Consider the following 71,254-nt stretch of genomic DNA (forward strand, 5'->3'; position numbering starts at 1 on the left):
GTGTAAATCATCAAACTTTAAAAATATAGCTTAACCTGTTCTAATTACAAGCAAAGTTTAAAAATAAAAACAAACATACAAAAAGCTCAATCACATGCCTTTATGCCACATCTCAGTGTGGTGAGAAGCTTGTAATAGAATGGACTGGCCACAAACACACCGAATGCACTACCAGCAGCAGTTGCCAGGCTGACCCTTACCCTGCTTCACTTGGGTAAAACTCCCTTTGATATCAGTCAGAGCAACTTTTGTTCCTCACTACATCAAAAATTCAAGAGAGAAAATCTCATCTTGTGACTCTCATGCATGCAGCTGGAAACTGGCTCTGACCACAGTTTGCTGAGGATCTTTATTTCAGCATATGGAAACAAACTAAAATCACTGTTTTCTGCCATTTAGGGTCAAACCAACTATTATTTATGTCTAATCACTGTAGCTCTTAATGGCGAAAAAAAACCAACACACTATACCATCCTGATGTTGCATGTAATGCAGAGTGTATTACTTGCTTACTCCATTTCTTGTGTGCACACCTGACACGCATGCACGTGCATGTTAATTTTTACTACCCAAGAGAAACCTTGGTTTGTTTAGATTTGAGATGAAAAGTAGTGTTCCATCATCACATGACATTCTAAAAAAGCTGACATTTACAGAGCTCTTTCCAAATGTGTTCATTAAACACTGCATGCATCTTACAGCCATATGCAACAGTATAATTTACTGTGTATATTTTATAGGTTTCTTTTTCTGTTTTACCCACTGATTATTATGTGCTATAAAACCTCAATTATCCAAACTAGTCAGGGAAATTAAAAAGGGAAATAAAAAGTAGGTGATGGAAAAGTATATGTTAACAAATGCCATAGAAAAAGTGGTCCATGCAAAATCAGGAGGAAGAGAAATTTCAGTGTTATTAATGCCCTTTCTCTCCTTACAAAAACATTATTAGTATGAAAAAAAAGCACCAAGTGGTAACTAAATAGTCTCCCCCATTTGTAGCTTTTTCTTATAAGCAGCAAGCATTTAAAAACACTGTGGACAAATGCACTGCAAATTTTATCTTCATTTTCCTTGTGCAAACTCATAGACCTTGATGGTATAGCACAGGTGAAAAAGATGAATTTTTGACCAGATGATAACAGGAAAGCCTTCAAAGATAAAAAAGTATTTCTGGAACTTTCTACCCATAACAAGTTGATCTACCTCATTCAATTCTTCCATGGTGGGAAGAATTACAGGACTAAAATGTCTGCTGATATAAATGGAAACTTTCCCAAGTAATTTCAGCTTTCTCCATTTACATCCCAGAAATAATACATGCTTTTGGCACCAAAGTGATTTACTTATACTCCAAACAGGTACAATTCTGTACCTGAAAAAAATCACAGATGCAGCTAGGAATTATTTTTAGTGTGTCAGACCAGTAAAGTTGAGATGGTGAAATTTAGTAAATCATTGCTGCTTAAAGGAAAAAACAGGATATGCAAAGACATAACGATACAAAAAGCCCAAATTGTACAGTGACATTTCTAAGCACAGTATTAAACGTGCAAACTTGTTTTAAGTGTCCACCACTTTCTCATATTCAATGATTTTTACTGCATGTTAAACTGCTAGCCTTTGCCAAAGTCTATCATGTCCAAAATTGCTAACCAGTGTTTTTTAAGGCCAATAATTTCTCAGCAAAGTGATTCCAGTTGATTTGTCCTGACCCCATTACAATTTTTTTGTGTTTGTGACTCTTCACTGCTGCTATCATGAATACACATCTGCATGTGATGTTCCGAAGTGTCCACTGCCCGCACAAACAGTTTTTGAATGCTGAGGAAATCCAGCAGACGTTTCTAACCTCTCTGGTGCAGGACAATCCTGTGCTTGCTTTCAGAAAGTTGGCTTCTTTGCAGAAGCTTGTGTATTCGTCTTGATTTGCTTCTTTGCTGAGTAGTAATCTAGAGAACAACATGTAAACAGACAGAATTACAACTGCAATAGCGATAAAGGCTCCTTCAAAGAAATATCTCAAATCTTATTTTATTGTTAAAGAAGCCATTTAGACTCCTCTAAGGCTCGTGAATGAACAAAATTAAATACCCTTAGTATGTTCCACATAAAGCTGTGTAATACCAAACAAAACAAAGGAAATGTGCTGGCTTTTATCCAGTAAAGATCAAAAGACTTTCAACCCTATTACGCAAGCTGAGCAATGTGACATTTCATTCCAACTTTTAGATCTACTATGGCAGTGCTTTTCAGTCAGAAAGAGTTATTTTTTTTTTCACCTTAAAATAACAAAAAATACTCTGTAAAATATCTTCGAGAGAAACTATATTTATGGAGCACTTTATTTCTGGTCAAATGGTCAAATGCGAGTTCAGGGAGGACTGCATAAAACTTTGCTCTATCACTGAATTATAAGTCATTCTTCAATTAGACAGTAAGTGCTGTAGCTTAAGAGAATACATTTTACTTTTCCATATATTCATGTGGTTGAATCTTTGTTTCATGTGTAAATGTAAGTCAACTTGTATTACAGAACTACAATTACAAAAAAGGGTTTATATAAGAATTATCTCCCTGCCTCCCAGTCTTGCACTGAAACATTCTTTTCAGGTAAATAGGGCAAAATGTACTGAAATAGAAGCTAGATGCTTATTTACGTTTAGAGTTAATGGGGTTTACTTTGTGTAAATTATTTGTATTCATACTAATGAAACTATTCCAATTTAAACCAATAGAGGATGTGGGCTTCCTGACGTTTAAACTTGAGCTTTCTGTAGAGTCAAATTGGCAGCATGAATTCTTGTATTATTTTTGGTACCAAATATTATTGGCAGGAGGACTGGAATCCAACAGGCTTTCACAGCCAAGCTTGTGCAAGGGGATTCCTGCAGCCAGCTTGCTTAGGGATATATATGTCTGCATGGCACGGTGTGATGGAGCACAGCAGTACCTGAGCTAGCTCTGAGTCAAGCTTCTGGAGCAGGACTTGGTCTCAAGGAAAGTGTATTCTCCCAGGCAGGAGCACGCACAGCTAACTCTGTAGAAGAGCAAGTCCCTGAATTGCTACAATTCACTACAGGCTCTCAGCAGAGCAGCAGAGAAAAGGAGTAGCAGCAAGAAAAAAAAGCTTACAGTGCAAAATGTAATCCTTATTTCTCCTATTTAAAAGACTTCTATATAGCTATCCTCCCTTTTATTCTAGGAAAAGAAATACATTAAGGTTAATGATTAGTAGATGAGAAAATTTAGAAAAGACTTAAATAATAATTATTCCCATTTCGGCCTGTGAAGGATTTCAGCCAGAGCCCAGCTGCTCAGACACTCACATGCACAACAGCAGAGCCCAGTTTTAGAATTGATGGAGGCACTTAATAGTCAGGGAGATGCAGGTTCCCTAGAGCTGTATTCAGAAGGTTTAGCCTCCACCTAAGACACTAAACAGAGTCTGTGGAAATTGGCTGGTTTGCCTGGAGGACTCTAAAGAGCACTTGCACTGGCATAAGTACTGAGTAGGACTATGCTGCCTGCAGCCTGTCAGTTGGAAAACCTGGGCACAGGCACCTAGGAGGGAATGATTTCTGTTGTTTAAATATACTTACCTAAATGACTGCTTTCCTTTCTACCCCATTTTCTCCCATCTACCTTACAGAAAATGGAGTTTTTGAACTACCTGTTTCAGAAGCAAGGCTGCTAGTGAAAACACAGGATTGTTAATGATTTTCTCAACCTTGACCTGTAGCAAAAGAGACTTATTTATGTCTCCCAGAAGAGCCAAGGTCTAAGTGTATCAGGCTGAGACAGGCCAAAAGGTTTGGAAAAGAAGAAAAGTATAAAGTTGGCATGGTTCATCAACCCTGGTTAGTGAAGAGAGAAAAAAAAATGAGAAAAAGGAAAACGTGAAAAAAACTTAGTGCCTGTAGCTGAGCTGCTTTTTGAACTTGAGGCTTTCCCAGAAAACTGAACAGAACCACACTGGGACCGCAATGAAATGGAGAGAATGGAGATGGGGTAGTGTACACAAAAGGGGTGGGAGATAGAAGGGAAAACCTACTTTCATGCTGGTTAGTTCTCTGCATGTCTGAGGAGTCAAACACAGCAAGAAAACCTCTGCTCCTTCCACTCTAGAGGCGCCAACATCCACAAAACCCAATGGCTGTTTTTTAATGTATTGATATTTATTTAATGGGCCACAGCTGTCTTTTAAAGTCTAAATTAAATACACATTGTTGGATCTTAATGTAAAGCATTACAGTGTTCTTGTTGACCAGGGGAGAATGCAGATAGCTGTTTTCAGATCAAATCCCAGCCCCCAGTGCTAAACTAACCTTTCATTATGGGATGGCAGAAGTTGAGCAAATGGGCAGAAGCACAGGCTCAGACCATATCAGTAGGTATCGTTTTCCTGGAACACCATGTTTCAGTTTTGAGTTAATTACTTCAGTCGTGCCCAGAGGAAGGAGTTTGCTGCTGCTGGAGCGGAACTTCTAAGGCAATACACAGAGCTGGCAATACTTGGAGCTGGCTCTGTGTATGTGCCTCCGTATGTGCAGGAATGAGAGAGGAACCAGTCTCCAAGCTTCACCAAAAATGACAACTGTGAACGATTTTCCTGGCCCATCTCATAGACCCAGATTCCTTGGGGAGAAGGGTACCGTTGTTAGACTAAAGTGTTTTCTCTTATGAAAACATATGTGGGAAAGTGTTAAACTGTGCAGAGTGGTATTTTGGTTTCCACATCCCCTGTTGAAATGTTTCTTGCCTGGGGAAAACAAAACGGAAGAAAAATATCCCCTGGAAATATCTGCATAATTTACTCCCACACACCTAGTGAGAGATTTACAACTGAACAGCAATTCCCTCAAACCATCACAACACTATGCTCTGAATTACACTTCTGTACTCTTACCTGTAAATTATACTGTTAATTAGTTAATGGCTGTAAAGTGCTTTGGAGAAGAAAAGAGCACTCATTAAACATCATTGTTCTGTACTCTAGTGTACAATGTTCCACTCTTCATTAATCTTCAACCTCTTCCTGAACCTCTCTCCAGCAATTAAGTTTTATACCCTCAAATAGCAAATTACTCTATTGTCTGATTTACTGAGATCAACATCACTTCTCAGAAAGTGTTTCCTGAAATCTTAACTTCAATTATCTTCTAGGCAATTTCAAGCTGGTGTCTCAAGTGAAATTCTCAAATGAAGATCTTTGGTCTACGTCTTGAAAGTCTCAGTCTTGGATAAACCAAACGCCCAAAAAGGACAAGGGTAAATAATCTATGGGATTAGATTTTTCAACAAGCTCAAATTCCTGTTGAGAAGAGAAAACGAGGGGTCAGATTTTCAGAAGAGCTCAGCATGCAGAATGCTGAGGACTTTTAAGAACCTAAAGCTCTTTTAGGTTCTTAAACTCAGTGCTGAAACTCTTTCCTTTGTACATCTGGCAGCAAATCCTGGTTTAAAATCCTAGGCCCTTCTGCCACCTGGCCAAGTTTAAGATTGATATGTCCTTAAATATCCTGGATGCCTTCACGGACTGTAATACTCAATCTGAAATTAGCAGGAGAGCTGGCTACTTTCTCCAGTTTTTGGTCTTTCTCCAGAAGGCCTGACTGGGTGAATGGTGTTTCTTATTGCACTTGGGAAAGAGAGCACATGGCTAAGCCTATAAGAAACAAACCTCTCATCTGCTGGGCAACACTGTTTTCCTGTTGGGTTCCTACTTGAGAAATAACTCCACTGCTTTTCTCACACTGCCTGTCTAACCATTCTAACCATCCTCCCACAAGAAGAGGTCATTATCTTATTGCTCTGACACTGACAAGACCCAAACAGATCTTTGAGGGCCAGGAGGGTGGTTGTGGCACAGCGCCTTTGGAAAACACATCACATCCCCATTGATTTATAGTTTGTTTTCTTTCAGATGCTTTTTTGAAGGGCTGCACTTTCTTTAGGACCAGTGTATGGGCCTGCCAAAGAATTTCTAAACAGCTGCTGGAACTAGGTTTTATCACCCGAGCAATACCAAAGTCTCACACACCTGTTAAAGATGTCTGTCTTCTTTTCTTTCCTTCTGGGATCCTCTTGGCTCCTATTTTCATGGAAGTTTTGGGCTTCTCCGTCAGTGCTATCTGTGCAAAGTGGTGACTGTTGTCTTCCCCGTCCAGGGGCCAGTACAAGTGCTGTAGTGGTCTCCGAGCCTCTCCCACCACACAGCTGTAGAAAGCAGGGACCTTGTGGCCCTCCAGCCCTTCCCACTGCAGTAGCCCCTCCACTGGCCTGTCCTGCAGGAAATCGAAGTTCCACTTCTGCTGAGTCCCCTTTGCACCATTGTGCAGGATGTGCTGGAAGTCCTGCTGCAGCTGCTTGTGGTCTACGGGGCCAAAGAGGTTCCTCCGAGCACATGCGGTCTTCTCTGGCCTCCGCTCCATCTTTTCTCCTCTGTGCTGCTCTCTGGTGAGTATGTACAGCGGTGATTCCCTGCCAAGGACAGAAAGACCATCAGCCACTTTGCATGCTCCATTTATAGATGCTGTGTGCTCTTTAGAAGGGAATGTGGCAGTAACCTCCGATACTTTTCATCCTGCTACAGGGAACTTTGGAAGAAATTTATCCCAGTCTCCAGCCCAGAGTGAGAATTGCCATCGACTTCTATAGGATGCATCTGTTGCAGCAGCTTTGACAGGGAACAGGTGAGCGTGAAATGCCTTCTTCACCTCTTTTGTGCCTCCTTTATACCAAGTGGGGGTTTGTCCTAAGGGGACAGAGTCACACAAGGAAGTGGAGAACACTCTTTGAGGCAGTGACTGTTATTTTCTTTTGTTATGCTCTGTTTACATTGCCTAACAGTGGGCGTTTTGGGGACTCAGACTGCTGTGAATTGCTGCAGTAGGAATTGCAGCAAAAGACAGAGAGCACTGGGGTGGCACTTAAGTCTAGCAAGAGTATTATCTTAAACAAGGGACAGGGAGTGAAAAGGAGGCATTCCAGGACAAAGAAGGGTGATGGAAATCAGAAAAACATAGAACACATGCTTCTACTGTACTTTTACAGCAAAGGTGGTATTACTTTCCTAACTACTCCAACCTTTTTTTTTTTTCAGCATTGATCAAGAATGAAGCTAAGATGATCAGAGCTATTACTTGCTTCTTGCCCGACATTTTCATTCCCCTTTCCTTAAGTAATTGCCTCAGAAATGGTTCCAGTCACAGACACAATATGGGTCTTGTTTCCTGTAATGGCAAATCCCATTCAAGCACCTGTGGGTGGACTTCCCACCAGGAAAGCCAGCATGGTGACAGAAGAGATGGGTTTTGCACCCTCCCCTGGCAGGTAAGGTGGGAGCAGAGCAAAAGAGAGGAGAGAAATCGTGCACTTTGTTGATTTCATAGGCCAGTAACGGCATAAATATACCAAGCACATTCACCTACTAATTCCTGCTCAGATCTTTAATTTCTGGAAGAGTTTGAAGATAGATCTTAAAGGTCACAGAATCACACAGAATCACAGAATTTCTAAGTTGGAAGAGACCTCAAGATCATCGAGTCCAACCTCTGACCTAACACTAACAGTCCCCACTAAACCATATCATTCAGTTCTTTCTCTCTGCATCCACAAAACTCAGCCCCTCTTTCAAGCTGTGATGTGTAGCTGCAGACAAGCTAAAAAGAAACCTCATAGATACATTAGCAAAAAGCCACATTTTGGATTTGTTGCACTATTGAGTTCTGAAGGGATTGAATTCTGAAGAATTTGCCACGAAGCTAAGAGAGGTTAACCAGTGATTTGTCTACAGACCATGCAAATAGTCTAAACTGAAGCAGCAGAGTTCCTACAGAACCACAAGCTTTGGGCTTGGTCTCCAACATCCCAAAGAGTGCTTCAGCCACAGCAGACACAAACCCAGATTTAATTTGTTTAACCACCCCTCCATATTATTTTTGCAGGGTTGTATCTAATCTAAGTGAACTGTGAGCATCTCCTGGCAGTCATGCCCAAGTGCTTACTCTGAGATGGTCACTTTGTGGCTACGGTATCAAGAGCTTGTCGGCAACAGGGCGCTGCTGGCACGTTATCTGGTTCTGCACACAGTCTGCAGCAGAAAACTTGGGCAGCGAGGGGATGTGGCCACCTCCTCCCAGGTGAAAGTTGAGTGTCAGTTTTGCAATTGATAATGCAACCCAGCAGTGGAGCTTCAGAGGCAGAGGGGCACCTGCATCTATTTGTGAACCTTTTTCCTTGCCCTTGGTGGCTCTGAAACTGTGGCCTGCAAATGTGTGGCCCACAGCTGCTGGAAATTAAAGCAGAGAATGCCAGGTATAGGTTGCCCTTCTGGCATATGTATTTATTTCCAAGTGTTGTGTGCAGTCCTCCGGAAGGCTAATGGCTCCCAACTGCAAAGACAGGCACATGGGACCTCTGGGATGGGAACCAGAGAGGTACTGCTTAGAGAGGCCCATCTGGGACTCATCATTAGGGTTAACATGACCACGCTGCCTCCCAGGCTCCAGCCTGCTGCCGTCGGCGGTATCACACCATGCCACGTAGCTGCCCCAACCCATTTGGTGTGTGCCACCAGCACTCTGCCCCATGGGGACACAGCTGACAGCTGCCCACCAGATGCTCCTTGCTCCTATCAGGTCCTAGAACTTTCCCAAGAAGCATCTGAGAGCACACCAACAAGGAAAATCCTCTAGGTGGCATCCAGAATCCCAAAACCTATCTCAAACTTTTCCTGGAGCTGTGTGCAGTCTTGCCCTCAGCCATGGGGATGCTCAGCGGTGCTGGTTGTCACTGCAGCTAACAACAACCACACTGCTGCTCTGCTGCTTTTTCATCTGGTGCCAAGCCCCCAGCAGTTTAATCTAAGCTCATTCAAAGACAATCTATCAGCCTTAGAAAGGGATAGGCAGTGCTTTGAAAGAAATGTGCACTAGGAATTGTATTAGGAATTGTCCTTTTGTAATAAGTGAATACGGAAGAAATAAGGTATTTATCAAACATTTGTGGCCTTCACTACTTTTTTTAAATTTTAATAGAACATATGAATGAACCAGAAGAGAATCTGCCTTGCTCTGTTCCTGATTACAGGAACATGGAAAGAGCTGCTCCAGTGCAGGCTACGAACCCAGTGCCTTGTCTTTAAAGCTGTCTAATTCCAGGTGTTTCAAAAGAAGATAAAAAGCCTGCAGAGAGGATAATTATAGACTAACCTTTCCCTATGGAAAGTTTCCTCCTAATGCTCTTAATTATGTCATGAATCATAAATGCTTATAACTCTTCTAAACTTACATCATACATATATACTGACTGTTGTCGTTTCCATTACTCATAGTCACATCCAGGGTGAAACGCTGGCTCGGCTGAAGTAAGCGCAAGTTTACTGCCGCAGAGCTGGGATGCCTTTTTGCAGAGCTCTTTCCAGGTCTCATTTCCAAAGCTGCACTGTCACCGCTCCCACGCACTGGTCTGAGCTGCGGGGGTGCGTTAAACACCTGTAAAACTAGACAGAAATACTTCTGAAGTGCAGAAACATTACTGCTAGGGGCTTCTCCTTCTTAATCCATGGTTTCTAAGAACAAGCTGCAAGCCCCGTCCTGCCAGCCTTACACCTACCTGTACGAGCACTCCTACTAGTGCCAAGACACAGGACAAACAGCTGAAAGATGGAGCTCTTCACTACCAGTGGCCATGCCCGATTTTCCCCAGATCTGGGCTAGCTTGAATGAGCTGGAAAGGAAATATAAACTTCCCCACTTACTTCTTGAGTCCAACTTTTAGAGCATCAGTGGAATGGTGGGTTGTAGTTATGAATTTCCCATGTATGCACAATTTTAAATAAATAAATAAGAGACGACACTATCGGAATGGATGCTGTGCATTTTTTGCCTTTGTTCTTACAGTGAAAGCTTAGTCCCTACATGATTTGGACACCAAGTGAGTGTCGCTAGCCATAAATGCTGTTTTCCATCACAGGTGCTTGTGTCCCTCCTCTCACCCATTTTTCAAACCCAGCTGGGAAAGGGTAGCCCTTCCCTGGGGGTGAAGGGGCAGCCCCCTTGCTCCTCTCGTGGCCACAACAAGGTGCCTTCACTTCCCCCAAACACCACCTACCCCATTTTGGGCCCCCCTCCGCCGGGTGGAGCTCGATACAGGCATGCCCATGGCCCTGCACCATGAGGCCCTGTGGCCGCCCACAGTCGGCTCTGGCCTGCCTGGCTGCAGGGTGCTGAGCTGACATGGGGTGCTGAGGGGCTGGGGGAGCAGGGGCTGCTCACCCGCACAGCAGAGAGGGGTTCCTGGTATTCAGGGGGAACCTCCTGTCTGCCAGTTTGTGCCCACTGCTTCTCGTCCCCTGGCACTGGCACTGGTGAAATGAGCCTGGCTCTTTGCTCCCGGCCCTCGATGACCTGTGTCACCCGGTGCCCTTGGGACGGCGCACGCAGGCTGGAGCCCTTGTGCCAGCCCCCACAACCCCACCATGGTGGCCCCAGCTGCGAGGTGGTTTTGCTAACGCAGCATGGACAGGGCTGGCTGGGCATGAGGGTGCTGGGAGAGGCCAGTCTGTGGCACGCCTGTTTACATATCATCACCATCAGCAGAATAATTTCCTGAGCTTTAGCAATACTTAGCATTTCTACAGAAGTAAAGTGTTTTCATGTTCAAATTTCCCAGTTGCTCCCTGAAGACATGTGAGGCAGACTGAACAAGCCCTTTGAGGGAAGGTAGGCTTATATTCCTTACTCTGTTTTCCAGGTCCTCATACACAGGGAGAAGAATCCTGACCTGCTGCCACACATGGGGAATGGCTGTGCGGGGACTCTGCGGTGGGAAGGTGACCATTGGGTGCCAACAGATGGCTGAAACCACACATTTCAGCCCCCACACCTGTGGGCTTTCTAAGAAAGCCTCATGTTTTAAGCAAATTTTTTTCTTGAGATTGTTTCTTTGTCAAATCACAAGCTATGAAACCATATGTTTCAGTGGCAACATTTATTTTTATTGTAGTCTAGGTAGAGTAATTTCCTTCTGAAGTAACAGAGCCATTTATGTTAGGGTTTTGTTTGTTTCACAGCAAATTGAACTCTTTGGAGACAATTCCTTTTTTTTTTTTTTTTTTTTTTTTTTTTTCCTTCTGGATTTCTAATTGGCAAGGGGAAGCTCAAATTAATAATATAGTTTGTGGTGTAACAGCATGTAATCACGTGCCTTATCTTAGGCACATGGATATATTTATGCCAAATGCTGTGAATCATCCTTTTAGCTGCTTCAAATCATGACCTGAGGTTTCATAAGATTATAGAGGCAATTCATATTTAAGCATCACCTCATCCTCAAGGTTCTGCTTTTGGTTTGCAGTGTTCTCCTTGCAGCAGAGATTGCTTTCCAAAGGATTATTCTCCAAGTTAGGCTTCCCATCCATTCTAAATTTCTGAGATCACTCTCCTTTGATGTCTCTCGGTCTCAACTTGATCCCCAGATACTGCCTTACAATTTATCAGTAGGAGGAGCAGACAGTGGGGTGACGTAAGGGCTTGCAGCAGAAAGGCGGCCATATGTATGTGCCTGTCTTTTCATTATGCACTGGTCGCATCCTCCTTCACCTTTGATCCATTGAGGTCATCACTTTAAGATATGATGCTGCCTTTAAAGTTCTAGATGAAAAAAAAAAAAAAAAAAAACGGTTAAGGATGGCTGGAGCACCAGCATAGTACATCTTTACAAAGAATATTTTTTCTCATTTCTGGTTGTATAGAGTTTTGGAGCTTCCTGATTTGGTGCATGCCAGTAAGACTTAAATTTTAAAATAATACAGTTTTTGTATTCCTGAACAATATGTGACATCTAGAACCAAAAACTGAGGAAAAATGCAGGACAGTTGTAGGTTGGTGAGAAAGAATCATTAATGCAAGGCAAATGTGACATGTGAAGAGTGACATTTACATTATTATATCAGTTTTGGTCTCTATGCAATGCTAAGAACTTGTATTTTCTGTAATTTGTAGCCTTTATGAAGTGTGAGTGAACCAAAAGACAAATTGCTGCATGAAGCCAGAATTCTCTAATAGTGTGTGCCTTGAAAAATGTTACGGAGTAAGTTCCTATCTTCAATTAATTTTATAAGTGGAAAGATAAGTGGAGAATGAAGAATCAGTGCTCCATTATCTGTTCACCTGTTCACGAGAGATTAATTTTCAGATAGGCTTAGGAATATGTACTATAACATAAAACCAGACATAAACACAGGAAAAAATATGGACTGGACAATCACCCACACTCCTTTTATCCTCTTACACTGCATTTAAAATACCATCACAGAAACTAGACCCTGTATGATTTTGAGGGCATAGGAAAACTCCAGATGTTTTTCTCCCCACTTTTTCCCCCAGAGCAGGTTTTCCGTTAGTTTTCATGTCTGCAATGCTCCTCACCTATTGAAACAATGCTACTTTTGCTCTCTTAATCCTCTTAAGTAAAAACATAGCTGGGAGGCTCTGCATTGGGAGGGAGGGGGAGAGAGCCCTCTCTGCAGGGAGAAAAAAAGAGGATGGTGACTGTGGGTGCTGGTTGTGAAAAGAAGCAGTGTTGCGGCTGGCTTCAGCCTGAAAGGCAGTGACTCCCACACTGCAGTTCTTGGTGCTTAGAGCTGCACTGGTGGGACAACTGTGTGCTTTGGTTGGATTCAGGATTGCACGATGGAGGATGAGGAGGGCAGGGAGAGCAGGAGAAATAGAGAACGTATGGACTTCCTGTAGCAAAGTGTGGTATTACTTAGCTGGTAGCTCTGTCCATTCTGCATCCCCACTCCTTCACCCTGCCAGTGTAGCACAGGCAGCTCAGGGGAGCGGTGGTGCCTGTGCCCGTTCCCCCGTTGATGGATGGGAGCTGGAGAAGCACTGAGGTGGTCCATCTGCACGAAGCTAGGGGCAATACACTACCGTGCTACTGACCATCCAGTGCAGGTTTGCTAGGCACTGGCAGAATGTGGTAAAGTGGAATCTACCTGGAACATGTCAACCCAAACTGATGTCTCCATTCCTCCCTTACTTCTCTGCTGAAGCCCTCCCATGTGTTACTGCAGGTTGGCAGAGCTAGAGAAGAGAGAGTTCATGCACCAGCAGCAAAGGCAAACAGCGAGAGCTGCTGATCACAAGACAGGATGTGCTCTCTGCAGCAGGACAGATGAGAACCAGGCAAATGAAGGTAAAGGTGCATGAGAATTTGCTGTTCACTTCTGGCTGTGACCTCAGGGCTTCCTTGTCACCGGAGTGTGCAAGAGGGATGTTTGGAGATGCTCTGTGCCATGCCAGAATCAAATTTTTGGTACTCAGTCTTAGGGCAGCAAAATTCAATCATCCTGGGCATTGGGTCAGTTTTTTCTCACATGACAAGCAGCAAGACTGCAAAATAAAGCTGTGCAAATTGGTAGTGTACTTCTAAAGAGGAGCTCTTGAACTATGTTTTGTAATTTCATCTGCCTTCCTTCACTCCCACTCAGCCTTTCATAAAAGGCTTTTTTTTTTTTTTGACTGTATTTTCAGTGTTGTAATCCAGAATTCAACCCTTTGCTAAGGGTGAAAGCCAGTGTGTTGTGTTCTCAGTGAGTTCTGGAGAGCCTCGCAGACCCAGCAGGTATAGAGAAAATGAATTTATATAAGCTGGTTCTGTAAACAAAGCTTTTGGTTTGTCAAAACATTATGGAGATCCAAAGAGTCAGTGTGTTTCTCACTAAGCTGCAAGGGTCAATTTTGGGCCAGTAGCATCAAGTGGTAGAAGGAGAGAAATTTTGCCAATGCTTGTCCTGCAGCCAGAGGCAGTGCACAGCTTCTGTTTATTTCCTGTCCGACAGTCAAATTTGACAGTGCATTTTCTGCCTTTTTTTCACTCTCCCAAAGCTGATAGAAGCCTTAGGGAGGTGGGAAGGCAAAAGGGTTTTCATTTGAATACTGCCACCAGTGCTCCCTAAGTGTCAGAAGTGATGAACATGCTTGTTAAGGATTTGTTGAGGATTTGCCCACTCTCCTGCCTAGTGAGCTGAGAGATGCACATGATCTGTGGCTAGGCTAAAACTATGCATGCATTGAATGACCAGCTGGATGCTGCCAGATTAGAGTACATGACTGAGTTCTGTTTGCCTTCTGCACTGGCATTTTGATTTGGGCGCCTTTCCTTTATTCAGCTGCCAGTTTTCACAAAACTTGTGAAAACATAGTTTTCTTTGATATTTCTTCTCTTCTACCAAAAGCACCAACAGATTCCAAAGCTGTTAGGGGAGGTTTGACAGCAGAGTGGATGAATATAAAACTCATCTTCTTTGGAAAAATGGAAAAAAATGGCAGCTTATTAAGGATGTGACAAATGCATTATGTTACCGATCTTACCTGCTTGCCATGCCTCCTTTTTCTGCTTCATCCTGTATATATTCTGAGTGTGAGCATGAACCTACGCAAAATAGGATGTAACTTAGAGCATCTCGGTGTCTCTAATGTGTATCTGGGAGGCCTGTGAGATCTGAGGAGCACAAAGATGACTGAGGTCTCCCTAATGAGAAAAAAGTGGTCATGGTTATCCTACATCCTCTCATGAACTGGGATATGAACTTCTAGCGTATCATTTGTTCGTTGTCACCTCTACTCCATAAGCATTAGCTTGCTCCCTGGTACGGCTTTATTGGGGTGCAGATTGGACTCTTAGACGTGGTGTCCTGATGTGGTTTGGGGGACTATGTGCCAAAGGCTTTTTTCCCATCAACAGTATGAATGGGAAAGCATGAATTTTGGTGCTCTCCATGCAACAGTTCTTCAGCCCTACCTCAGCAGGCTTTTAACCCTCAAACACCTGTACATGCTCTCATGCCGTTCTCCAGGATATGCACCTCTTGCCACTTTGAACTGAAAAAATAAGATAAATTAGGTCTTAAGTGCATCATACAGGGCTGAGTGGATACCTTGGGTTAAAGGCTAACTTATGTGGATGTGGGCAGGATGTGCCAGAGAATGGTCCCTGTCCCTACTTAGCAGTGTAGATATTGTCTGTGTTTCTCCACCTCTGTTTTGTTAGCTGTCTTCAGTCTTCCTTCAGACAAAATGAGACTGTTCTACTATGATTATGGATTTGTAAGACCAAAGCATGCATCAGTGAACAGTTACCTGTAGCAGTACAAAAAAGCCTATCTGAACATTAATCAGATCTTTTTTTCACTAACCTGAACAGCTAAATAATTTTTCAGTTAAATAATAATTAAGGGGATGCATATGGAAATTCTTTAAATGAGGATTTAATCCCTCAGTGATAAGGGTATGTGGTACACATGCTGCCAGTGCCCTGTGGGAAGAAGTTGACTCATCATGAGAAAGGTGTGCTGGGTTGCAGGTTGCCTCTGGAAAGGCATTTATTCAGGTAAGACTCCATGGTAGGCCTATGTGAGCCTTGTGTGCACCACGTGGGATGGAGTGAAATGTGCAGTACCAACATAGGAGATGATCTAAACCTGTGCAACATGGTAGTGCAGAGATTGTACTGCACTCTGTAGGTCATCATGGTTTGGATTAGGCCTTTGAGTGATCTGGGAATGAAAATGAATTCCGCAAAGGCGATACGAATGGGATGGACCAGTACAAAAGGGATTGGAGGGGTAGAAGTACTTGGTGAAGAAGTGACTTGCCGTTTTATTCAAGCTAGGGACTGCGAAGGACAGAAGAGATTCAACACCAGGGACCAACCTTCATGATGCAATGGTCTGGCTGGCACCTCTAGCTGGGGGCTGCTGTAGCCAGTATGTGTGGTCATCTGGAGTCAGGCCTGATGGTGAGGGAGGAAGCTCACAGTGCAGAGCTCTGTTTTAGTTTCTGTTTTTTGATTTATTTATTTTTCCTAGAGAAGGAACTTGCTTTGGTCAGTCAGAAGAGCAAAGGCTTCTGTAACCTCCCTTACACCAAAGCTGCTCCAGGTCTGTCAAGTCTTTGAAAAACCACAATATTTGGAGATGCGTCTGACTCTTGACCCTAGGTCTCCCATTGGGGCCAGCACCAACGTCACTGGGAGAGGGTTTGGGCTAGCTCTGCTCAGTTTTGAAAAATTCCACCTTCAGTTTTGACCCTTTTCCAGCAGTTCTGCTCACGCCCAGGACTGGGGGACCTGCTTTCAGTCATTAAGCTGCGTCTGCAGCAATGTTGGCTGCAGTAAAATCTCAACATCCTTGAAGTCTGTGTGCTTCAGAACACCAGCAGGTGAAAGAGTGAAGCTTTCCTCTGTGTATAATACTATGGAATTCAGTGCATGGTGGGTGTTTTGTGCCTTCCCCTGGAGCATCTGGCGCCGATCACTGTCTGAGGCAGATGCTGAGCTAGATGAAGCATTGGTCTGCCCCAGTGTTGCAATGCCTATGTTCCTGCCTCCCTGGTGGGCTAATGTCCTGTGATATCCTTCCAGCTGGTAACATGCCCAGGACAGAGTTTTAGCACCATCCGCCACTCGAGCTGTTTGCAGCCTCAGTGTAGCATTACCAAAAATAAAGCTGTTTGAATGAAACAAGTGTTTGAAAATGAGCTGTCTCTCTCCCGCTCCTTTTCTCTCTCCCTCCAAGGGTGGCAAAGCATGCAGGAGCAGAGGGAGTGCAGGGTGGGGAGAGGGGAGAGGAACTTGATGAAGCCTGACCAGGGCACAAGCACTCTCTCTTCTCCCTCCTCCTTGCTGGGGAAACGGGAACAAACATTTACAGCACACAGAAGATTGTTTACCACAAAACACCCTAGTGGCTTCAACTGCAAATGAGCTCCAAGGATCAGTTTCCCTTGGTATAAATGCAGCTGTTCCCATCCCTTAACCCATTGCCTGACATGTTGAAAGGGAAGAAGAGAGTAAAGAGCCAAACACAACATTAATCAGATTTGAACCTTTCTTGGGACTCCTTTATTTTTCCTTCAGTTTCCCTGTTTCAGTTACTTACCTCATTTCTCCTGAACACCAGGAATGATAGCCCAGACAATGGCCTGTAACATCATTCATGGGGCAGATTTTCTAGTCTCCAGCACAAATGTTTAGTTCTGGTTAGTCCCCAGCCGAAGCAGTTAGCCAGTTGGCTGGACATCTCTTGTGCTTTCATCAGGGGCTGAAGTGAGCCCATGCTGTCAAGGGAGACGGCAGATTTTTTATCCTGTTTTCACATTATGTGCTCTGAAACAGCTCAGCTGGGACAAGTTAAGTCTTGGGGGCATGTGTGTTGCCACAGAAGTGTCAAGGAAGATTAAAAACAGGCACATAAGTTTGACTGCTAGACTAACCCCAAGAAAATGCTAGGAGGGGAGCTTTTTGTCTCAGTACTAGGTAGAGGGAGGTTAGAAACCGTATGTGAAGACACTCTTGGCTGCCTTTTTATTCCTACAGCCTGCCTGGAGGCTGCAGTCTGGGTTTACATGCTTTGTAGTAAAAGAGAGAAGCACGAGCCAATTTCCTTACATAAAAAATAAAAATAATTCAGCCAGCTCTTCAGGCAAGAAAGGGTCACAGCATTAGTGGAGGTACCAGTCTGTTAGCACAGTTCCACAGGTCTGCAGTGGAAATACTGTACAGATGGTTGTAGCAGTGCTTTTCCTCAGCTCCGTTCTGACTGAGGAGGAAAGCTGGATACAAATGATATCAGCATCATTTGGTTAAAAGACTATGAGTGGGAGAGGGAAGTTAGGGGAGGTTAGAAGAGCCTGATAGCATTTCAAGTGTATTAAGGCAGGGACAAAGGAGGGCTGTTTCACATAGCACATTGTGAGTAACAAGGAGCCAAAGACTGGGATATAGGATATACAAAAGGAAAGTTTAGTCTCAGTTTCAGGAAAGACGTTTTGTCAGCTGTTATATTGTTGACTAGTTTCCCAGGGGAAATAACGAGGACAGGATTTTAAAAACCAAATGGGGCGAAGAATGAGAAAACTCACAAACATAACTGGTCCCAAACTGGTCCCCAAGTGAACAACAAGGTCCCTTCCCTTCTTTTCTGCTCTCTGTGGTTCTTACTCCACAGTTAATTCCTCTACATTAACCCTTGCTTATATTAATTGCCACGGCATATGAGGTGTAATAACATGAAGTGTCCTCTCCCACTTGTTCCACTTTTCTTCCATTCCATACTCCCCCATCTTCCTACATTTGCTGTCTCTTACCCTCTCCCACACCACTACCTGCCCACCGTGGCCAGGCCGGATGTCCTCTTGTTTCTGGCTCCATCTTTCACCCAATTCTTTGTGAGTTTCTTGCTGTGGAGGGCTATGGCATGCTGTGGTCCCATGCTAGCAGCTCACCAGCACGGAGACAGGATTTTTCACCCCTTCAGCCCCATGCACCTTGCAAAGGGTGGGGAAGACTGCTGTCCACATTTTGCTTATATGGGGAAGCTGAGAAGCAGCCAAGAGAAAAGGTTTACTTGAACTGGCACGCTGGGGCAAGGAACGGGCTGACTCAGTTCTTTGGTATCCCATCCCAAATCCTTTCCCCTGGCCTGTGGCTGCTGCACGCCTGCGGGTGCCGTCTGACCTCCCTGTCAGGAAAGGCAGGCAGGCTGCGCAGCCGCACTGTGGGAGCACTCCTGGCACATCAGGCAGCACAGAGGGAAAAACGTGATACAGAGGCAGACTGGGCTCAGGACCTAGGTGTGATGCTGGGAACTTCCCACTTCCCTCTGGATTAAGCATTTAAACTGCTGTTGCTGTTGCTTTCAACAAATAAGCAAGGCAGACATAGCATTATTTACCAAGTAAGGAAGTCTCCATAAAACATTCCCCAGATTTGAAGTAATCATGTTTTTCAATGGAATATAAAAAAAATTGGCACACGGTACCTTCTCTTAAGCCCAGGCAAGACGCACGCATTTATTTCCAGTAGCAGCACACGGCGTACTGACTGTAACTAGGTGAGAATGCTAAACAGACCCGGTTTCCCTGCTGGCGTCTGAAAACAGGGATAAATTCCTCAGCAGACAAAAGACAGATGGTGCGGGCATTGCTAAAATCCTGGCTTCCTGGAGTCAGAAAGCTATGCAAATCCAAAGGTTCAGAGTGCACAAGATCGTTAATTATTATCTCTATTGAGATGCTGTCATTCTTTGCCAGTGGCGCTGAGCTCTGGCAGGAAGCTGAGCCCTACAAGCAGGCACTGCATTTCGGTGATGGCCTTAATTTTGCCTTGGCTGGATGCATAATGCACTATTTATCATGCAGAGTAAGGGAAGTCAGGCTGTTGTTGTTCCAGAGGTAGACAAAAGGCCAGAGAAGGGGGTGCAGTTCTGGACAGGATGTACTTGAGTAATTTGTGGGGGCAACGGGAGAATGTCTGAATTCAACACTGTCGTGGGTTTGATATTTTTAGCATTTTTTAGCATTTTAGCATTTTTAGCATTGCATGATGCATTGCTGTGTGAGCACCACATCCCTGCTGCCATACATCACCATGAAGCTGCTTCAGTACTGACCATTTGGGTCAGGACAGCTGCACACACAAGCATTTCGTCATGGGCTGAGAGCTAGTCTTGTTCATCCCATGGCTGCTGCTCCACCGGTGTGTGCTGTGGTTTCTTCCCTGTCCTGTAGTGGGAATCCCTACCAGAAACAAAGGGACTCTGGAAGCTGCAGGACAGGTGAGGGGGCACCCGCAGGTTCTTGTGGGTGTCATGCACATCAATGCTGCACTGTCAGAGCACGGATGAAGCAGCACACAGGGAACCCAGTGATGAATATGAACAGGTTGTTAAAAAGCTCAAGCGTTTAACTGAGCCAGTGGGTGGAGTGGAAGGCTGACTGGTGGCCAGGCTGGGGAAGAAGGCAGGCTGGAGGAGGACTGGTGAAAGAAGGAGCACAGAGGGAGAGTGGGAGTAGAGAGAGAGGAAATCTGGTTGTCTTGCTGGGAAATAGGGAGATGAGAGGAGTAAATTAGCTACCTGTGAAGAAAAGGGCTGGAACAGAGAACCAGAAATAAGGAAGAGAGAAAGTATGACAGTGCAGGAAGGGGCTCAGCTGTAATGGGTTGGAAGAACTATCTGTCCAAAGAGCACAGCCCCCTCAATACCTGGAAAGGAACCAGAGTTTCTGATTCTCCCCTGCTGTCAAGAAGTCTCTGTGAAAGCTGAGAGCAGCGCATCCTGTCTAGCAGTAGGACAGGGATATCTTTTTCAACTACCTGAGTCTTAGCTTAGGTGACAGAAGTGTCCTGGGCATCAGTGTTGCTGATGAGCCAGTATGACCTGGTTTTGCCCAGCCTTTCCCTACTTGCTGTCTTAGACTGTCACTCACCTCTTAACAATGCCAGACAGTGTTTACTTAATTTGGGGTTTTATGTTGCTTTTTGACACTTTTGTCAAGTTGGATCCACTCAACACTGGTTCCAAAACTGTTGAACATCTTCATTAATGATCAGGATGAAGGGGCACAGCGTGCCTTCAGCTGGTTTGCAAATGACACAGAACTGGGAGGAGTGCTGATACACCATGCCATCCAGAGAGACCTCAAAAGGCTGAAGAAATGGGCTGACAGAAACCTCATGATGTTCAAAGAGGGGAAGTCCAAAGTCCTGCGGAGGAACAACTACAGGCACTACTATATTCTGGGGGCCACTCAGTGAAAAACGCACCTCATCTGGAAAGCAACTTGGGGTCCTGATTAACATGACGCAGTTGAACGTGACCCAGCGACGTGCCTTTGCAGTGATGAGAGCAAACAGCATCCTGGGCTGCATTAGGCAAAGTATTGCCTAATAATCCTTCCCCTCTACTCATCACTTCTGAGGCCACTAATGTGTCCGGTTGTGGGCTTCCCCCAGTACGAGAGACATGGACATATTGCAGAGAGCCCAGTGAAGGTCCATGAAGTTGATGAAGGGAATAAAGAGTTTCTCCCATGATGAAAGGCTGAGTGAGCTGGGACTGTTCAGTCTGGAGAACAGGAGGCTTGGGGGGAGGAGATACCTTATCAAAGTGCACAAATACCTGAGGAGAGGGTGCAAAGAGGACAAAGCCAGGCTGTTTTCAGGGGTGCCCAGTGCCAGGACAAGAGACAACGGCACAAACTCAAACACAGGAGGGTCCTTCTGAACATCAGGAGGCACTTCTGTGCTGTGTGAGTGATGGAGCACTGGCACAGGTTGCCCAGAGAGGTTGTGGAGCCTCCTCCTTCCAGATCTTCAGAAACCATCTGGACATGGTCCTGGGCAGGTGGCAATAAGTGGCCCTGCTGGAGCAGAGTGGATGGCCAGATGACCTCTAGAGGTCCATTCCAACCCCAACCCTTCTGTGATTCTGTGGTTCCTGGGGCTCCTCTCCCCTTATACGCTCCCTACCTGCACTTCAGCTCTGTGGCCTCTCTCCACAGCATGACCTGTTATACCAGCTGGTCCTCTCTTGCCTCCTTTCCCATAGTTTGGCATGGCATACGAAAGTACTTGAGAGGCCCTGAATATTGAGGAAGACTCTTGAGAGTGCAGATAGTTAAGCACCAGCAAGTGCCAGTGAATGTTTCCAGTTGTTTCTTTGTGTGGTCAGCAGTGGTTCTGGAAAGACATGTTTAATATCTCTGCTGACTGATAAAACAGCATCCAATCACGTTAAGCAGTGTATCTGGAAAAACGTTAATCAAACCGGCCAGACAGCCAGTTTCAGTGACTAACAAGGGCTTCCCAAAAGGTTAGTAAGTACACATTTTTATCATCATAAGCATGACATATATATTTCTTTGATCCTCCCAGGAATTGTATTGTGATTTCTCCCTTAATTAATTTGAAATGAACCTTTCTCTCATGTCTTACTATTTTTTCCTACTCCTGATGATTTTTTTTTACAGAGCAGCAAAATACTGAAAGTTTATATGTGGCTCCCCAAGTTTATACAGATTATGGGATGGGGAAAGAAATGGAAGAAGAAAATACATTTTTTCACCAATTCTGCTAATGCTGGAGGCTTCTTTCCAGTCAAAACAAGGTAAAGTCAGAGTTACTTATCTTGGTGATCTTAAACATGTTGTGCTTCAGTAGCCTGCAGGCAAGAGACCTCACCACTCAGTGCTGTTCTGAACCTAGGCTTTAGCCTGCTGGCATTCTTGGAGCCTGATGACTGCTGCTCCATTCAATCCTTTACAGCATCAAAACGTTGGCTCATTTGCCACCTGCTCCTTCCCACCCTATAAAGGAGGATTGTGGGTTACTGCTATGCACCAGTTTTGTGCAATGTGACTGCTGCATCACATGTCATAATTGTTTTCTTAGTTCTTTCCCTTGGTGTCCTGAAAGGTTTTCATTAGTCATCTAGGGAAAAAAAAAAAAAAAAGGCAAACCTCAACCCTCTGTATTCACATTCTCATGGTGAATTTTCCAGCCTGGATTTTTTTTAAGATGCAGGCTTTGGATCCATCCTTGAATTTTTGCAGTCATGAACAACCAGGTCAGGAAACCGTGATTTGTGAAAAACGGGTCATTTGGGTTTCCAGGTTTGTGGCTCACTTCATTTCCTGGCAGACTGTGTAGCACTCAGTGTTGACTCTGCAGTATGAGCTATGGCTGCTCCGCACTTCTGGAAATTTGGGTCACTTAATTTTAGGGGATCAAGAAACAGATTCCTGATTTCTAGCCCTCTAACTTTAAAAAAAATCTCTCTTTGTTTCTTAGGTGGGGCACCTGATACCGAACTGTCCCTACTATTTGTAGCAAAATCATAACTGTAGGTTAAAAAAGCTAGAGGTCCCCTTGAAATTCTTCAGAAAATCCAGTGTGTCTAAACTGAATTGTTCTTATCTCTCTCAAAGGGCTCCTCCACCAGTCTTTTGCATGAGTCTGTGGAATACTAATCTTCATGCTGTTCTGCATTTACTTGTATGAACCCCCAAGAGCTTTCCTAAGAGCTGGCGCTTGACATGATGTTGTTAGCCAAAGACCTCCTGTTAGAAGACATCTTGTTAGCAAAACTCTTCCTGTCTGTTTTCAGTTTTCCTCTCTGGCCTTCAGTGACCATTTTGCTGGAGAAGCGGATGTGCAGGGAGATGCAGACACCCAGCCCTGGGGTTGTTCCTAAATTCTGCCCAGATCCTTGTTCATCTCCCCTGAGGGCTGATTCTAGGCTTTTACAGGTAGCTGGTCACTAGAAATGCCAAGTGCAGCGCATAAGGGAAAGTTGGGTTGTGTGAATCAGGGCCACGAAGGCCCCTGGCTCAGTCGAATATGGGCGTCCAACTCACTTAGGCTCCTTTTGGTAATCCCAGCCATGGAGCTTGAAGCAGCTGGAGAGCCTTACCCATATAAGGTGCTGTTTGCACTTGCTTTGATATTAGTCTATTCTGGTTATTGTTATTATTAGTGTTGTGGCTGTCCCACAAGGTGAATAGCTCACATCTGAGTCCTAGCAGTTGGCTGGCATGGTTTTGGAGGTGGCCTGCTTTCCCATGGGGACTTCCAAAGAAGTACTGGTGAGTTGACACCATGGTTCGTGAAAGCACAAGTCTGAGATCAGGCAAATAAAGCACATTCACAGCATCCTTCCTTCCTTAGTTAATTTTTATTTGGGTGTCACAACAAAGAAATTCAGCTCTGCAGCCAGAACTAAAGGGGTTTGTTCTTCTTCTTGCTGTTGTGGTCCTATATATATATATGTATATTTTAACCATAGGTACTCCATGTCTCATTTCCTTCTTGGTACTTGAATGCTGCTCTTCAGCCCAATGCTATAAATGGGGTTATGACCCCCTGTTTGTATGGGATCTTCCCTGACTTGGTCCTGACTTCACAAACACCCTTCTCAAAGCTGCTGAAGTTTCAAAATAAACAGCAAAAAGAGGAAATTAATTTCTACGTGGCCAGATTTGCCATTGGGCTTTGGTTATCTTGGAACAGGTTATCCACACTGCTGGTTAACACTGTTGCAGATTTCCCAGTTTCCCTCAACACTGCTGGTACTGTTCACTCCTCCCTATATCCTTCCTTGTTTTCTCCTGGCTCATACCCTCCCAGTCCCCTTGGCAGTCATAAGGTTGGAACCAGGTGGTACCAGGGATGGGCAGGGCGTGCAACAGGCAGGGCACTGAGACCTGGTGTTGCTCTCTCAGCCAGTCCAAGGGGGAGCCATGGATTGGGGGAGCCATGGATTAGGCGAGCCAAGTCCTCTCTGTGACATCTATCTTCATGCCTGTGCTCCTCTTGCTCTAGACAGGTTGTGCTTGGGGTACGGAAGCCACATAACCATGCTTACACTGTGTTGTGCCCCAGGGATGGCTTGCTTGGGCTGGTGTGAGCTCATGAAATCCCTGCACACAACTGCTGGGGTGTCTGCACCATTCTGTTTTTTCATTGTCCCTTCCCTGGGATGTTTGCAGCTATATAACTGTGGCTTTCCTTGTTTCAAATTTTATTTAGGAAAAGTTTCATACAGTGGCTCAAAGCTTGTTATTCTACTGACATATGATCTTTGTGATATCTTTGGGTGATGCCCCCACTGTGAAGGTGTTCTCTTTCAGCCTTCCCAATGCACTGTGTTGGCTGTATTCAGCTCCATCTTGCCCTCTCATTGCCCAGATGATTAATGGGGTCTGTGTCTAAGGAATTAGAATGCTGACTGTCTCTTAAAACCAGGGGTTCCTCTCTTAAAACTCATGTGGCAGGGGAAAACGGGGAACAAAATGCAACAGTACTTACCTCTTCACCCTGCTAAGCCATGGCACCAAAAAATACTCACCAGGAAATTCCCCATTAAACACTTACGATCATGCAGGGGTTTATATAGTTAGTGCAGGAAATGAATGGCAGATGAGCATGTCTCAGCAGGAGACCTGGCAGGTTGGTGTAACGTAAGGACAGGCTGCAAACAGGAGTTCCGGCCCTCACTTTCTCCTTAGACGCCTGCCTGGAAGGGCAAAGCAGCCACCCCTGTGGCACAGTGGTTTTGCTGCAGGAGGACTTCTCCTTGAGGTGACTGTGTAGCGGTTGTGGTGTGCCTCAGGCTGATGCTGGGGGGTCCAGCGCTGGGGTGCTTCAGGTGGGGCCATCACCAGAGGGGCAGGGAGCTATGCCTGCCCCTTCCCAGGCTATGCCAAGGGAGCAGACGTGTGGCAGCACACATTGAGCTGGCGTTCTGCTCCACATCCTCCCTGCTGTTTGCTTTCTCACCAGCGGTGCTGGATCCCCTCATCTCCTTGCCTCCTACCCAGGATAAGATTCAGTCCCAGGTTATGCTGTGTGTGTATTAGAAACTGGTAAACAAATATTCATACGAACCTGCATCTCCATAGGCTCGTACAAGCCCTTCTTGTAAGCACAAAATTAATCAAAATAAAGAAACCAATTCACCTATGAGAAATAAATGGGGGCTTTCAAACATCACAATGCTTTGGCCATAAGCCTGCAATAAATTTGCTGCTAGTTTAGGACTTGATCCTGAAGGGATATTTGTTGTCTCTGTAGCCCATGTGGCTTCCCTAGAAGGACAGCCAACTTCTGCAGAGTACCAGCAACGCCACAGCAGATGTCTTTTCTCTCCCTTCTGTGCAGCAAAACAACAACAAAGAAGCCCTCTTCCTCCCTCAGCTCCCAGCAGATGAGCACCGTGAATTGGTACAAAGGCCTCTGGGCTCGTTTGGCAAGGCCTTCCCTCTGCCCCTTCTGGTTCTGGAGGATTGGGAGGGGAGAGGCTGCTGGTTTTGCTGGTCCCTGAGGATGGATGCTGGCTGTGCACTGGACATGGTGTGTGCAGCCCTGGGGCCTGGTGCCCTGACCACCCGGCCCACCCTTCAGATCTAGTGAAACCCCAGCCTTGAGAGGCATTCCTGCGCCTGCGCCGTTTGAAATATCACAGAATCACAGAATTTCTAGGTTGGAAGAGACCTCAAGATCATCGAGTCCAACCTCTGACCTAACGCTAGCAGTCCCCACTAAACCATATCCCTAAGCTCTACATCTAAACGTCTTTTGAAGACTTCCAGGTAGTCCCCTGCCTGTGAGGAGACTGTGGGATGTTTGTGTACAGGCAGGATGCTTATGTGCCACATAGCTCTGGGACCTGAAGTGTAAGCTTTGTCCTGCAGGATGCTGAACAGCATTGCCTCCCACTGGAGCCAGGAGGATCTGAGTATGCTTCGTGCTCTGAAGAGCCAGGCCTCTTTTCCTGTGGATAATGCCCCGCTCACCCAGCCCAGGCTTTACTACAGGGACTCTGGTCAGACCCATTTCCACTCCTCTGCAATCTGTAGGCTTGCACTGCAGCCAGAGTTTGGCCTGCCCAGAGCAATGCAACTGGGAATCACAGCCAGGGTCTATGGATCAATGGGAAGCCCCTCAGTGTTCTGGCCCTGACACTGAGGAGCACCGATTTTTGTCCTGGCCACGAGGGATGCATTATGATAAGCTAAACCCTTTACATGATTCACTGGTAAAGTGTTTATGCTGTGATGACTTGGGAAATGAAAGAAGACAATTTCCAAGTCTGGAAAGAAAGCTAACTTTATTAACAGCCTTCTTCAGGCTAGAGTAATCATAATAAGTGGTATTGCTGCATACTACTGTACCATGTAGCTTCTAGGAGATTGCTTTAAAGAAAAAGGGGAATGAGTTATAGTGTCAAGGCGTAGGTGTCCAGCCAGCAGATATCATCTACCCTGCATGGAAGCCCACTGAGTTACTGTTAAAAAAAACAACCTTTACAAGTTTAGTATAGTTAAAAAAAAACTTGAGTCAAAAAATGAGTTAAAAAACCTTTACGGCTGCTGACCTTCTGTCTAGCTATATTGCTACATACACTAGCAGAGAATTAAATAATACCAGTACATTAGAATACTTCATCAGATACTCAGCTGTGCTTGAATTACAGTTAGATATCTGGTGGAAAGTGGCCTAGAATGAAATGCCCACCACCTAAACTGGTATCACAACTATGGTTGCCAAAGATGACTTTGAGAATTAGCCACTCAGCTGTAATTCAGCTGGGTTTGTGCCCTCAGCTCCCTGGCTTTGTAGGCTTTAAATATTTCATGTGTTATGCAGTTAGCTGTAACAGTATTTGAACTCTGGAATACACTGTCATGGCCAGCAGCAAGGACAATAATAGCAATGGCGAGTAATTTAATATATCTGCAACGATAACTCTGTATTGTCCACTAGAGACACATTAGACATTAATGTAATATTTTACTGCTATGGGGATTTTAAAAAAGAAAGGATATTAGCAAAACCCTTTCCCACTGAAGTCCAGAGACTGTTCTCCTGTACTTAGACAAGAGCAGCTTTAGGCCAGCGCTGACTGCTGCTGGAAGTCCCACCCAAGTGCCAACAGCTGTGCACGCAGTCATCCAGTGGGGCATCCTCATTCCCGTTACTGCAGTGTTCCTGGCTGCTGCGAAGGCTTCGTTCTGCATGAGGTTGTCACCAATAGCTTATCAGTCATGGAGTGTGCACTCTGAAAACTGCTCTTGTGTTACTGAAGGGATTTTCAGCCTGTCAGAAGTTAATGGGGGTTTTGTCATTGCTGTTTGCCAGGCTAGGATTGTGTCCATTACTTTAAAATACACGGAGGAGCTTTAATGCTGCAGGAACTGACTTTTTATGTTACATGGCAGGATTTCCTCATGCTCTGTGGAAAAAGAGAGTGAAACAGACAGATGTGCAGGCTGTTTTCCTTTTCATTCCTGATTTTGGGAAAATAAAACAGCCAAAACTTACGTCCTCCTGGAAATCAGATCATCTCATTCAGTGTATCATATTGTTTCATAATGCCTGGTAAGATTTCTGTGTTAAGGTCTGTCCCATGGTTATAATTTAATGTGTCTTTTTTTTTTTTTTCTTTTTTTTTTTTTTCCTATCTGATCCCTATTTTTTATTAGGCTAAGTTTGTCTTTCAAGCTCTTTCTGTAAAGAATGATCTTTGAAGGGAAGGACAGAAAGATTAAAGTTGATGAAGTGGTCAGTGGGGAGCCTGTGGGCCAAGGCATAGTGGGTTGTATCCTCTAAGGTTGAAGGAAAAGGGACCAAATTCAGCAGTCCTTAGTGAGGGAGCAATGCCTTGGTATCAGATCAATATGCTCCACACACTGCCACAGAAGATGGCTTGGGAACAGCCCTTCTGTTGTAGCAACATCAGGGGCAATGCTGAATTTTGTATGCAGTATGGAAAAAGCAACAACAACAGAACTCATTGGTTACTGCTTGATAAATGAAAGAAAACTTGGGCGTTCCCTGGTAGGAGGGATGGCTGCTGGTGCCCACAGGCAGCAATGACCTTCAGGGGGTCCAGATACTGGAAGCAGCCAGGCACACAGCTCCTGGGGGCAGCAGGAGCCCAAATCCCTTTTTGGATGCCAGGCCTCACCTTTTAGGTGGGCTATGGATAGAAGGGAGCAGTCTGGAGCAGCCTGAGCGATTTGTTCAAAATCACTCCCAATCTGAAATTGAATTAGCAGGAGATCTGTGTTTTGTTTTGGTTCTTGAGTAGAAACAGCTGGGGGACAAGGAAAAGGTGAATAAAAAGAAGCTGCATAATCAGGCTTACTTTTGGGCAACTGCTTGGAGATCTCCTTGCAGGGCTAGGGAGATCTGCTTCCTGCTTCCTTTCCACATCTACTGGCCTCTCTTCCCCGAGTTCTTATTTTTGAGATTGAAAATGTAGGTCAGCAATGGAGCGTAAGTCACACCATGCTGGAATATGTAGGTCAGGCAGACTCTACCAAGAAAAAAAATAGAAAGAAAATAAAGAAATTTTACAACTGCTTCCAGCAGGAAAAGGCCACGCTGGGAATTGGGCTTTTGAATGGGATATCCTCTCCCAATCCAACTGCCCAGGAGTTTGTGGCCAATAATAACAGGAGGATCAGAGAACAGGAATGGGGGAAGGGAGGGCAGGAGGTCTGACCAGCTCATATGACCCTCCATTAGGGACTTACAAAAAGGGCTGGTACGAGCTCATTTTTCATGAGTTTTAATCCCTCCTTCTTGTGATGCTGAGCCAAGGGTTTTCTGGAGAATCTGAGTCACAAGGATTGCAGCTGGAAAGAGAGGATTGATAGCGGCAGCTCAGCAGGCACAACCACGTCTGGAGAGCTGGGAGGGGAGCAGCAGAGCCACTGGTTTTCAGCAACAAAAGAGTTTTCTTTGAAGGAATGGGGGAAGAGTGGGAGGAATACACCAAAAATATTACAAAGGGGGACACAGTGCTTGTTCTTATGTCACTGTTTCTGCTCTCGGGAGCTCCTTAGGCAGAGGGTTTTTTATAAACAGGGTTTGCGTATGTGCATGCATGCAGAGGAAGCCCACTTCGTGATTTTGTTTCAGGCTTATCTGGAGGCAAGCTTGTGAGCAAGGAGATCTTTTATGAAGTTTGGTTTCCCACCCTGCGTTTGCCTGTCTTTGTTTTTATTTGGAAATTCAGAGAAATAAAAGGAGCTTTTCCTATGTGTTTTTTTCCCCTTATTTGACTTAAAAAAAAAAAAAAAAAAAAAAAGTATTTATGAAGGGTGTGGTAAGGAAGGAGGTTTGGGGGAGGACAAAACTTGCCGACCACAGAGGGATATGAGCTTCTCTCCTCCTCTCCAGACTTGTCAGTATCTTACAGAGAGAGGGTCTGTACTGGAGCTTGACCGGAGCCCAGTCCCTTGTGCTGCCAAGTCTGATATCTGAGCAGGAGAAGGGAGGAGCAGGATGGATGCTTTTACTCTGGCTCAGCCTCAACTCATTCCCTAATGGTATGGGCTGGGCTTCCCCTAGGCAGGAGAGCGTTAAATATGTTTAGTGTAAAACACAATGCTCTTTCCCAGTTCCAGCTGGGGTTTTGTGTCTGTCAGTCAGTACGTCATTAGTATGTTTCACAGCGCATGCTGATGAGGGGCAAGAGGTGCCCATGTCCTGTTACATCCCTCTGCCTGCTCTTTCTGTCCAACAGTCTGGAGGTTTATTTTCTACAGTTGTTTTCCCAGGATAGGTGGCAGACAAAGGCTGTTGGCATATTTAAGTCTTTCTAACCCTAACACTACATGAATGGGAAGAACATCTCCTGGGGTATTAATCATAACATGTCTCTTCTCAGTTGTCACTGTGAACTGATGTGTGCAGCTGATTCTGTTCTACTTCACTTTTACTTATGGGATCTGACGATGGATATATCACACTGTGCTGGAAAATGGCAGTTACACACAGGCACAGACCTTTCTAGAGACCTCTCTCTGGTGAGCATTATTTACAGTAAATGTGGCCCTGGCAGGTACAGCACTGGTCTTCTCTGTTCATGTTTGTGTTACTGTCTCCTGAATAGAGGAATATTCCTACTTCAGACAGAAATGGGGGAAAAAATGGCTGCAGCTTTGTTCAGACTTTTTCTGGTTGCTTCATTCCTATAACAGAGGGAATTTGACCGTCTGGTAGCTGATTAAATGAGGTACACCCCAGGCTCTGCCTGTCTGCATTTCAAGGCAGAACCTGGGAATACCTGTCAATGCTTCTTGCACCCTGCTAGCCAGAGAAAGGGTGCATGGGCCGGAAGGGTACCCTTAGTTCTGCCTTTCAGTTCTGGAGCTGTTCCTACTCTTGATCTTCCTCTCCATCCATACCTTACCACCACCACTGAGCTTCCCCTGTAGAACTCCCATCTCTGCCCTGTAGCCTGCCTGACAGTGCTCTCCTGAGCTTTGCGTGATGTCCTCTCTCCATCTGACTTTTTTCACCAGCCATCGCAGTCCTGGGCATTGCACACAGCTCAGTCCGTGTCACAGAATAACAAAAGCACAGAGGCACAGAACCACACGGAAGGGTTGAGGTGGGAAGGGCCCTCTGGAGGCTGTTTGGCCCAGACCCCTGCTCCAGCAAGGGCCACCCAGAGCAGGCTGCCCAGGACCATGTCCTGGTGGCTTCTGAAGATCTCCAAGGAGGAGACTCCACAACCTCTCTGGGCAACCTGTGCTAGTGCTCCGTTACCCACACAGCACAGAGGGGTTCCTGATGTTCAGAGGGAACCTCCTGTCTGCCAGTTTGTGCCCATTACCTCTTGTCCCCTGGCACATGGCACCACAGAATGAGCCTGGCTCTGTCCTCTTTGCACCCTCCCTTCAGATATTTGTACATTGATAAGATGTCCCCTGGATGAGACCTATGAGCTCTCCCTCCTGCACCATTCCAGTCCCAAACCCTCACGGGGCTCCATGGGATCCTGCAGCCCTCTTGCACTCCCCATTTTGAGCCCCTGCTTACCTCTGCAAGCCCCCTCAGCTCTCACTTGCACAACACGTCCCTTGCTTCTCCCATCTGGGCTGCCTTCATGACTTACTCAGCACAATTCACTGCCTTGCTATATTCTGTCTGTTGTTCCTGCCTCTTGATCAGGTCAACACAGTGATGTTAGAGTTTACCTCCTTGGCAGAGTTTCATGGGATAGTTCAAAGGAGACAGGTACCATTTGGTTGAAAAGTGTTTTCCTATGAGGGAATCAAGCAGCGTGCTTTAGAGCAGCTGGAGCTGCTACTTGGGCTTTCCCACTCCTTGATTGACCTGTAGTTCCCAGTAGCAGGGAAGTAAAAAATAGCATTTTTTCCAGTCTTGGGGCTTTCAAAACATTCGAATATAACCCAACCCCCAGGATCCTGAACCTGCGGCCTGCTACAGTTTCAAAGGTATCTGTGGCCATGGAGCTTATTGATGGATATTTTTGACTAGCTGTCCCAAATATCTAGTCTCAAGGACTCAAGCAGGGCTTTTACTACTAGTTGCATCCTTACATAACTAAATCTCTTCAAAATGTGGACTCAAGCCACTTTTGAAAGTAGGACACAGGCACTGGGCACTGAGAGGCTGTTTACTGGTGGTCTTTGCCAAGAGTCTGTGGCTAAATGAGTCTGTCCTGAGATATACAGACCTGATTCTCTTCTTAAGTCTCTTTGGCAAGTCAGGGGTAAAAGTGACTTGAAGTCACATGTGATAATACTGGTGTAAAGCTGAGGTGAGGTGTAGTTAACATCCAAGCCTGTGAAAGTTTTCTTTGAGGGCCTGGCTTTGTATTAGAAAACAAGCAGAAATGCAATGGAGAAAAGAAATGCAGATTTGTAAACTCCAATGAACCTAAAGGCAAGGGTCCAGGGGTGTGAAGGGGTGGGACAAATAGTATTACCTGAATATCCTAAAAATAGGTAAAAATAGAAGTCAGAGTCACCAAATAAGTTAGTGCATACGCATTTCTATATTCATCTGCAAATACCCATAGCTTCCAATGCTGAGCATGAAATGATGGTGTTGGAGAGGCTGAACTGCCTCTTCTGCTCCAACTACTTTATTGGCAGATCATCCTGAAAAGCCTGATTTTGCACTCTTAATTTTACCCAAGTGCCTTATGAATTTTGGTGGAACCAATCATATGCTTTTAAATTAACCACAAATATATGTAAGTGTTGGCAAGCTTGAAGCCTACTCATTTACCATAAGGAATGAAACTGATCAGGGGAATCATGTTCAAACGAGAATTTATAACAACAGAGAACTCTTTTACATTTGTTTTATACGAAGCAGAATAGTGAATGCAAAGCTGTGGAGAATCGATTTAACTTGATTTTCCTGTGCTTCACTAAGTCAGGCTTCTCAGGTAGCTTCAAGAGCAGAGAGGAAATACAATAAGATCATGTGTCAGGGGATGTCTGATGCTTCCTGCTGTGTGGCACAGGCAGTGATGTGTCAGTAGTGGGTAGATAGGCAGCTTACCTTCTGGTATGGCTCTTCCCAGAATTGTGTGTAGTGCCTCCCACACATGGTACCATCATCATCTACATTTCATACACAGGATAATGGTATGAAAAGCCCCCATTGTGCTACACTGCCTGGATGCACAAGGCATGTCCCTGGCTATTGACAAATGTATGCCCATATGTGAGTGTCACGTTTAAGATTCTGCATGCTGAACCTAACCTCATATCCTTCCCATTTAGTAAATGTTGATTTATTCTGCTGTGAAAGTATGAAGAATTTGTTTGCTCATCTGAGGGCTGAAAATTTTAAGAAAACACAGTAATTGCAGTCAGCCTGGAAACACCATGATACAAAGTTTCCTATTTCATTCTAGCATTTATAAAACAAGTTTCCATTTTACTAGTGCAAATAGTTGTAACCTCTCTGAGTTTACAGCTTTTAGTAGAGTTTAGATCATAGCTCTGCTATTTTGCACCAAGTACTGAGGTAAATATAAAAGTGATAATTTCTTCCCAAATGCCAATGAAAATTAGATTTAGTTTGAGTTCTGAACAGAGCTTTGGGTTGATTTGACATAAACCATGTTAGTTTAAGTGGCCTAAACAGCAGGTCCTTTCTTGTCCCTCTCCTTTAGACTGGAGTGCTTTTGGATCTGCTCATGCCAACAGATCAATCAGGAGGACCTGGGGTGCTGGCAGCCTTAGCAGGGGACTAAAGAGCAGCTGTGGGCAGGCTGTCATAATCTTTTTAGCAAGCATGGATGCAACTACAAGAGAATGTACGCAAGAGAACACAGCCTAAGGGCTGCAGGATTTAAGTATCTGAATACATAGGTAGGTGGCAGCATCACTATATGTCTAATTGGCCTCTTCAGATGACTAAATAAATTCCAGAAAATAGGTCTCGAGTTGCTCTTGACATCCACAGGTAAAGTGTATCTTACTTCTGCAGGCAAGCAGTTATACTCTCTGGAAGGTGTCTGTGAGCTCAGCCGGAGACCAATGCTACAGCAGTGAGATAGGGTAAAGATGACCCAAGAGGGAGCCCTGGACTCCCTCTCTTTTTTGCCTCTTGGTACAGAGGAAAACTCAAAATAATACTTCTTCCTCAATGCAGCAGCCCACAACCTTCCCCTCAGCCAAGCTGGGCACACCTTTTTTCTTAAATCTCTGCTGAAACCATCAGATAGACTTAAAATCTTTACAACTGATTCATGCACGAATTGTTCCTCAGTAGGGACATCCTGATCCTTCATATAGTTTTGGGGGACTTCCCGTGCCCTTTCCTTTCTGGCTTCCCCAGGATCCCTGTCAGCAGTGCTCTGTAGTTTCATACTTCTTTGTGAAGACCTCTGCAGAGTTTGGAGGGTCACACACGATGCTGAGGGTAATGTGAGCCCCAGGTCTGCAGAATCAGCATTGCCACACTCACGAGAAAGGTATCAAAGTGTCCTGACATAACACCTTGCACACCTCCCATCTCCACTTCCCTCCAGGCTGCACAGTGGCTTGTTGTAGAGCTAATGTGAGCAGACAACACGAGGTGTGTGATAGCAGCTGCCTCCTGGCTTCATTGAGGGCTCAGACACCAGAAACCAGAAGCCAGTTCTGCCATCATTCTTCGCAATTTTCTGCATTGACCTCAGCAGGATTCTTCTGTTTCAGCTGTTGCTCAGTGCTTCCCCAACAGGAGCTCCTGGGGGTCTAACCAGAAACTGGAAAAGAGATTGAGAGTCCGCTAGCACAGGATGAAAAGAATTACACCCTCAACAGTAGTAACAGTGATGTGAGAAAAAAACAAACAAACAAACAAAAACAAAAACAAAACAAAACAAAACAAAACAAAACAAAACTTTTTTAGGCTCTCATCCTGCAATGAGCTCAAGGTTGATCTTGTGAAGAGCATGTCTCTACAAACCTTCCTCTGGCAACAAGACAGAAGAACTCATTGTTAAAACCACTTGCCTGCTAAAAAGGGTAATTCTTTCTTTCCTTCTGTTTTCCCAGAAAGGGACTCGTGAAGGAGCAACTTTGCCTAGAAAACAGATACCCAACTGCCTGCAGTGGAACAGGGCTGCAGAGTAGGTGAGAATGGCCTGAAGCAATCTTCATGACTTCAGCTTCCATTTCTGTCCAGGGAGGGGGTAAAGCCTCTTTCCATATTATTGCAATGAGATCAGTAGGTATGCAAGGTGTTTATTAACAGCCACCTTAAACAATTTTGACATTTTTTCCTTTATAAGGCAACAATATTGAAACCTCCTTGGTCTAATATTTCTCATGAGTATAAGAATTAGCTAAAAGTGTGCATCCATGTTCTTTCTGCTGGCAGGTGGAGTAACAGGTTGTGAGTGTAGCTGAGAGGGTGATGCCTGAGTCCCGTGCAAACCAAATCTTCTGTGGAAATTAGCTCAGGTTGTTATGCATGAAATGTTTGTGTGCTGTCCTCTGGGGAAAAAGCAAACCCCATTTCAGGGGGAACGGGACAGTAAGGTGATGATAGGATGGCCCCAGCAAACATGCTAGTGCCCAGGGAGGCTGGGAGTGGGTGTGAAACCCAGCTGGGAAATGAGCCTTTGGATGGGACCTCAGCTGTCCTAAGTTTGCCTAAAGAAGAGCTGGCCCTTTGATGTTGTGTGTAAATTCAGTAACTGGCAGCTTATTTGAGGACTGAAATGATTTCTTGGTACCAGTGAAGGGGCTGATTACACAGTATTTCATGTTTTCAAAACAATTACCCATCATCTTTGCACTCTAGCAGCACAATTTGTAATGTACATTGTGTTGTTTACAGCTCATTGCTCAAAAGAGAACAAGACCCTGAGGGAATGGAAGTAAAGGTGAGAGGAAAGAGGAGAACAATATAAATCGTTCTAAGTGTCTTCTTATTCCCAGTATCAAGAAAGCTAATCCTGAACTACATGAGGTAGGGGTCCCAAGGAGCCAGGAGTTGTGCTCCAACAAAGACAGCACAGCTTAGATCTTTGGTTTTGTGTCAATAAATATGTGAGGGAACTTCCAGGATCAGCAGTAGCAAGCATTGTGGAGTTGAGCAGTTTTCTCTGTTAGGAAGATAATATCTAAATGGTCTAATTATAGCTACAGTTCATCATACAAGGGAAATCCCCACCATTACTTGTTAGTAGCTGCTGCTGCAAAGTTTCAGGGTCTGAACCATGACCTGCTTGTTAATTTGTGTTTACTACAAGCCTGTCAAGCTTCAAACTTTTCTGTTGGTGAAAAAAATCCTCCCTTGCTGACCCATCCCTTCTTTGTCTCATATTGAAAAAAATCTGCATTAGGAGCAGACATTGCAGCTCCGACTGAAGCTAGACATTTCCCTGAGCACACACCAGTGGTCTTGGTAAATAAGAATCACAAAAATACCGGTGATTTTGATCATCCAGTTGACATACAGAAAGCCTTGAGAGCTTCCTGGGGCACACAAGGCTGTAGACCATGTATATGGCAACCCATTCAAGCCCTCTGTTCAACTTCTCTTGCTGATTGTGTCTGAAAGGATATTTCTCTTCGTTTTGTTACTGCTCCCATTGTTCTGTGGGTACCGTAACACTGGAGTTTGAGTGAGCACTTCAGGACCAAGATGTGGCCCTTTTGTGCTGTATGTGTATAGGAAGTATGGGACATATCATGAATAATTAAAGCAGATTTTAATGCTGTCCTGAAATCACACGGGATAGATTCCTGGTTAACCAGGTCTGCAGAAATAACTCTGATGCAAACTAGGATTTCTGTTTGAAAATCCATTCTAGTATTCTAAAGAAGCAGCCATTCAAACAAGACTTGTTACAAAAGAATTAACCACTCGGCTGGGTTAGCTAAGAAAGCAAACTTCATTTTTTGTCACAAGTACAAATCCTTACCAGGAGTTTTAAATTAAGTGAGTTGATTCTTTCCCCCCACCTGAAAACTTTTCATGGACTGTGTTACAAAACTGGAGAAAGAAATAAATGACAGACCCGCAAAAGATTTAGGAGATTAATTATGAATACAGCACTTAAGTTCTTAAGTCTGAGATTTTGATCTAAACTCTTCCACCCTGCAGCCATCATGTCCTGCAAATACAGCAATTCTCTGTCCAATTGTCACCAGAAATACCCTCTTATTCCACCTGAAGCACTTACCCAGGTGAAGTTTGAGGATTTGGGATTAAAATTTCTAGATGATTCTCAGTTTGGTTGGGGTAATCACTTACTGCACATGTGACTGTCATTTATGCATTACATATTCAGTAAGCCAGTGTGTTAGAAATGCTCTGGAAGTGCTGCTCAAGGCCTGTACATGCATGTCTCCCAGCAGCAATGTCCAAAAGCTCCCTAAATATTTGCCTTCATTTGAGCTGCCTACTTACTGCCTGAGCTCCAGCAAATCCAGAAAGGAAGCAGAGTGGCGTGGATATCTCACAAAATACAGTATACCTGATTTTCAAACACATTACCAATGGCAGACTTCCCCAGCAGTCCAGTGATTAGCACACTTGACCCCAAACTAGTCCTCAGTCCACATGAACACAAATTTTCAAGAAGACATCTCCTCCTGCAAGAGTTATGCTACCGTGCACCAGAGGATGCCAGGTGTCTGCAGACAGAAAAAGAGCAGGTAAGACCTGGGTTCTGCAACCTAATCACTAGGGTAGTTAATGGGGACGGAAAGCCCTTGATCTGGTCTCTGCTCATGTGTATTACTCCTGCTCTAGCCCTTATGTATTTTCCAGTAAATTTTCAGTGGATAAGAATCGGACATAATCCCAGGGCTGGGAGGAAGTGCATAGGATTAATCTGTCAGTACCCAGGAGTATCATTTCAGTTCTCTTTGATGGTTGAGTGCATGTTTTGTGTTGACACAGCTGTTTTAGAGGTGCATGTCCAGAACAGCTTACAGAGCTGTTTAGGATGGTGATAAAACATTTCTGGAAGTGCAATACATTTAACCCTGCCATGAAGAAATCCTAGGCATCCTTTCCAGGAGGTGCTCACGTTAGGGACTGATGTTCTACCTGTTAGAAGATGCAGCGGTGGCAGGTCTGAGTGAAGATCCCGAGCTGGAGGAGGGGTGTCACATCTCTGTGAGCACATCCAGCAGATCAGCCTCCCAGCCCAGATGCCGGGGCTTGGCGGGACTTCAGGCAAGCGCCTGGGGTTGCTCAGCCACCTGTCAGGGCCTGGGATCTCCGCGTCCTGGCCGGGGCCAGAAATGTAGATCACTGAGTAACTCAGCTGGGAGATATTGGGGGTGGTGGCAGTGGTTCAGGGCTGTAGTTCAAGATCCTGCTGCCTAAATTCTGCAGATATCTTGGCCTGCTGTCTCACTTCTGGCATAAAGATTCTACCGTAGCTCTCATCCCTAGCATAGGCTATGTATAATATTTATTTTACTAATTGTTATATGTCTTTTCAAAGTGCTTGTCGTTCTAATTATTCACTTCTATAGGTGATTATGCCATTTATATTTATCAAATATTTTGTCTAGGCACACATATAAATAATCATGTACCAGCATGTATACACACACACACACATGTATATATTTGCATGTACATTAGTACAAACACATAGGCACATACTCATGTACATGAATGGGTGGGAGTTACTGATTTAGCCTGAAACTTTCATTATTCGCCAGCGGCTGATTAGTCCAGAGTGAGTGCTGGGGGTCGCCTCAGCTGGAGACTCATCTTTCTGACAACAGAAGTCCCCTACACACTGCTAAGCATGATTTCCCTGGAAAGCGTCCTGCATTTTTCACCCCAGCAATCAATAACCTATGGCCTGCTCCCATGGAGCATGTAACCGTATTAGGGTTTTGTACTTCGGTTGCATTTGAATCTCCATTGGATGTAAGGATTGCATGACCCTGTGTAGTATCCAAGCAAACACAAAAGCTAACGGTATAAGCCCCACCTGGCCAGATTCAATATTCAATGCATGTGTGAATAATGGCATTATTGTGTCAGGGAGGGTTTACAATGGGAATTCAGAGCAGCTACAGGTGGTTTGGAATCAAACAAAGAAAAGTCCGTTTACTCAGTGAGCTTACTAAAACGTAGTGGTGATTCAGTATCAGCTGATGATCAGTTCCCTTAGATAAGCAGCCATCTGTCACACACCATGTGCCTCCCACAAATAAGAGTCCCCTCACGGGCAGCCTGTTTGCTTTGGGGGTCTCCCTGGGCGCCTGCACCGCTCTGCTCGGGGCACACATGGCTGGTGGCTGGGCTGCAGCCCTGGCCCCACTCCAAGGCTCTGCAGAGAAGACCCCACAGCACAGCGTGAGGAGCGGGAGAAGGGGGACTCGCTGACCCACTTGTGCCTGTTGCAGAAAAGAAGTGATGCAACACAGCTGATGCAGGGCTCCCTGACAGGCAGGTGTACAACAGACCTAAATGTCAGAACCAGCGCTCCTTCTTCACACCCTCACCACTGCCTGTGCTGTCAGGATGTCACCTGCCTGTGACAGTTTGCTGCAGTGGTGGAGAACCACCTTCTAGAGGCAGCAGGGCACGTGGAAGCACCTTGGCTTGAAACGAAAGTGATAGCATTGTGCATGGCTGCTGATACAGCAGTGCTGTCCTTGATAATGAGCAAGACTGTGCTCTGTGAGGCTCGCATTGGGCTGCGTGCCACTCACCTCTTCTGTACCTTTCCTCCAGCCGTGTCCTTCTCAAAGCCCCCCCATGTACCACTGACATTCCCTCCAGACATCGTAACAGTATTTCTATCCTTGGTGGTCACAATCCTTTCCGAGCATTCCTGTCATGAGGAATCTGAGTGCTATGGACTGCTTTCCTCTGTTCAGCTTTGACAGACAATTAGATGTTTATTTCATGCTGAAAAGTGTGTTTGTTACTCATTTCGCCAATTAAATAATAAAAGACTAAGCAGAATGCTTCTGCAGCAGCTGATAATATACTCTGGATTGCTTAACCATGTCTCACTTTCAACTGATGCATTATAGTCAACCTTTCTACCTGCTTGTTATGGGGCATTTTAGGACCATGGGAGGAAGGAACAGCACAGCCTCCAAACACAAGCAAGTAGCCCCAGCACTTGTGACCCACCAAACCTGCCCACGGCAAGCTGCTTTTGGCAGAGCTGGGCACAGAGCTGCCACCCAAGTGCAGCAGGACTGCTTAGGGGATCATGAGCCAAGGCTCCAAAGGCAGTGAGTGTGTTGAACCTGCTACAGGTGGGTTAGTACATCATGGCTGAATTCTGCTTTTCTGCTGTGAGATGACAGCTCTAACAAAACATCTTCCCCCTAGGCTGCCTGTGGCTAAAAGCTGCTCCAGGCAGATACAAGGTCTGCCAAAGACCTTTACTATGGTTCTGGCCTTCTATTTTGTGATCCCATCGGTTCATTGGGGATCCTTCAGGAGCAGCAATCCCAATAATAATGAGTGCAAATCCAAAAGAGCCTTTCATCAAGGCACAAATCCTGAAACAACTCATCTCCGTTCAGAAGGACTTGCTGCACACTGGTGAGGGCCTCAGCCCATGTACAGCACTGTACTTTGCTTCTGTGACCACCTACCTGGTGCAGAGCAGAAGCCTAAAACCTGAATCAGATGCAGGAAGATAACAGAGCCAGATTCCAGTCCTGTATGAACTGGTTGAGATAAAAAGAGTCAGTATCTGTGCTGGGAATTTCCACTGGTAGAGTCACTCTGCTTGTCTGTATTTGAAATTGGCCCTGATACAGCTGCAGTGGACTGGAGAGAAACAAACCTGTGTAGGGAAGAGGAAGGAAGGCCTAGTTGCCAGATCTGGAGAGTCGTTGTGTGACCTTGGACAAGTCAGACATCAAAGTTTCAGTTCCCCATAAGTTAATGGGTAAATAGGACTGCCCTACCTTACAGGGGAGTTGATGGGATGAACACTTTAAAGATGGCAAAGTGTAGTAAGGGCGCGGGCGGCAGCATGCTGGGGAAAGGCCTGAAATCCAGTTGCCACACAAGCCTTGAGCACATCACAGCATTTAGCTCTCCCACAGTGCGTAACTCTCGTCCTTCCTTGCACAGGAGGTCTCATGAGCTACCAAACATCTCTCACCTTAACTTTCAGAATACTTCTGGAAGTTAGTTATTAGTCCCACAGTGCAGTGAGGATAATATGGAGGCAGTGACCTTCAGAAGAAAGCAGGCACAGATCCAGTTTTCCTGACTCCCGGTGCTTCCCTTAAACTCCAGAACTGCCTTTCCTCAGCTTCAAACTCTCTCTCTCTCTTTTTTTTTTTTTTTTTTTTTTTTTTTTTTCTTAGTCATTCTGAGGAGAGGGGAAACAGCCTGCATACAAAGGTCAAATTCAGATATTTTGTGAAGGACAGTACAGCTTTTCACCTTTAGGACTTCACTGCAGCGCTATCTCAAGCTCAGATCTAGATGTTGTCCTTAACTCCAAGGTTTCCACACTTGAGCTCCCTCACCAAGTGTGGCAGCACCTTCAGCCCTGCCTGGCAGGTTCAGAGACGCCAAGTTGTTGCTTGTGTTTGCATGTATCCTATGTATATGGAAGATAAAGGCTTAAACACCTTCTTGCCCCGCGCTGTCTTACAAGTCCTCTTGCATGTACAAAAAAACACAAACAGGCATATTCCTCCACCATATGTTGCATAAAAATATAACAGAATGGCTTAGTATACCGTAGCAAGAATAACCAGGTGCCAAACCTATTGACCCATATAGGAGAAGGAAGTCTGGGGGACCCACAAGCTTATGAAGGCCGTTATAGAGAATATGGTCCACAGAGAGTCCGTGCACAGGCACAGAAATGCACAATCAGAGGATTGGTGAGGTTGGAAGGCAGCTCTGGAGATTGTCTAATATAACACCCTGCTCAGAGCAGGGCCACCTAGAGTAGGTTGCCCAGGGCTGTGGCTGTTTGGGATTTTGAATATCTCCAAGGATGGAGACTCCACAGCATCTCTAGGCAATCTGTGCCAGTGCTTCATCACCCTTACAATAATATATATATATATATATATAATATATATATATATATTATTGTAATATATATATATATTACAATAATTATAATAATTACAATAATATATATATATTTTTTTATATATATATATAACCATGTTTAAAATTGTCATTTTAAACTTTCATGCTAGAGCAAAACTAAGTCAGCTTGAGCTACTTTTTCAGTGAAAACCAGTCTTAAATTAAATTTGGGCAAAATAGTTTTGATATCTGACAACTGTTCAGGGAATACAAAGTGAATGGGTTGTTTGGCTTAACTTGGTCTCCAGTGGATAACTGACAAGGTAGGATGACAATCCATGGACTGGATGGGCAGGATTATAACTGCATTCTAGACTCAGGCCCCTCAGAGAGGATGGCAATGGAATGGTGAAGGGAACAGCATTGCATTCTTGATACCCACCTGGGGAAGGCAGGGCAGGTTCTAACTTGACACTCCTCACTAGCAGCTCTCTCCAGGGCTGCAGTTACACAACCTGTCACAAGGAGAAGAAAAACAAAAGTTTTTTTATATCTTCTCAGCCATCTGCACTTCCTCTTTTTGGATCAGTGCTGCAAACTAAAATATCAGAAGCATCATGTTGGCAGTATTTTTAGTAAACAGCTAGAGACTCATGTGAACTTGTTCCTCAATCTCCTCATTGTTGTCCTTGTCCTTGACCCCTGTACAGACAGCAGACATTATTAAACTGTCAAACAGTTTTCTGAGCAGATCCTTTTAAGGTTCCACTATTTCTGCCTTCTGGACAAAATAGCTTGTCTGTAATACTGCAGGCCTATTGCTGACCAAGGAGACAACTGCTCCTTAGGCAGAGGGAATAATTTCCCACTCATGTGCTAAGTGCTTCACCAGGTTAGGATTCCTGGAGTTCCAGGGATTGCCTTGCAGTTCAGTCATGAGCATCTCAATGCGCAATAGCTGCCAAAGGAAGATGAGGACATTCACAGGGGAATACAGGAAAAAAATATAATAGAAAGTGACGAAAAAAGGAATGTTCCCAAAGGTTTCAAAATTATCCAAAAATAGATGCACACATTCCTCAGGACAGTGCAAATGTGGGTGGCAAGATCCTCCTGCTTAGAGGATTAGTTTGGGTAGAAATGGGGAGGGAGGTGGAGAACATATCAGAGAGTGTATTTAATTCAGTTCTCTGGCATGTATTAGGCAAGGAAATAACTGTAGACTTTTATCTCACACCAGTCCAAGAGCGTTGCTGCTGTCTGTGTTCAGTGAATAGTTCGCTCTTTGCTGTCAGCTGAAGTTTCCCCTTTGCTGCACAGAAGGGGAAAGCTCGCTGGTCCAGTGCCTGATGCTTTGGGAATACTGACAGTGTTGGTCCATGTAACCTCTCTCTTCTCTTTTTCCTAAATCACAACTGGAAGTTGGAGCTGCCACTTGAACAGCTTCTCCGATTTTATACTAATGTAGGTACACTGAGCCGTAACATTCTTGAAGCAGAGGGTGGTTGTGCAGGCAGCGCTGCTGGAGTGTGGGGCAGGGGCCCTTCTCTGCCCCAGCTTTGAGATGGAAACCATTGCTTTCGTGGTCTTCATTTTCTTCGTTACTTTTCCTTCCTGCTCCCCCACAGTTCAGAGTGACACCTAGTGTCAGTGGCTCCGAGTAACAGCTGGGGAGAAACCCAATTTCTGCCGCTGTACGTGCCCGGGGTGGCAGCAGAGGTGGTTTTTGTTTGCGGCTATGTGCAGAGCTTCATTTCAAGCCCTTAGGAGAGCTCTCGGCAGGGCTTTTTTCCTCTTTGATGCCACAGGCACATGCTTTACATAAAAAAGTGCAATGTTTAAACCCAGAAATGTGGTACCTGGACAGGGCATAGCCTTGGGCTACAGAAATTTGTCAAGAGAATTCAAAGGAAGATCTTGGCTTGCAGCTCCTTCTGGAGGACCATCCTACATAGAAGATCTGCATTCCTATGCCCCACAGAGGCCTGATCCAAGTCACTTTGAAGTCCATGGAGAACTTACTTTGATTTTAAGGCAGGTCAAACTAGTGTGTGATGGAATAAGATTTCCTTTCCCTTTTGCTCGAAGTTTTCAAGGTACATCTTTCTGCATCTCATCGGGTAAGCTTTCTGGCATGAAATCCATCTGGTTAATTTTGTGGAGGTGGTAGGTGTTCATAAACAATGAACTTAGTCCATGCTAAGTTCATTATTGCTGTTTGCTGTATTTTTTTTTTTCATGTTTCCTTGTTTAATTGTTTTGAATAAAACAAAACAAAACCATAAAGTAATTACCAAGTATTTCCCCACATTTCACAAGCTTCCTTCTTGAGTCACTGTTTGTGTGCCCTCCCTGGGAACTTGGTTCTGATCTCCTCTGCTTTCTTACTGACATGGTTTGATTTATTTTTTTTTAATCTTCAGGATAATTTAGACAAGGTATGTTTCTTGCATCTGGAATCTTAACTTAAAATAAGCTATCACTGAATCTCTTGGGTAAATTCCAAAATTAATGTTCAATTACCTTTATCTATGAGTTCCAGAAATACAAACAGATTTTTCAGGAAAGGGCTATTTTGTATTGCTATTGAGTTATTCTTCATGTACACTGACTAATTAATGTAAAGCAAAATAAAGATAAAAGCTCTTGTGATATGGGGGGGGGGGCGGACTTTATGAACCAACTTTGAACTTTATGAAAGTTCTTTTTAAACCAACTTTTATGAACTTTATGAAGGTTCTTTATGAACTTACATTTCATAAAGTCTCAATAGTGCTGTATGTTATGGCTCTGTCCCTCATTTGTTCTTCTCATTACCATGCTTACAAGAGGCCTTGCAAAGGGCTCTTCAAAGAACAGTTGTGAGTTTATGAGGCTCTCTCTTTTCATGCCACGGGTCTTTCCCCTTGACCCAAGAAACTGTTAAGGGCAGTAGAAAGATCTCATCTGTCTTTCTGCAGGGGCTCTACACATTTATTGTGAGCAGGTTGAATAGTAATAACCATGTTATTTGAAAATTTTTGACCAAGCCTTGTTGAATGAGATAGAGGAACTGCTGGCAAGAGCCCACAGTTGGCAGACAGGATGTAACCTCTTGGAGGTCCCCTTGGAAAGATGCCCCCAGGCAAAGCTGGCAATGGTGGAACCACCAGTTCCTCTCTACAACAGATCCTGTGACCTGATAAGCCCCACCAGCACAGTGCTGCAGGAAGACAGTTACACCAGAGGTGAGGTTGTTTTTTTTTTGTTTTTTTTTTTTTTGTGACAGCATTGGGCCATTTGTTCTCCTCTCTGTACACTCTTCTCAGAGCTTCATTTCTTCCTGTTTCTTTCCTGTCTGTTCCTATTGTTGCAGCAACTGTTATTTTCCATATTTTCTTCATGTACAGCCAACATCACCATTGATGGTGGAAGGACATCACCATTTCCTAAGGGCTTCTGACACAACAGTTCACTTCAGAAATGACTGACGTGTGTGGTTATATTTCTGGGCCACAGAGTGTTTCTTGGTTTCTTACATTAGTTTTCTGTCATTAGAACACATTCAGCAGTGTTATATGAATGCCTTCGAGGGATATTGCCAGCGTCAGGCTAGCCATCAACCACAAGACCACTGCTCATGACTTCTGTCTGTTCATAAAGCTTGACAAGTCTAAATAACTTCAAGTGACATTCTACCACCTTTTGTATCACTGGCTTCTTATCCCAAATGCAATTTCTCATAGTAAGACACATCTGGGCTTGTACAAGGAAAACAATCTAAGAATCTTTATGAACAGCCAAATTTTGTCATCTTACTGTTAACCCCTCTCATCCATACTGACAATCAATGCAAGGCAAAGCATTGATTCTAGTAATGCAGACAGACAAAAATTAGATTGGCGTATTTTTCTCCTAATTCTTCTTCTTCTTCACTTTTTTTTGTTTTGTTTTGTTAATGTATTATGAGTTGTGAGTTGGTAGAGACAGGGCTTTATATGACATGATTTGTGACATGCAGGCACGAGGTGATTTATATCCCGGTCCAAAGCTCCCTGGCATTGACCTACAAGGGTTTAAGAAATGAGAGCGATATTTGGTCTCAGTGAAGTCAACGAGAGTTTGCTCTTTCCAACTGCATTTTTCTAAATCCTGCACTTTAGCAATAAACTGATTTTCCAGACTTACATTTTTCCCCCAAATAACTTTAATGACTTCATGAGTAGGGGTGGAGGGAGTGGTGGAGTTGTTTTAATTTAGTACAGATTTGTGTTCTGCTTAGCTTTTATCAGATTCGCTTTGAAATGGTACAGATGAAATATCTTACAATATCTGGGTTTTCTTTCATTAATCATGTTTTACATTCACATAAAAATAGATCTTGTACCAAGTAGTTCATGTTTATGTGCACAGTAAAATTAACTGAGTAGTCACTCTACACATAAATAAAGTATGTGCCTATGACACAATTTGAAAACAAATCCCAAATACTTTGGGTCCTATCTTAGTATCTCTTTTTGGCATGTCTAACTATGAAAGTTTTTAAAAACCTGGTACATTTTCCATATATCTGGTTATATATCTGGTTTCTCTCTACAAGCCTTGCTATCTAAATAGGTATCTGAGGGGTGCCAAGCGCGGGTCACAGGAGTCCACCTGGGAGCCAGGTGGTGTCTTGTGCAGTCAGTCTGATTTTCATGCATTTGACCCAAGGACATGGCAAGTAATTCAAATAGAAAGAAAAATTATTAACGTTTAATAAGAACCATTGAATTAAACAGGTGACCAAAATAGGCAAAGTAATGGAACAAAGGTTGAAATGTTAGGTTTCTAACCACTGCCATTTGTTTCTTACAGCACGTGTTGGAGAGAAGGGAAGAGTCTATGAGCTATCAAGTGCCTTCACAATTAACAGTCCACAGTGTGGTCAGAAGCAGTTTATTTTGGCTTGGCTGTGAGGAGAAGGGATATGTGTAAAGGATCAGGTGAGTGGGCACCTGAGGCTGAGGTCCTGCCTCTACTTGCTAGTTATCTCCGCTACCCCCAGGTCTGGGCATATTGCCTCCTTGCCTCTGGCTTGATGAAAGCCAGCCCTTCAGGTTGCAACTCTACTGCATGCTCAGTGGCCAAAGGATGAGTGTGCTGTGCAGAAACACGGGACTGAGAAGAGGGTATGGAAAAACTGAAGAGTGGTGAGGAGCAGACACTCCAGCTGCCTCTCTGTTGTTCCTGACTGTCTCAGCACTTCTTCTCTGTGCCAGCATGAAGCTGGGCAGGTTCCCTCAAACCAGGGGTGTGCAGCTTTGCGTGGAGTGGAGGATGGAGCAAAAGCAGGCAGAAAGACCCCATCTTCCAAGTGATCCTTTATCACACAGCCTTCAAGCTGACCAGTGCATGACTGTGTAGTGATGTCAGTACAACAGCCACGAGACTGGAGGATTGCCTAGCCAAAAACGTGGGCCCCAGTTTAGTCTGAACTTGCTGCACAGATACATTTCTAGTGTCACTGTGGATAAACATAGAGTGATACATATGGGAAAAAAAAAGGAGTCTTGCCTCATGCAGAAAACAGTGGGCTCACCACTGTCATGAAGGTGCACAGTCATGTGTTGTAATACAGGAAACTACCTAAGGTATCAGCAGAGGTCAAAGCTCCTCTCATCTTAGGGATTTGTAGCAAAATAGAAGGGAACAAATTAGAAGTCTTCATGCTGCCCCCTAACAACTTGTGGTATGCCCACATCCTCCAGCAGTTCTGCTCTTCCCAACTCGGAAGAGACCTGCAGAGCTGGAAGATGTTCAGAGAAGGATAATAAAAGTGATCCATGGCATGGGACAGCTTACTTACAAGCAAAAATTTATTAAGCCAGATCTTTTAAGCTGCTTGAATTCTTTAGCTCAAGAGAGGATTGATTGAAGACATCTATGACAGCAGTCTGTAAACTCATGTATGTCCTGGAAGGGGTGGTTATTCGCTGTCTCTTCCTATACAAGCAAAGAGGCTGTCAAGGGAAAAGTTCAGAATAACCAAGAGCAATCAGTTCTTACCATCAGGCATAGTGAAACCCCAGGACCATTCTCCAACAGATGTTGTGGGTGTTAAGAGTTTACATAGGCTCAAGTGGTGATTGAACAAGTTTGCAGAAGGGAAATCCATCCTGCTTTATTAAACACAAAACATTAAGAAATTCCTGAGTCTCAAGCCATTAGAGTTTGGGAGAATACTCTTGGGAAACAACATTATATACTAGCTCTGTTCCTACTTTCTTCACTAGGCATTTGCTTTTATCCAGTGTCAGAGGCAGGAAATCGGGCTAGATGGACCTTTTGACTGACTGGTACTCTCAGACTTGGTACAGTCATCATCAACATGCTAGTTTATAAATATTTGCTAGGAATAGGAACATTCATTGTGGAAAACTCCACCATCCTTTAAAAAACAGAATGCCCCGTGAAATTGATGTGGATGGTCTCTGTGGTGTTCACCATTCCACATCAGGAGGGCAGAGCACATGCAAGTGTTTAACGTAAGTGGATTTATGACAGGTGTGCTGCAGACTTAACAGTGGGTATTGAAACAATGGACAATTATTCATTTGAACACTTAGGTCTTTGTTTAATTGGTTCCCTTTAGCATACAGCGGTGGAGGTGTGGGCCATCATCACCACAGTACCCAAATTTACATCTTTTCAGTAAAATTCCCTTTGATAAACACACTGATTTATCTGAGATACTGCATTAAGTATATATATATATATATATCATAAAGAGAATAAAATATGTCATGGGAGGATATCTGTCAGGTCCAAGTGAATTATCTTCCCTTAGAAAGGTTTTCTGCCATTAGACATGTAGTCAACACATTTGGTCAATTTGAATGAGTACAGACCCAAATGAGTTCAGACTCATTCTTTCCAAGGGAATGCTTTTCACCTGCTCTGGAAAATTCCATTGGAAATCATGGGAATTAATAGGCCTTGTAGCAAAAACCTTGTTCTCTCTGTGAATCTCACTGGCCACTCTTTAGCTATATACCCCTAGCTCCTAAAATTGAGAGGAAAAAGATCTAGTAGGTCTTCCCAGTGTGGGGTGTCCAGAAGATGGCTGCATCTGTTCCATCCTGACACCAATGATGATACCAATTTCTGCCCATTGCCACCATTTCTCTTTTATACTTTCAAGATTTTCAAATATAGTGTTAAGCATATACATCCATAGAACATACTATTTCAGTCTAGTTACTGTCAGTGGAAGGTTGAGCATATGCACAATTGTTTTTCTTGATATAGATATGAAGGCTTCTATTTTTTTTTTTTGTATGGATGCTCATCCAGCTTTGTCACAAATCAGGAGCAGAAATTTACTTTCCCTCCCTTGTAATACATTTAACCCATGTGAAAGTGCTGAATACTAACAAATGGAGAAAGCTTGTGAGCTTGATCCAACACTCTTAACCGCTGGCAAAAATTTTATTTCGTAACAGGACTTAGAGGTGAAATTACTCTAATAGGAGGTACAAAGGTAAATTAAAATAGGGATGTTAACTTGGAGTGGGTGTAAATGGGTGTGATTCTTTTGAAATGGATGAGACTGCCCTCACTTTTGCCAAGTCTGGATTTGCTCTCTTCTCCTTCCCCAAGCCTGCAGAAGAACAGGTGCCGCAGTCAGCTTGGGCTGCAAGCCTGGGTGTGTGTCCTGAACTGTTAGTCCTGCCCTTACTGTTTCTCTTTACCAAAACAAAAACATGCCCAGAGGAATTTAAACCTGCTGCTTTTGCTCTGTTAATAAATACCAACTGCAAACCTGTTTGTCTTGATCTCTCTGTGGGGAGGGAAGAATGGTATATGGACAGGGAACAGATGATGAGGGGCCACATCCGATGGATATTTGTGACTGTGGAGGTGGGGGAGGACTGTAGGAAGTGTTACACAAGCTCATTTTTGAAAGCAGAGGAGAAAAGGAATATTAAAAATAAATCCAAAATAAAAAAAAATGGCTGCAAAGAAGGATTTGGGCAAAAGCACTTCATGTAGAGAGTCATGCACACATATGGGATAAATTACTGAGAAAGGGCATTGAAACAAAACATCTTAAATGTATGTTCAAAAGAAAAAGAGGAAGGGGAAGAAGAAGAGACAAGGGATGTTGCTAAAGAAACACGGTTGGAGAAATGGTGGCAAAGGAGCCAGCTGAAAATGGCAGCAAAATAGCTGCCACAGAAAGGGCAGATTGAGACAGCTGCATTCTGCTCTCTGTTCCTCTTGCTTATCAAATAAATGTCTTGTTACCATGCAGCTTTCCTGCTAAAACACCTCATCTGGATCTGACATGGATGCATGGTGTGGTGTGCAGGCCATACACATCTGAGGACACAGGGAGCCAGAAGCACAGGGAAATGAGGCTCAGAAAATGCCAAAGAGAAGCAAAATACCCAGTCAGTCACTCAGGGAAACCCTGTGGACTGTAGGGCAGGAGGAATAAGTAAGAGGATGGGAGCAAGTACTCTTTGAAAATAGTCCACTTGGCCACCACCCAAGAGCTTCTAGGGGAACTTAAGCTACTTTTGGCATGGGTGGTGCGAGAACAAACATTATCTGTGCCACAGAAGTTAGAGCTGTGCTAGTTATCTGTACCTACTGGTGAGGACATCTGTGCTCAGGACAACTGCTCTGGTTCATATCTGTTCTGCTCCCCATGTTCTTGCATATTTCCAAGTGAGGTCTTCTCCAGGGCTTCAGAAGCAGTGACGAACTTGGTTTGTCCTTGTCTACACTTGTAGCTGATTCACATTCAGCACTGGTTCAGCTACTTCTGTTGCTGACACCTGTTGTCAGCAGTCGGTAATTTCTTTTTCCTATTTTTTTTTTTTTTTAGGACAAGTCTACATTGCCCTGAAGCTTAGAAAGGCCCTTAAATTAGACTTAATTCTATTCAGATGTAGTTAGCAGTATTTAATTAGCCCAGTCCTGAAGCAAAAGTCAATCTATTTCTTGGATCGCTGGAGTGCATTCTGGACACTTTCCATATTGCTGCAGGAGTCTGACCTTTTTTTTTTTTTTTTTTTTTTTTTTTTTTTTTTTTTTATCTTTAGCCCAACAAATGTGCTGGGGCTTTTCAAGCACTTTCAGAGTAAGGGCCACATCTTAATAGACAGATTCCTTTGCAGATGGCTTCCTGCTCGTTTGCAATTGCAAAACTTCATTGAGGCAATTACCATAATTGCAGACATGGGAATGTGACATTAGGAAAGCATTTAATGTATTCTCAGCATCTGTTAGAGTACTGCTGCAAATGGAAACCATGGGGAGATGCCAGCACTATGGATAGGACTCATCTTGCTTAACTTTGACTGACTGGAAGTTCACATCCAGTCTGAACTGGGCATATAGGTGGCTCTCTGTAGACAGTGAAGAGACACAGGCATGTCCAGAGGGTGATTCATCTCTCCTGAGCTGGTGTCCAAGGGAAAAGGGATGACTTACCTTCTGATGATGCTCCATTTATTTTATTTTTTTGTGGAGATGAGTAGTTTAGACTAGCAAACCCAATTTAGGCAGCTAAAATTAGGTGGTTTGAGTTCTGCCCTCTGTGACTATTGTGATTTTCAGACCACCAGAAGCTGCTGCAGAAATGATGAGCCAATGCTAATGGCACTCTAAGAGTTGTTAGCTGACAATGGCACTCTGAGAGTTGTTAGCTGACAACCTTTGAGATCTTTCACTTACCAGAAGAGTTCTGCTTATTCCCAGAAAATGATGCTGGCAAGAGGAGACTACGGGAATAATAAGAAAGGGGGAGTATCAGCAATAAGGGGCAAACCCCAGCCTTTGGATTAAAGGCCTTAGCTGTGTAAACCAAGTAGAGAAGGATGCTCTAGGAGCAATTTGGTTAAACTTTTCTCATTCTCCTTTGCTGCTTTTTTTTTTTTTTTTTTTTTTTTAATCCATTTTCTTACCCATTTTTCTCCCCTGTTTCAAGGGAAATGCTTATACCACATGGCCTAAACATTCTCCTCCTTATTTCCATATTTAAATGGGGGTTCAGAAAAGACTATTGAACTGTTTATCTTAGAGTCTGTTAGTCCTTCTTTGGTGAAATATTTTCATTTTGCATGGCCTCTTCCTCAGTTGTGAAAGTGCAACTGTTTACATCAGAGCAGTAAAATCATCTGGATTATTACCCCCCAAAGGGGTAATAATTACCCCCGGGAGGTGGGGGTGGTGGGGCTTTGGAGGCTGGAGACCCAGCCTCCCACAGCTGGGGGCGGTGTATGCCCATCCTGAGAACCCACCATGCTGCCCACCTCTCCTCGAGGCTTTGGGGGTGATTTGTCAGGCTGTGGGACTCGCTGGCTTGCGATGACTCTCTTGTGCAATGTAGGCTGTATCTGCTTACTGCTGCTGGGTTGTGAAAATCTGCAAATAATTGCAAAGTCCGCTGGTGTAATTGGATTGTGGTGTATTTGAACAGATGGGTGAAGTCTTCCAGGCCACTATTTTCCAGAGTGACTTGGCAGGTGCTTGGCTTTAAGGTGCCCAATCTGAGACACCTTAAAAGTGATGGGTTACCACAGAATTTTTGAGAGGCCTCCCCAAACTGAAGTAATCCAAACCACTGACTGATCACCCAGAAAACCCTTGCCCCAGATCCCTTGAGTTGGGGGAGCTTTCATAGTAGCTTGATGTAAGCCAAACTAAATTCATAAAAATAATACAAGACATCTTAGCATATCATTTTTTCACCAGAAAATTTCAGCAGGAGGCAGTGTGAATATGTATGTGTGCTGGCACTTATACAGACAGTATAATGAACAAACAAATATTTGTGTATTAAGAGAGAGGGGAAAAGAAAGGCATTTTATTTCATGTGAGAGTTGGCTGTTGTTGTTATTGTTATTTTTAATAAGGTACAAAATGTTAATGTGAAACAGTCTCCCTGTGTGCTCTGGCCCTTTTCCAGGCCTAGAGCTAAGTATTCACTGGTGAAAAGAAAGTATCATACTTGACTTTCTGAAGTATATGCTGTTATCGCTTGTTAGAGACTAAAAAGGGAAAGAATTGAATTACTTATTAATTAAACACAAACTCTGTAAAACTGTTTAGAGACAAGCAGCCTCCAGGCCCCAAACTACAGATGTCTGATCCTAGAATGTACAAAAGAAAACCAGTTTATTAGAATTATCATCAGCTTTTTCTGCCAGTAATTTGTAGGGAGACAAGAAAGCTGCAGTAGATGTTGCTGTTCTCACTGGAAGATTCCACTAAATCACCCTTGCAAAAAGAAACAACTTGTAAGAGGAAATAAATGGCTATTGTACAATGTTATTAAGAGTATCCACAGAGGGGGTAGTACCAATCTAAAATCAACTAAATTAAATCAAAATAGTTTTCACAGGCAGAAGAATAATGTAGCTACATAATTTTACTGAAATTATTATTGGGAACCCGACCTTGGAAGTCTAAACAATTGCAGTGAAGTTGAGATGTCCTAGTGTCAAAGTCACTCTTGAAAATATAATATCTGCAGTTATTTGGTGTAATAAAATCTTCCCAAATCCTTCTCCAGACCCCATGTTCAGAGCTGAAGCTGGCCCTTCACATGAACAGCCAAACCAGACTTCAGTTCCTGGTAAGAGCACTTCTTGCTACTTTGCTCTGTTGATTAGTTCTTTGTCTGAAACTTTGTGGTCCCGAAGCCATGCTATTGCTTGAGAGTTTGGAGTCTTTCATTTCTAGTAAAATGAGCTCCTGGTACCTGTGGGTAAGGAAGAAGTCTCAAAAGGCAGAAGACATTAAAAAGAACCCTGACATTTACTCGTTTGGAAAACTCATTATTTTTAAAACCCTGAAGCGACCTCGCACCCTCAAAGCCATGTACTCATCAGAGCCTAGCCTTCGCCTCCCCACTAGGCACCCCAAGAAGGCTTATTACCAACCATCTTCTAGAGCATTAGACATAGGTTTCAAAGGTGTTTAGACACCTGAATGCCTTTGAGGAGTTGGCCCTGAGTTCCCAGCAGGCTTAATTTGGCCTGGTGGGTGGCTGACTAGCCTCTTTTGATTGCTGAGTGTTGTTTTTTTTTTTTTTTTTTTTTTTTCTTATTATTTTATTTACTTATTTTTATTTCTAACTCTGAGGCTGAGCAAGCCAACCACAGCAGGAAGTGATAGGACCTGATGGAAGAGTCTAGCAAGGTCTAATAGTTTGCTCTGAAGACTTGCAAGGAACGTGTTAGAAAGGGCCCTCACTGGCCTAAGAAGTCTCCATGTTTGCAGGTTCCCAAGGCTGTCTTGAAGTCCTGTGGGCTCAAAGAAGCATTCAGGCATCCACAAAGCCACAAGGGCTTGCATTATTGTTATTGTTATATTTTTGTTCAATGTGGGAGAAGAGCAAGTGAATTCTATGAGGTTGCACATGGTTTGCAAGAACTAGAGGCCACCACAAGTAGAAGAACTTACTTTAGGACCTCATTATGGAGATCTGAGGAGCAGTTATTGAGTGAGACCATAGCTCTTGCTGCTTCTGTGATTTCCCACATATTTGTTGCAAAGCTGGGGTAAGGATTAATAGCAGAAAAGAAAATAGTGGATCATGTCTTTCCAGTCAGGCATATTTTGCTTTGCTAGAGCATTCAGGAAGAGAATCCCAGTTGTAAGCATGCTCAGGTCCTATATATCTAAGTTAGATAACACCTGCAGCTCCCATTTATTTCAGTAGGATTTGAAAATCTAGTGTGTGTGCTGAAAAGCAGGCCTAAAGAGCTATAGCACAGCATGAAGCCACATAGTTTTCATGGCAAATAAAAGCTGAACCTTCATATTGTGGGTGAAAAAACACTGCTAACTCTTGGTTATTTTATCAAGCCTTGAGATATTTGGTGCCTTTGTGGAAGTCACCTCCCCCAAAGCAAGGTGTTTTTGTGAATATGAACCTGAAATAATATCTGTGTATTTCTAGCACTTGCAGCTGTGGCAAAAAGCTGGAATACAGGATTCTTCATGGGCTTCAGCATGCAAAGTAAATGAAAGCCTCACAGTATGATTTAACCTAGGCTGCTGGTTTTGATGAGGACTGGCTCATGTATTTTGAGTATAATCTCCTATTCTGGGCAGAAGCTGTCTGAATTTCTTGCTTCTCTCGAGGCACTGCAGCAAGAGCAGGGTCAGGGTGGTTGGTCTGGATACCTGAACTGCAAATATCTAGAGTGAAGGGGCTGTGTTTCACCCTGGCCTCTTGCATTATCAGCTGTGGTTCATCTTAGCCGTTCAAGAAAACTATTAAATATACACTACAATATTTGCAATGCTTACTTTGTCCTTTGCAAACTGCTTTGAGCAGTTGTTGTTCTCAAAAACCCTTTCAAACTAGAGATAACAAGGTGACAAACACTTTAAAGTGATGCTTTCAGGTACTTGTCTTTGAACAGAACTCCCAGTTTAGCTGCTGGCAGCCAGAACAAAGGAAGCAACAAGGCAGCTTGTTAGAGTCAAAAAAAAAAAAAAAAACAAAACCAACACAGCAGATTAGGCCCCTGCCACAAGAAATGCTTAACTCTTTATGAGGGAACCACAGGACAAATACGGGTAAATAAAAAGGACTCTCTTTCTCCATATTTCTCATACACAACTGAAATGATGGCCCGAGTGAAGGGAAGGAGCATTTTGTAACAGACCGGCTTCTCTAAAATAATATTTGCCTTTCTGCGTGCCAGTTTGCTCTACTATTTCAAGCATGGCTGATTTAGGGGGAAGCGAAGCACCAGGTTGGTGGCGGGGCTGGCCAGGCTGCTGGCCTGGCACCACTCCTGCTGCTGCGGGTGGCTTCAGGAGGAGCAAGGAGCACGGCCACAGGCAGCACGGCCAGGAGCTCTTAGGGGGGATGAGAGAAGGGGAGGGATCCTTCTGAACCCGTTTTACAGGTTGCTTTTGAGAGGATCTTCTTAGAAGAAATTGTTTTTCTTCTGAGTGGTACCCCCAAAAAGAACACGTGTGATTCCAATGTGGGGCCATTGGTATGAAGAGGTCCTTTTTCTTTTATCTTGAACTGCCTGTCACCTACCTCATACTGATTTTCTTGTTGCCAGAGACTTGCAGAATCAGTTTACAATCTTTTTCTGTAATAACGTCATGTTTCTGTAGGTCAAACAAAACCTGGAGCTGTATAATTCCCTTGCTGGGTTTATTAACACAAACAAGGTATGGTAAGCTTGAAATGTAATTGTTACTGTTATATTTGTAATTACCCTAGCACACAGAGACCTTGCCTGAGACTGAAGTCCCACTGTACCAGGATCTGTGCAAACAGAGCGTTTCTAACAGCTTAAAGTCTAAACAGACAGGGAAAAGAAAGAGAGGAGAAACATGGGTGGCTAGTTGCAGCAGCGTGAATAACATGACCCAGGAAAGCCAGAACCAGAACTCCGAGCTACAGCCCTGATTGTACTTAATGCCACCATTTTGCTATCTGAGATGGGTCGTCTGCCTTAAAGGGTTTAGAAAGTGGCCAGACCAGTTCCTCTGTTTATAGAAGGAAGATGTTTGTAGACCTCTTGATCCCAAAGCAATTAATATAGTCCACAGGGGGAGAAAGAGGAAGAAAAAAAATAAATTAAAAATAGGCTAGAGTCTCATGTAAATGGCACCCTGAGTGCCTAAAAATTGTTACAGATGTTTTTGTGTAAGGTTATTTTTTTGGTGAGTGGCCTCTCTGTGGTCAGTTGTAAGCATCACATTTACATAGTTCTGTATTTCTGAAAAAGCCGATTGCATAAAGTTGGGATCGCACCAAATGAAAACAAAATACAACACTAACAAAAAATAGCAAGCTCTTCCAACAACGTTCAGTAACTGAGTTAGAGGTTAGTGCTGCGTTCTGGAACAAAAAAAAAAAAAAAAAAAAAAATACAGGCACCATATGATTTCATGCACTAAAAAATTTTAAACATTTCAGAGGAACATAACATATGACATAGGGTGTTTTTATTTAATGAATGGCTTTAAAAAATGGGGCCAGTGTCCCTTCTCACAGATGTACATCCTGTGCCAAGAGCGTTGCTGTACAATGTGTCATCACTTGGGAACCTAAAGAATTGTACTTGAGAAAACATTGCTACAAAATATCATCCCCTTCCCAGAAAGGTTCACTTCAGGCTTTGTAGAAAAACAGAACAACTCATTTCCACTGAATATAATTCATCTATTGAGAAACTTTCTTAAAGGCATAGGTTGTTGAGCAAGTGGCTGGAAAACTGTTTAATCTCATAGTAACAATAATAGTTCATCACTATTATTACTACTTAGCTCTTGCATAGCACTCTCCACCCTCAGAGGATTTTACAAACATGAAGTAGTTCATCTTCATGGTACCCCGGTGAGGCGGGAAAGTGCTATTATCCCCTTTGCAGGATCCGTGCAGGGGTGCCTTCTCCCTGAAGTGTTTTGCATGAGTTGGGCTTGTCTTCCTCACTCTAAACACCGCGTTTTCTGCTTCTGACCAGCCCGAGGTAGAGCTACTGTGGAGACAAGGCCCTTCAGTTTTATCATAAAGGTCAGCCCTGAGTCTAGAGGGCTTTGTCTGATGTATTTGTACCTCAGAGTGTTTTATATGATTGGCACTGTGGCAGGGAGGAAAGGAAAGGGGAAATGGGAAAGAAAAAAGGGGTGAGGAGAAATGAGTAAGGAAAGAGAATGGAAAATGAAAGCCAGCAGGCTGTTTAGCTGCCACGAGAAGCCTCTAGTTAAGATGCTCATGTGAGCAACTTGCTGTTCGAGCAAAGTGGCAAGTGCTATGTGATGTATAAATGGGAACTCATCACAGACGGAGCTACACTGGCTCAAAAATCCTTTTGTTCAGATGATGTGTTTTGTTTCGAGAAATTAGACCAGTTTACAGCAAGGAATTGGTTTATTGATTTAAACCTCATCTCCACAACAGCATTGTTCACTGGGGTAACTAAACACAAGGGTGTATGTGCATTTATTTTTGGGGACTGTAACTGAATGTCCTCTTAAGAGTTTATCACCCAGCGAGTTGCATTGCTGCTGCCTTTAGGATGCTCCCAGCATCACCTGCTTCAAGAGCAGCATAAGTTCTCTCTCTCATTGCATACTTGAGGGAAAAAAAAAAAAAAAAAAAAAAAAGGGGTAAGGGGCGGGGGGGGGGAAAGTGGTTTGAGCCCTAGCAGAAGATTCTTTCCCATTCCAGGATCATTCAGAAGAACCACTCCTTTAGCAGGTCAAGGGAAGGATGGTGACCAGTGGAGAGCTGCTGTAGCTCCAGAGGGAAAAGAATGAGTAACTCTGAGTGCTAATAATTTAACCTGGATCTTCCACAGACATAACAGTTTGTATAACCTGCCCTTAGGCACAGCGGGACGGCCCAGCCCCTTTCCCTAGCTCTGACAGATTACCCACTTTTCAAAACAGCTCCCTTTAAGGACACCCCTCTGCCCTGCCCCCAGTCAGGCTCCTCGCAGGGGCTCGAAAATCACCTGGACCATTCCTCGCCCCCTGAGATGCCACCCAGGACTTGTAGCAGGGTCTCCAGCCCGGGGCTGAGCCGCCCTCCTCCTGCAGCGAGGGGAGCAGAGTCCGGTGCGGCGCGGGGCACCCCCGGAGCAGGGACCCCCAGAGCATCCCTAGCGCTGCTGGCACCTGAGGGGGGGGGGGGGGGGGGGGGGGGGGGAGGGAGGCCTGGAACGCCGGCTCTGGCCTGATCTCTGTCCTTAGGCTCCCTCTAGAGTTTACAGCGACCGAGCAAAAGGTCTTCAGCTCCGCTTGGCTGCATCCTCCCGTTGCGGTGCGGCCGCATCCAGGCTCCTGCCCGCAGCAGGGCAGCGGGAGCGGCTGCTGGCAGGGATGCTGCTGGCAGGGATGCTGCCCGCCGGGCTCTGGCACCCTTCCCTAATGCTGAACCCTAACCCTGGCCATGAGGAGCCCGTTAAGTGCCTCGGGAGTATCCTCAGGGTGCCCAGGTGAATTTTCCTGGGGTCTGTGGCTCCGGCCTTGCAGCGGCCTCATCCCAGGTCTCTGGAAGAAGTCAGGGTTTTGTCAGAAAAAGCAGAGGTGGTATGGGAGCAGCGTCAGCTCAGTGGGAGCTGAGATAAGGGGAGCACTCCCCGAAGCCTCCAGCTTCCTGACAGGTCACCCCATGCTCTCGCCTTCCCCATCCTCAAGCCGGGAGGAGGGTGCGCCCCGTGGAGTACTGTCCCCAGCCCACCTGCTGCTTGCGAGGGAGCCCCAGGTCATCTCCCTCGCTGAGTGCGGCTCGGATGCGCCTCGCCGTTTCGCCTAACAGCCTTATAAAGTGCTGGGAGAGGAGAGTGGCCGGGAGGAGGGCGGGAAGCCTGCCTGAGCGGTGCTGGAAGGGAGAGAAGCAGCCGGCAGCTTTGCCCGTGGGGAAGCCCAGACGCCAGAGGGGAGCAGGGCGCCGGGGGGAGCGGGGACGGGGCGTTCAGGGGGCTGAGAGGAGCCGGGACATCCTCGCACAAAACAGACTCCCCTGGGGACACCCCTCCCCAGGTCACTCCTCCGAGCCCGCCGCTTGTTCTCCTTTGGTTTATTCGCCTTTCCCTCTTGCAAGGCCGTCTTCCGAGCTTTTCACCGGTTGCTTCTTCAGCTCCAGAGGCGACAGGGGGAGGACAAGCGGCCACCCCGACGGGAACCGCCCGGAGCTCGCCCCCCGCCTCATTCCCAGCGCCTCCTCCCCGCAGTCCCCCGGGCCGGGTTGCTGTGCCCTCCTTTTGCAAGACGATGGCGCTCTCATCTTTCTGCAGCCCTCCTCCGGGGCTCTGTAGTATTTTTTCACGCTTCGCTGCTACTACGGGCAGGCGCTTGCCTCTCTCACGATTTGCTGCGGCCATCGGGGGTGCCTGACTGTAAACAAAACACTTTAGATCATGGCAAGGTCGCTGCAGACACAGCCTTTCTCCTTCGCAGCCGCCGCGATTTAAGGTGGATTGCCTCCGACGGGGGGGGGGGGGGGGCGGCGGGCAGGAACGCAAGGGCCGCGGTCCCCGAGTGCAGCCGTGCTGATTTATTATTTTTTATTTTTTTCCCCCGTGTTTTGATCACAAGGCGTCCTCCCGGCCTCCTCCCAGCCCCCCGGGCACCGTAGCTCCCCTCCCTCGGAGGGCTCAGCCCTTCAGCCCTCGATGGAGAAGAAGGAGCAGCCGGATAGGGCAGCAGTGGACCTCTTTCCTTCTTTCTCTGCCAGCAGTGGCAACTTGTCTTTAGTTGCAGTAGCATCATCTGGGGGCTGAGTCCCAGGCCTCTGTGCTGGGGGTAGTATAAAGAGAACAAAAAAGAAGGTCCTTGTCCCACAGGAACATGTTTCTTCTTTTCCAGATGCTACAGACAGAAACCAGTGCTCTTTGCTGCTGCGGTCATGTTCCTGTTTGTTGACTTGTGAGGCTACATGGTCTTTACGAATGCTTGCACCCCATTACTACCATCATCAATCATTGCCATCATTATTATATGATTCTGTACTCTGGTACACTGCCACAATCCTACCAGCAAGCAGCTTGCCTTTCTTTTCTGGACTTGGGTTCAGGCAGTGACTCCCAGCAAACCAGGGACCAGAGAGTGGGAACTACTCACCTGAGAAGGTTCCAGCAGGTTGCCAGTTGGCACTGCAGCAAGACAACCCCCATCAGCACCATGAGCCCTGGGTATCTTCAAGAGCCCCATGACATATTTTGTAGATTGCCTTCCTAGTACACACCCCCCGCTCCTGTGCAATACACAAATGAAATGTCCCACACCTGACAGAGAAAGTAGAAGAGAAGTTTGAAATGGCACTTCCTGGATGGTGCCTATGAAAGTCAAAGACAGGAAAGCCTGGAAAAATGGAGAAGAAATCCTTCAGATGAAGCAGATGAATAGGCCTCACTTTGCCAGCTCATGCAGCTTTATCACAGAGTTGCAACTTCAAAAAAAAAAAAAAAAAAAAAAAGTCTAAGCTCCTGCAGACATGAGAATGTCAGCTTTAATTTTCTGTAAGTGGATTGCTAGATTTTGTGGTTGCTGAGAGAAGCTGGAAAACAACTTCTGAGCGCTAAAAATCCCGGCAAACAAACAAAAATAACATGGCTAATATTTTATTTCAACCTTGTGGTTTTAAAACCCATCTCATTTTTATTCTTCTTTTTTGGCTGCACACATCATTGTTGGAACCAGGGGCTGGCTGTACTGAGATCGCTTGGGCAAGGGGGCTGAGTGGGGGCCAGGGGCCACTGCCTCGGGGCTGGTAGAGGCAAGCAGAATGCTGAGGCCTGGTTTTGAGTGTTGTGAGCTGATTTTGTTCCCTTTACAATATTTGCAGAGTTTAGCTCACTGGCTGGCAAAAGCAACTGTGTTGTAGGTTTGGGTGGCTCATCGCAACTGCAGACCCCGACCCAGATGGTGCGTGTCTGAGTTTGGTGTGTGTGAACACAGCACAGGGCAGAAGCTCACTGTCTTCAAGGCCACACCAGCTGGAGCTTCTTTCAGCCAGTTGAACCTGGTTGTGCTGGCCCTGCCTTGCTGAGGTAGCTTGCTGCTGGTGCAGCCCCCCAGAACCAGTATCCATAGGTGGTTGTGTCTGACCTTGCCAGATGGCCCGGAGTGAAGGGTCTCCAGTTCCCTGAGCCACCTGGGCCCTGGGAAAAGTCCAAACCTCCAGCACCTGCGAGCAGCCCCAGTGTCCTGCAATGTGCTGAGGGGGCTGACCTGCCCGCCGAAGGAAGGTGGCAATGGGAAGGGGCTGGAGCCAAGGATGGGACAGAGGAGGACACTGTGTTGCTCTTATCTCCAGTGTACCTGCTGCAGCTATCCAAGGTAGCGGCTCAGAAAATCTTCGGCTGCGACTTTGGCTCACCTAATCTTCAGAGCACACAAGCAGGGCTAAGACGAAGACTTTCGTTTGCCGAAGTCTGAAATCCCTGCAGAGGCTTTCTAGCGCCATTTCCACACCGTAGTGGTCCTTCCTCTGCAGGGCAGACAGCAAGAGGCGATCCCTCCCTCGCTCCTGGCAGACAGGCTCCATGATGGGACGGGGGTCCGGAGGCTCCTGCTCCTGTCTGTGATGGGACGGGGGGTCCCTGGGGGTCCCCCTCCCTTCCGGGGGCTGCCCTGACCTCCTGAGCCAGGGCGGAGCGGGGCGCGGCTGGGGCAAAGCGAAGCTCCGGGCGCTCTGAAGACGGAACCAAACCGTAGCCACAATTACTCTGGGCCCGGCGGCCAAGCAACGGCATTTTTATTTTTATTTATATATTTATTTTCGGGCGGAGGGGAGAAGTTTCGCCGGGCCCGGGCTTTGCGGGAGGGCAGTGGGTGGGCGGGCTGGGCTGCGGTGCACGCTGCGGTGCACGGAGCCGAGCCGTGCCGTGCCGAGCCGTGTCGTGCCGAGCCGTGCCGGCGGCCTCCATCGCACCGGCTTCTCCCCGCCCCGCCGAGCGGAGGCAGCGGGGCCGGAGCCACCTTTAGGGCCAGCGGCGGCGGCGAGGTAGGGCTGCGCCGACGGGGCGGTGCCCGGCGCCCTAACCAATGGCTCGGCTCCGCTGTTTAAATAGACTCGTCCTGTCAATCATTTTCTCCTTCGTCAACCTCCCTTCAATCGCCATTTTGGGCGGGCTCGTCTCGCCCGGTTTTTTTTTCCCCCCTCTCGCCCTTTTTTACTACGCGGCCGCGGGGAGAGCGGCGGGGCCGGGCGGCCGTCGGGGGGGGCAGCGCGGAGCCGGGGCGGCGGAGGGAGGGTCGGACGGACGGACGGACGGAGAGAGGGAGGGAGGGCAGCAGCAGCAGCACTCCCTGCCTGCCCGCCTGCCTGCCTGCTGCGCGCTCCCTGCGCGCTCCCCGCGCGCTCCCCGCCCGCCTGCGCGCTCCCCCGCGCGGCTCTCGACCCGCCCGGGCTCCTTGACGGCGGCCGTCGGGGCTGCGGCACCTGGGGCAGAGCCTCTCCGCCGCTCCTCCGAGGGCGAGCGGGGCGGTGCGGAGAGAGGAGGAGAAGCTGCGAGCGCCGAGAGGTGAAAGGCGGAGAGCAGCAGGAGGAGGAGGAGGAGGAGGAGGAAGGGGGAGCAGCGAGAAAAACAAGCGCCGCCAGAAGAAAGAGGCCGGGGGGAGATGTCAAACGTACGCATTTCTAATGGGAGCCCTACCCTGGAGCGCATGGAAGCCCGGCAGTCGGAATACCCGAAGCCGTCAGCCTGCAGGAATCTCTTCGGGCCGGTGAACCACGAAGAGTTAAACAGGGACTTGAAGAAGCACCGCAAGGAGATGGAGGAGGCTTGCCAGAGGAAGTGGAATTTCGATTTCCAGAATCACAAGCCGCTGGAAGGCAGGTACGAGTGGCAAGCCGTGGAGAAGGGGAGCTCGCCCGAATTCTACTTCAGACCCCCGAGGCTACTCAAAGCTGTCTGCAAGTCCGCCGGCCATCAGAGCCTGGATGTAAACGGGAATTGCCAAACCGTGATTTTTGTCGGTTCTCAGGGAATCTCAGAGGACACTCACTGTGTAGATCAAAAGACTGCTCTTTCTGAAAAGCAGACGGACTTTGCAGAGCAGTGCACTGGGCAGAGGAAAAGACCTGCCACCGACGGTAACGTACCCTTTGGGGCGCTTTTCCCTGTGTGCCCCGCCGGTGTCAGCGCCACGCGTGGCCCCACCGCGGGGCGCACTGCGGGGGGCTGTGCCCCTCTGGGCGCTGGCCCGGGCCCCCTCGCCTCCTGACGCCTCCAAAAGCCCAGGCGCTGTTTGCAGCCCTGGGGTGTTCTTTTTATTTATTATTTTTTTATTTTGGGGGGATTGGGGGTGTCCCACGATAGGTGGGAGCCAGCGGCTGGTTTGTGAGCGAAAGCCCCTCCGTGGTAATAACACCCCGTGCCTCCTGGCTGCCCCTCTGTGGGCACGGGGTGAGGAGAGGAGAAGGAGTGGGAGCTCACAGCACCCACAGCAAGCACGGACAGAGATTGGGACAGACCCAGGAAACTCTTGTCCCTTACCTAGAGAGAAACTCCCCTTCCTCCCGCCCCCCCCCCCCCCCCCGGCCTCTCCCCCTAGCACAGGCTGCAGGGATGTGCGGGAGTGACCCCCCCTGCCCATCCAGCCCTTTCCCTCCACCCCGACTAGTGAGCAAACATCTGGCAGGAAAATATTTTAATATCAGTCTTCCCCCCCCCTCCCCCGTTTTTAATTTTCCCCTCCTAGATTGCTCTCCTCAAAATAAAAGAGCCAACACAAGAGAAGAAGAGGTTTCAGAAGACTCCCCCAGTGCCAGTTCAGTGGAGCAAACACCCAAGAAATCAAGCCCGAGAAGACATCAAACGTAAACCATTTAGGTAGGTTCCCTTTATGGTCTCGGCGTTAGGATGTGGCCGAGGGAAGGAAGGGGCGAGTGAGCAGCCCCTCTGCTGGACCCGAGGGTCTGGGGTCCCTCCGGCACGGACGGGGGGGGCTGCATGGAGCAGGGGCTGTATGGGGGGGCTGGGGAGGTGCAGGGCTCCCAGCAGCTTTTGGAAAGAACAAAACAAGGGCGAAGCACAGCATTGCCAGGCCCCCAGCCGTCACCAGGGCAGGGGGCGGTGGTAGGAGCCCATCCCCGGCCCCCCTGGTCCCCTGACCTGTGCACCCCTTGCCTTCCTCGCTGCCCTGCTCCTGCGACCCCCCTGGCCATTGCCAGGTGCACTGGGGGCTATGCCAGGGCAGGACTGGGTCTCCAAGTGGGCTGGCGGGTGGTGGTAGGTGGGGAGGCCTGGGGGCTGCCCCCTCCCGGGGCGCTTTGTCCCCCTTACCCCTGTGCTTGGCGGCCACCTTCCACCCGGGAGAGCTGGGCTGAAGAAAAGCGGGCTTCAGTGGGAGGCTGGGCATTCTGGGGCCTAGTTAAGCAAGCGGCTTGTTTTTTGTTTGTTTTTTTTTTTTTCCCCTTTTCGGTTATTTTGGTTTGGCTTTAGGCGCTGGCAAAGGGGTGAGTTTGCAGGGAAGGGAGCGGGTTAATGGGAGCCGAGCTTTTTTTTTTTTTTTTTTTTTTTTGTGGGTGCATTGTTGTTGTTTTGTTTTAATGCGAGGGCTTGGGGTGGAGGGACTTGGTAAATTGCGCCGGCGGTTGTTTCAGAGCCGAGGTTAGGAGAGAGGTTTACAAACACACTCTGCGATTGTGCAGAAGAGATTAAGCTGTAAAGCAGAAGTTGCAGCAAATTAGTCCTGCTGGGGGGAGCACGGCTGCGTGCGGCCCTATGCAAACATCGCTGCCCCCGCCCGCTTGGCCTTTGGGCTTTGGGTTTTTTTCGGGGCGGGAGGACACTCGGCGGCTCCGGCTGCAGCCCCGCAGCATCCCGGCAGCGCAGCCCCGATGGAGCGGCCGGAACCCGCCCGGGCAGCGCCTCCCCGCCCCGGGGGGCCGCGGTGGTTTGAACCGGTTGCGCCCCCCCGGCGGCCGCCGAGGGAAGGGATCCCGTTTGTTTGGGCCGTTTCTAAACGTCCTCTCGTCGTCTTCTTCCTCTGTGGCAGAGCGGTGAAGGCGCGGTTCCTTGTTCATCGGGTGCCTCAGGAGTCGGTGAAGTGAGGAAGACATAAAGGCGTAGCAGAGAGGAGGATACATATCGTCGAGCTCCATGGGATGGAGGTCCTGTACAAGCACTGAAAAAACAACGGCAGAAAACAAGACAAAAAAAAAAAAAAAGCAAACAATAACACTAAAATTTTAGGCACTCTTAAAAGACCTGCCTCTAAAAGCATTGGATGTAGCATTGTGCAATTAGGTGTTTCCTTATTTGCTTCATTGTACTACCTGTGTATATAGTTTTTACCTTATGTAGCACATAAACGTTATTGGGTGGGGGGAGGGAGTGGAAGAGGGCGACCGATTGGAACTTGCTTTCACAATCTAGCAAGCAAAGAAATGTATGAAGAGGAGCAGTGTAGGCTTTTTATTACTTAAAGATGTATTGTCCCTTTAAGTGGGTCCACCGCCGCTGCATTTTTTTCCTTTTTTTTTTTTTTTTTTTTTTTTCTGAATGTACCATCGTGGTAATGCTGCTTACAGCAGATTCTTACGGGCCGCTTGTGAAACTTCTTCCTACGTTAAGCTGAAGAGGTGGGAGCTGCGATGATTCCGTTATGTGGTAGCAAAGGTTTCCCCTCCACCAACCTCAAGTCCCTAAGAGCGAATCTGAATGCCTGTAAACTCCTGGAAATTCATCCTATTTGTTACATCGCCTGTTTTTTTTTTTAATTATTAATTATTTTTTGGAAACTAATATGGAGGGCTTTTGCTCTGAATCTCGAATGTTGTTGTTTCCTGATCTGACCCACTTCCCAAAGTGCTTGTGTGTGAGAGAAAGGGATACTACATCTTTAAACAGTATTTCTACATTGCCTGTGTAACTGTATGTAAAAATAAAAAAAAAAGTTTGAAGTGTACTTGTGTACATAACTCTGTAAAGACACTGAGAAATTATACTAACTTATTTATGTTAAAAGATTTTTTTTAATCTAGAAGACAATATTTTTCCCCATAAAGCCAAAGTGGCATGTTTTTGTGCATTTGTAAATGCTCTATTTGGTAGACTTTTTAGGTTTTTTTTTCTCCTTTTTTTTTTTTTTTTTTCCTGGTAATTAATATGGCTGTGCTTAAAGGATTGCAGACTGAGCCAATTTAATATTTTTTTTTTGTAATGTGTGGGAAAAAAAAATCCAGATTGATACTGTTTCACATCAAGCAATCAATAAAGAAAACTGCCATATATAAGAAATATGTTCTTCATTAGTGTGTGTTTCCACCTCACTCTGCCTGGCACAGGAGAAAATAAGCCTGCTCCAAGAAAGAACAGCGAGGTTCCTCAGGGTATCTCTTCCTGGGGCTTGAGCACAGGTGAAAATAAGGGATCCGGCTCCGAGCGCCGTGCTATCATTCCTCCCCCGTGAGAGCCGGGAAGGACGTGCCCTCACCATTACAAATAGTGGAATTTCCTCTGCCACTTTTTTTTTTTTTTTTTTTTTTTAGGGAAAAAATGATGTAGCTCGAGATACTTATTTTGCCGTTGACTCTGAGAGACCTCAAAAGTGAACCCAAGCCCGCTCTTCCCCGAGCCGGAGGCCCCCAAAGCCGCGGCTTCGCCCCGGTGGCCGTGCCAGCGCCATGTCCTGTCCCCCCCTCCCCCTTCAGCCGTTTTCACCCCGAAAATCTGGCGTTGGTGGCGGGTCTCCCCGCAGCTTTCCTGCCTCGCTAAGATGGCGCCTCGCACACCCCTGGCCCAGCAGATGCTGCTGCACACTCCGCAGCCCCCGGCCCCGCCGCCGCTCCCGGGATGCGCGGGGATGCGCCCGGCCTGGGAGCCCCCCCCCCCCCCCCCCCCCCCCCTTATCCTCCCCCATCCCCATCCACCGCCGGTCCCCGTCGCTCCTCCGGCTCCCGCAGAGGGGGTGCCGCCGGGTTTTGGGGTTTTGGGGGCGCGCAGAGGAGCTGTCCCGCTCCATCCCCACGGCCAGCAAGGTGCGGGCGTCCCGTGTCCACCCTCCCCCCCCCACACACGAGGCGTTTTCATCCGGCGAGAAATAAATAACGAGGCGCAAATAAATAAAAAGAGGGCGGAGGGGGGGTGGGGGAAGCCCTGAGCGAGTCTCACCCAGCCCTCGCCCGGGTCCTCCCCGCCCCCCCGTGCCCCCCCTCCCGGTGCAACGCGATCCTGTTGTTTATCCCGGCCGCGCCTGGCTTCGCCCTCCCTCCGAAACCTCCCCGAAAACACTGGGGTGTGCTGGTCCGCGGTTGGGGAAGGATGGGGAGAGAGGCCCGAGCCCCCGCGCCCCCAACCCCCGCCTCAACCTCAGCCCCCCGACTCGGGCAGTGCCCGGGACGAGAGGGGACGGGCAGGGCCAGCGTTTCCATCGGCCTTTTCCTCCTCCGGCTGCAAAGGATCGTTGAACACCCTGCCCTCCGCCCTTCCCCCGCATCCCGCCCCCCTCCCCCAGTTTGCCTCCAGGTTGCCCCCCAAAAAAGGGGGGGAGGGGTTTTGGGGAGAGGGCGAGGGGTGCGTGCTGGATTCCCGGCCGGTAAACTGAAAAAAAAATCCTCGTGAAATTCAAAAAAAAAAAGGAAAAAAAAAGATTCCCCCCCAACACGAACAAAGTGCTCAGGATGGAAAATAAACAGCGGCGCCTTCCCGAGCCAGCCTATCCCAGCAACCAGCGCAAGCGAAACCTCCCCTCGCAGCCACCGCCGGCCGGGGGGAAGGGGGGAGGCAGCGGGGTGCCGGGGGGAGCCCCCCGGGAAGGTGGGGGTGATTGTGGTGGTGGAGTGCACGGGCAGCGCTGCGAGCCCCCGAGCTGGGGCACGATGCCCTGCGAGCAGCCCCTGCAACCAAATACGCCACCTTAGTATTTATTTTTATTTTTAAAATTTCTATTATTTTCATTTTCTTTTTTTTCTTAGTTTTCATTTTTTTATTATTTTTTATTTTTTAATTTTAAATTTATTTATTTATTTTGATGGCTGCTGGGGCTTTTCTCCTCGCCCTCCCGCTTTCACCTGGGGCCGCTCCCGACCCGCTCGCACCACCCCGGAGGAGAGGCGCCCGCCGCCCACCCCCGCCAGCTCCGGTCCCTCGCCCCCCCCCCGCACCCTGCCGCGGCTCCGCCTCCTCCCCCGAAGTGAGTCCCGAGGGACCGAAAAAAAAATATTAAAAAAAAAATAATTAAAAAAAATCCCCACCGGGGAATGGGGGGCGGGGGCGAGGGGGTCCCTCCCCCCGGGTTGTTGTTGTGGAGGGGCCGGGCGGCGGCAGAGCCTCCGCGGTCGGAAGCGGGGGGGGGGGGTGTAGGTTTAAGGTGGCGCTGGGCTCGCTGCAGCGCCGTCCCTAGTCGAGCCGAGCCGGGCTAGGCCAGTGCAGGGCGGGATTTTCTTATTTTATTATTATTTTATTTTATTATTATTATTTTTATTTTATTTATTATTATTTTTTGTAATTCCCCCGCCCCCCCAATCATTCCTATCTTCGCATTTCCCCCTCGGGCGGCTGGAGGCAACCTTGCCCCGCCGCTCCCGGGCCCGCCGAGGTTGGGGAGGGGGGTGCCAGGGATTTGGGGTCGGAGGGGTGGGGGCAAGGCGGGGCGGGGCGGCCGCACTTTGTGCGCGCCGGGGCGCCCTCCCCGGGTCCCGCCCCGACTGATGCAATAGGCGCGGCCGCCCCGTCTGCCCCGCGGGGGGCGCGCGCGCGCGCACGCAACGCACGCACCCACTCGCCCCGCCTGACCCCCACCCCGCGCCGCACGTACCTGCACTGGTGCGCGCTCCCGAGTGGGAGAGCAGGCACTCCCGGGCGGACACAGCGGCAAAAAGGGGGCTTGGGATCCCCCCCTTGGGACGGGCGTGGAGGCCTGCCTCACAGTTCATCCCTGCTGGCGTGCTGGGGGTAACCCCAAAAGCAGCCACAGCCCCCCAAAGCACCCGCTGTTGGGTGCCGAGGGCTCGGTTTCCCCTCCTGGCGTGTGCCAGGTGGGGAGTGGGTTTGGTCACTGCAGCCCCATGGGATGTTCGTTTTAGGATTCATTTTGGGGAGAATGTGTGTGTGAGGCTGGGCCAAGCACAGCACAGAAGGGGGTTGCTCTCCCTTCCCTGAACCTGTGTATCCCCCTTGGCAGGGGAGAAGGAGGTGACCGGATCCTCAGCAGGAGTATTTGGGTCGTGGACCTGAGCAGGGCTCACAGGAGGCTTTGGGCTGGAAGAGCTACTATCGGTGCATCCTCAACACCAGGGTCAACACCCACTGATTTTCAAATTATGTTTTCATCAAATAGTGAAAGCACTGCAAAATGAAGCTTTTGGCTGTCTGTACCAACCAGGAAGCTTCAGCTGACCAAACCTGAAGAAACTGAATGTCATCGTTTTCAAAAGAAAACATCCTGTTGCAGGAATAGCAGTGTGTTTTCGTTCAGCATCTTTTGATATTTTGAAATTTTCATCTTTTCATTTTAAAATGTCTTTTTTTTTTTTTTTTAATTTCAAATAGTACTATACTATTTTCATTTGTTACTATTTTATTTTATTTTATTTTATTTTATTTTATTTTATTTTATTTTATTTTATTTTATTTTATTATAGCACCAAAAGAAAATATATGCAGTAGAACAGCACGAGCAAAATGTTTAGTCTGGTATGCAATAAAATAACTCGATTATATTGTATGAATTGTTTTGCTCTGTCTCCAAATGAGATTTTTTCTGCTTTGATTTTAAAGAAAAAACATTGAAGACTCTCACTCTCTCTCTCTCTCTCTCTTTTTTTAATATTGATTTTTTTTCCCCCATTGCTTATGTTTGGTTTACTTGCTGAGCCAAAGAAATGCATTTTTCACACTGGTCAGGTAGTATCTGCAGTTGTGATTTGCCATGTTTCACTCAGGCTAGGCCATCTTCTTGATCTAGGGAGCCTGCATATGTTTCCTCTCCCTGCCTGATTGCTGCCTTGCCCACATCAATCATTGCAAGGTTCAAAATTATGCAAAAAAAAAAAAAAAAACCAACACAAAAACAAAAAACCAACAAACAAACCAAAACAGGGAAACTTTTTTTTTTTTAATTAAAAGAAAAATCATGACTAATTTACTTAAAAAGAAGGCAAATTTATCTTTTCCTATATTGATTTGACTGCTGATACAAAAAGCACAGCTGCCTAAATATAAATCAGCATCCAACCATCCGCTCTTCCCCTGAGCCTGCCTGAAGAAAACAAAACGCAGCTGAGGGCAGTTAAAAAAAATGCCCTGAAAGGAGGTTACTGGTGATGTAGAAGAAGCACTAATACATGCCAGATGACAGGTATCTGTCCACCACAGAGCTTTGTCCCCTGTCGCCTTCTGTCACCCTCTGTCTCCGCCCCGATGTGGCGGGGTGCCTGGCTGGCCTCACCGGCCTCCTGCAGGAACAAGAGCAAGAGGGAACGGCCTCTGCCTAGAGCACAGGCAAAAAATATTTCTAACAGGCAGCAGGTGGAAACAAAGTCAAGAGCTGCCTTGTTCCTGGTTCTTCTGTGGCAGGGTGCTCTGATAGACGGGAACCTTTGCTTCTTGTTACAGGGTCAACTTCCAGCCCTACAAGGCCATTGCAGCACAGGAACGGTCCCTGCCTCAAGGTTTATAGCCCAGAGGCTGTGTGGGATAAGCAGTAGGTAAGCATGAGAGATGCAAGTCATGGACGGAGCATTTGCTCTGGGTGTAGAGGAGCAGGACAGACACACAGCTGGTTTCCCTGCCGTCCTGTAGAAAGCAGCAGGTGTGCTGCCCAGAGCCAGGGCGGCCTCCCCTTCAGGGCACTTCCAGCTCCCTAGGCCTAAGCCTTACTCCAGGTCTGAGCTAACCTAACATGCCTCCTTTTGGAGGGAGCAGAGCTGAGCTGCACTCCTCCTATTACACAACTACAGAACAGACACAGATGTTTTGCTTCTTTTATTTATTTAGTTAGTTAGTTGCCACTTGGAGGGGACAGCCTTGGGTTTTGGAGAAGGGCTGGGCTAAGGCTGTCAGTCACACCACCTTTGCAGGAGAGGACACCAGTTCCTCCAAACAGCCCAGCCAATTCAAGGAGACAACAGCAGGGTGCCCGGCATGCCTTGGCAGCTTGGCACCTTCTAGTCATCTCTGGGTGGAAGCATGGAGCTGCACGCCCTGTGGGTGAGCCT

At 46.3% G+C, this 71,254-nt stretch overlaps 2 protein-coding genes across 2 annotated transcripts; one reads left to right on the forward strand and one right to left on the reverse strand.

Annotated features, from left to right (window-relative positions):
• Window positions 1–1,884: 1,884 nt before the first annotated feature.
• On the reverse strand, window positions 1,885–59,468 carry LOC311219380 (uncharacterized protein; the record flags this gene model as incomplete). The annotated part of the gene is made up of 4 exons (XM_084302500.1): window positions 1,885–1,952; window positions 6,044–6,483; window positions 58,098–58,260; window positions 59,210–59,468. The coding sequence occupies 4 exons, from the start codon at window positions 59,466–59,468 to the stop codon at window positions 1,885–1,887; spliced, it is 930 nt and encodes a 309-aa protein (XP_084158626.1).
• A 2,768-nt stretch (window positions 59,469–62,236) lies between these two features.
• CDKN1B (cyclin dependent kinase inhibitor 1B) lies at window positions 62,237–66,003 on the forward strand. Its single transcript, XM_084306216.1, has 3 exons — window positions 62,237–63,184; window positions 63,793–63,923; window positions 65,092–66,003. Exons 1-2 carry the CDS (start codon window positions 62,710–62,712, stop codon window positions 63,912–63,914), a joined length of 597 nt encoding a protein of 198 aa, XP_084162342.1. The 5' UTR covers window positions 62,237–62,709; the 3' UTR covers window positions 63,915–63,923; window positions 65,092–66,003.
• The last annotated feature ends 5,251 nt before the right edge of the window (window positions 66,004–71,254 follow it).

The sequence above is a fragment of the Netta rufina genome (assembly GCF_964035555.1).
Source record: "Netta rufina genome assembly, chromosome: 1".
NCBI classification, from domain to species: Eukaryota; Metazoa; Chordata; class Aves; order Anseriformes; family Anatidae; genus Netta; species Netta rufina.

Coding starts and splice junctions, on each gene's coding strand:
- CDKN1B (XM_084306216.1), top strand. CDS start 62,710: ATGTCAAACGTACGCATTTCTAATGGGAGCCCTACCCTGGAGCGCATG. Junction 63,185..63,792: donor GAAAAGACCTGCCACCGACG/GTAACGTACCCT, acceptor TTCCCCTCCTAG/ATTGCTCTCCTCAAAATAAA.